The 72,089-nt window shown below is 40.5% G+C and overlaps 1 protein-coding gene across 1 annotated transcript; it reads right to left on the bottom strand.

Moving 5' to 3' along the window:
• Positions 1 to 39,658: 39,658 nt before the first annotated feature.
• LOC149302253 (activated CDC42 kinase 1-like) lies at positions 39,659 to 68,708 on the bottom strand. Its single transcript, XM_089482382.1, has 16 exons — positions 68,646 to 68,708; positions 63,673 to 63,850; positions 62,375 to 62,445; positions 60,110 to 60,316; positions 59,430 to 59,582; positions 58,795 to 59,072; positions 58,280 to 58,406; positions 55,712 to 55,858; positions 55,258 to 55,352; positions 50,844 to 51,038; positions 50,248 to 50,339; positions 47,956 to 48,000; positions 44,453 to 45,891; positions 43,309 to 43,404; positions 41,317 to 41,444; positions 39,659 to 39,665 (listed from the first exon to the last, which is right to left on the bottom strand). The coding sequence occupies exons 1-16, from the start codon at positions 68,706 to 68,708 to the stop codon at positions 39,659 to 39,661; spliced, it is 3,321 nt and encodes a 1,106-aa protein (XP_089338508.1).
• Positions 68,709 to 72,089: the final 3,381 nt, after the last annotated feature.

The following is a 72,089-nucleotide window of genomic DNA, read 5'->3' as shown; positions in this document are numbered from 1 at the left end:
ACAGTTACAGGGGCAACCATATCTAGGGCTGAGGCTAGTGTATGGTTATACTGAGCTGTAGCTGTGTCAGGACAGGAGGAGGAGGATATACTTGAGAGGAGTGGCCGTAGTGTATCTGAAAGTTGTGGAGTGTTGAGGTTGCTGATGTTACGGTAGGTTTGTGGCGGTTTCTTGGGTAGGGAGGGTGTGTGTGGTATGTTGAAATTAAATGTAAGCAGGCTGTGATCAGACAGAAAGATGGGAGAGTTGGAGAACTGAGATGTGGAACAGAGGTGGGAGAACACTAGATCGATTTGAAGACCGCCACGGTGCGTTGGGGAGTTCGTCCATTGTGAGAGTCCGTGGGAGGAGGAGAGTGAAAGTAGTTTGGAAGCAGCAGGTGAGGATGGGTCATCAATAGGTATATTGAAGTCCCCTAGGATTAGTGTAGGGATGGTGGAGGAAAGAAAGTGGGAAAGCCAAGCAGCAAAGTGATCAAAGAAATGTGAGATAGGGCCAGGAGGCCGCTAGATCACTGCAACGTGAAGAGCAATCGGGGAGAAAAGGCGGACAGAGTACTTCGAAAGATAAGAAAGACAGAGAGGGAATTGGTGGTAGACATTGAAAGGTGCAGGGAGAAGAGAGGAGAATACCAACACCACCTCCCTGTTTGTCTCCAGGTCTGGGAGTGTGGCTGAAGTGAAGGCCATCGTAAGTGAGAGCAGCAGGAGAGGTAGTGTCCGAGGGTGTCAACCACGTTTCAGTGAGTGCAAGAAGGCTAAGGTGGTTAGAGATGAAAAGATCATGGACAGCAGTTAGTTTATTGCAAACAGAGCGTGCATTCCAGGGAGCACAGGAGAAAGGGGTGCCAGGGTTGCAGTGGACTGGTTTAAGATTGGAGGGATTGCGATAGTTTGTGCTATTTTGGCAGGTGCGGGACGGAAGAATGTGGGGATGGTGGGGCCATGGTTACGTTCAATGTCACCTGAGCACAGAAGGAGTAGGATACAGACAGAAAACAAATAGGAATGTGATTTGTGGGCATTGGATGCCTTTACTTGTGAGTGCTTAGTGGTGTTGGGGTGTGAAGAAAACAGAAAGGCATATGAGCTAGGGTGGGGTGATAGATGGGATGGAGTTATGTGGACTGTAGAGGGTTTGTCAAGGGGTGTAGAGGCTGCAGCGATTGTGTGATTTATGGGTAGAGGACATAGAACCATGTATGGGTTTATAGTAGGGAAGGAGTGCAGCAAGCAAGGGCCTATGTGGGTTACCTGCTTTTTGCAATGTGCTTGGTATGTCGTTTGTCGTTTCCCTCCAGTTTAACTCCAGTGTAACTCTTATCTGTCCACTTATGAAGAGTCCAGTTGGGGAGAGGCCACAGCAGCTATATTTCCAAGTGGGGTCTAGAGATATATAGGGCTGCCTCACAAGTGGTCAGATAAGGTGATTGCATACAGGAGGCAGATGTTTCACACCTTGGCTAACAATTGCAATTAGGCTAGACTAGAGGGCACCAAATTTAACCCTTTGTTAGCAGCAGGGTATGGAGACAGGCAGGATAAAGACATACCAGGTGAAAAACAGGGGTGTTACAGCAGAAGATGAGGGGGTTCAGGGGTAGTTCAGAAGTTATGAAATTACCATACCAGGTGAAAAACAGGGGTGTTACAGCAGAAGATGAGGGGGTTCAGGGGTAGATTTGAAGTTATGAAATTACCATACCAGTTGAAAAACAGGGGTGTTACAGCAGAAGATGAGGGGGTTCAGGGGTAGATCAGAAGTTATGAAATTATCATACCAGGTGAAAAACAGGGGTGTTACAGCAGAAGATGAGGGGGTTCAGGGGTGGATCAGAAGTTATGAAATTACAATACCAGGTGAAAAACAGGGGTGTTACAGCAGAAGATGAGGGGGTTCAGGGGTAGATTTGAAGTTATGAAATTACCATACCAGGTGAAAACAGGGGTGTTACAGCAGAAGATGAGGGGGTTCAGGGTAGATCAGAGGTTATGAAATTACCATACCAGGTGAAAAACAGGGGTGTTACAGCAGAAGATGAGGGGGTCTACAGCCCTAAAAGTCACAACCCTAAAATATAATGCAGAGTAAATGTTATATAAATAATATATAATATTTAAAATGCCCATTATATAAAGAGCTATCTACCCAAAACAAAACTGTCCCTCCCATGGTTATTTTAAATGTTAGCAGGTATTATATTGGTCAAGAAACAAGAGAAAGTGGTTCACACGCTAAAGGTGAAAAAAGTGACACAAAGTATCTTATAGACACAAAAAAAAATATATATATATATATGTGTGGATTGACCTGTCACTTCACACTGTGGGACAAGTCCTCCGAATAATTAAAATAGAAAAAAGAGAAAAAACAAACAAAAAAAATATAATGTGTAGTCATTTTTGTAACCTTTTTCTGATAAGTAAGCATCAGTTGCACTCACATGTAATTAAAAAGATTAGCAGGCATTTCAAACGACGCTTTGTAGAGACCTCCAATGAAAGCTCATAGTTATTTTGTCCAGAGACAACTATTAAAAAAAAGCATTTTAGACAAGTAAATATCAAACTGGATAAAGACCGTACTCCTATGCTGAAAGGTCTTCTTTCAGTTTTTTTAGAGGAAGGATTGAAGAATAACTTGTTAACAAAAAATGAGTAAACCCCCAACATCCCCCTCCTCTTCCTCTTTCTTTGCTGCTCACCGACAGGTCAGTTGGTTCATTATTTTTTACCTAGGCTTGCATGCCTTGATTTCCCTTGTTGTTATTATTAACTGACTTGTGGCCTCCGTGCCCCCCCCCTCCTTATATGCGGTTTTCCTTCATTGTGTTTTTTTCCCTATCCTGCCATTTTTCGTTTATTTCAATCTCCCACCCTTTACCTTTATCTTACCTAATGGCGTCTTCTTTCTCCCTTTCGTTCTTGTCTCGCAAGATCTCTCCATCATCTTTGTAATGACGCTTCTGCATACAGGTATTTGCTCCCCAATTTATTCGCGGGTGAGCCCTACTGTTTTTCCTTTCAGTTGTTACCTGTTTGGCCTACAGACTTAAGCTGAGCCCTATCTGGCCTCCAGACCCTCTAATCTCCCACTCTGCCTCCAGAGGGTGAGCCCCATTTTGGCACTTTAGAATACTTGTGGCAAGTTTGCCTCCACTGTGATAGGTTATTCTCGGAGATCTGTTTTGCTCAGGGTGACCCCCTGATACATTTACAATAAAACCTTGCATTCTGTTACAGGGTGAGCTCCTTTTTTACACAGTATGCCACAATCGAGTGAGAACCCCCAGGATGCTTTTCTGGCCTGGCTGAAAACCAAGTTCTCCAGCTCCTTGGAGTCTTTTCAGTGGGTATTCCTTCAGCCCCTGCCCCCACAGAGCACACAAAGTATCCGTCAGACTTTGACTCTGACCACTCTGAGGGTGAGCCCCAGAGGCAAGGCTCCTGCCAAACGCCCCAAACCAACCGCAGCCTTTGCGACTCCTAGGGACTCCACCCTCACTTCAGTGGAAGAAGGGTTATCAGAAGCGACGTTGACACTTTTGGATGAATGGCCCGCAGGAGGCTCGGGCAGATCTGACCTCTCTGATACACCAGGTTCATCCGGTGGCCGCATGTCATGCTTGCATTAGTACATGGTGGGTTAGCCCCATCACTCAATGTCTTCTATGGCCCCCCACTACCTCAGCCCAACCAGACCCTCTGGTCTTGGACCCCTCAGTGGCAGTATCAAACAAAATGCGGGCCGAGTGTCCCAGACCCACCCTCCCAGATAAGATTGCGGTCACCCCAGAGTTTGACCCAAACGTCCTCCAGCTGCTGTCTCCAGCTGATGTCATGGAGCAAGGCCAGGTCCTCTATGATACGTGTATTCCAAGAGGCCCCATGTTTTTCCACCAGGGCAGGGCGACTGCGGGGCCTGGTCTCCAGCCGCTACCAACCACCAGGCTCCAGGAACTTCGGGCAACAGGCACTCGCCTTTAGAGCTTCCTTTGGTCAACACACGTCTTTCTCACGTGGCAGAGGAGCTGCACCATTTCGGAGGGGTCGATCCCACAATGTTGAGGAGTCGCGCAGACCAGGATCTGGTAGACACGGCGCTTCGTAGCCCTCTCGAGAAAGGTGCGATTCAGAGGGCCACCGGCCCTCAGGGGTTTATCAGTTCCATATTTCTGGTAAGGAAGTAGTCAGGAGAGTTCCGCCCGGTTATCAACCTCAGGGCGTTTAACGCATTTGTGGCGTACCGCCATTTCAAGATGGAGGGCATCAATCTGTTAGACCTGCTGATGGCCAGAGATTGGTTTATCAGATTGGACCTGAAAGACGCCTACCTAGCAGTCCCCATCCACCGGGATCATCGGAGATTACTCCAGTTCCTCTGACAAGGTCACGTTTGGCAGTTCAAGGCTCTTCCCTTCGGTCTCAGTTCCGCCCCTTGGCGCTTTACCAAGCTCCTCAAGCTGGTCATGGCCTTTTTCAGGGCGCGAGGCATTTGGTCTATCGTCTACCTCCACGACTTCCTCCTGTTCACTCAAGAGAGGGCCACGCTTCTGGAACAGACGGACTTTGACGTCCGTTCACTTCATAAACTGAGGTTCGTGGTCAACTCCGCCAAATCAGAATTCATTCCATGTCAGAAGATCCAATTTCTGTTTCTTGATTCCCTGCTGTTTTTCCCGGCATCCAAGATCTCCGCTATCAAGAAAGAGATCCGGTCTTTACTCTGCAAGGAAGTTTGTTCTCTCTGAAGTCTTGCTCGAATGGTGGGCCTCCTCTCGTTGTCTATTCAGGCACCTCAGGAGGGCTCTATCGTACGATTATCCAGTACGTCTGATGGAGGAAGCGCGTCAGGAGCTTCGATGGTGGCCTTGCCATGTGGAGGCGTGGAACGATCAGGCTATCTTTGGATCTCAGCCAGACTTCGTTCTAGAGTCCCATGGCGGACTCAATTTCTTTTTCGCTGGTGGACGTTACTTTTGCAGTGCATAAACACACAAAATCTATGTCGACAGCTGTCTCTCTAAACTGTGTGTGGCCAGGTGCATTCGTTCTTACCTGGCACGCACGTCCTCTGTACGCTTGTCCCTTTTGTGACAGGGCCAGGTTAACTGGAGTTGCCCACGGACCTCCTGTCCCCGGGCAGAGACAGACATTCTGGTGGAACTCTGGATCGGCTTGTCTGGGGGTTTTGTTGTGTAAGGGTATTTTGGAGGTCTTTGATGGGGATTCGTGTGCGGTTTAGCCGGGTCATGGAGTGCGTCTGTGTCCTGTTTCTGATCCCATGACCCAATAATATTTTATAATGTGTTTTATTTTATAACCGGCCCCAGAGACTGAATGTGGATGCAGCTCCAGCCCTTCAAAGGGACAATCTTATAAACTGGCTGGAGCTCTTAATAAATATGTGTAACTAAATTGTGTGAAAGAGTGAGAGAATTAATGATTGTGTGAATTAGTGAGTGACTGTAAAAGTGTCTGTGTGTATTATAGATGTAATAATAATTGATTTTTGGAAAGGCAAAGATGGGATGGGCAGGGTGTTTATGGGATAAAAGGTGGCACAGGTAGCGTGTTTATGGGACAAAGATGGCACAGGGTGGGCTGTTTGGAGACAAAGATTGCAAATCCTATGTGTGTCATCTGCGTGCTGGTCAGGTTCTATGTGGGCAGTGTGGACGCCAGGGCTGGCTTTGGGATGTGCAACCTGTGATCTATGCCTGAAATTTAGGGAGTTTTATCTATAACTTTAATGCAGAGATTTTGTGTGAATTCCAATTGATCTATACCTGCAAAGCTGTTTTTTTTGTTATTCTGTTGATCTATATCTGCTATGCTATGTTTCCATTCATTATTTATGTATACCTGAAAATACGGGGCTTGTTTGTCTTATTCAGTTGATGGATATCTGCAAAGCTGTTTTCATGTTGTATTGTTTATTTGATCAATACCCTCAGTGCTAAGTTTACATGTGATTTCCAGTTGATCTACAACTGCAATGCTGGGTTTGTGTGTTCTGTTGATCTATACCTGCTATGCTATGTTTCCATACATTATTTGTGTATACCTGCAAATACAGAGTTTTTATGTCTTATTCAGTTGATCTATACGTGCTGTTGACATGTGTTTATTTGATCTATACCTGAACTGCAGGGATTAAGTAAAGGAGAGGTATTGCTTAGTGAATGAAGGACAAAGGGACTCTGGAGATGAGTACAGGGGAGAGGACATTGGATGATACTAGTAAATGATGATACTCTAAAATCCATTTTACCTGAAAACCCTATGGTCGTGTTTAGAGGGGAACCAAATATAAAATGGAAATTGACTAAAAGTTACACTAAAACAATAAATAGCAATAAACATAAAAGTCCCTTCCTTACATCCTTATGGATGTAAAGTGTGTTCCGCATGCAAGTTAGTAAAAAATAGAAAATATCCAATTACAGAAATTGTTTCACACACCAATGGCAAATATTTTGAAATACAACACTTTCTAACATGTAACACTACAAATGTGATTAACATGTTAGACTGTCCTTGTGGCTACCAACATATAGGATGCACTTCAAGAACACTGAAACAAACATTTTATGAACATTTCAGAAACATTAAGAAGGGTTTCATAGAGCACTCATTATTAAAAAACTAGATTGTCACAATCCAAATAATATTATTTTTGTGCTTTTGAAAAAAAGGAAAAGAAAACATTGGCAAGGAGGTAATGAAAAAGAAAAAGAGAAATGAAATGGGTTTTTGATCTTGAGACCTTACAACCTAAGGGGTTAAATGCTGATTTATTTATGTATAGATATACTAAGATTTCATTATTGTGTACAGATGTATGCATTCTGAACTTTATATATAGATTTTGTAACACAGATTCTTTGTGTTTTTATTGGTGACTGTTTTTAATGTATGTGCACATTGTTATATTTAATATCTATTTAATATATTTTTTTAATATTTATTGATTCATCATCTACATATGTTCTTAATTATTACACCTTTTTTTGAGAAAGATACTTAGAAACATCAAATTGGAGGACTTCATATCACAGATGGTAACATGATCACATCAAAGCATTCCGTTATTAAGAACTCGGAAGTACCTTAATTAGGATGGTGACTATAAAGAAGATCATGGAGGAGCCTACACAGAGCAAAACGCGTTGCGACGGTATACTGAACTTTCTAGGAGACCGAAGGTTTTTATTTAATGAATGTTTTTTTGTAACTTTATTTTATTTATTTATGTTATTTTATTTTGTCTTGTGGATGCCTAAAATAAACTTTAATCGTTTTTTGGCACGATATTGAGAGAAAAGTCCTCTCATCCTTTTGGAACTACATGTAAATTGATGCTTATTTATCAGAAAAAAGGATACCAAAATTATTACACTATATATTTTTCTTTTTTCTCTTTTTTCTATTTTAATTATTCAGAGGACTTGTCCCGGAGTGTGAAGTTTGATACAGTGACAGGTCAATCCTCACATTTAGATATATATTTATTATTTTTGTTACATTTTGTGCCTATAAGATACTTTGTGTCACTTTTTTTTCAGGGAAAAGAAAAAATGTCGGTGCGCTAAACTAGTCTCAGGCTCAAATAATACAAATGTATAATATGAGGCCTACCAAACAGTGTGAGCATGCTGCAAATACAGTGTGTTGGCTGTACAATGTATACAAAAAACAAAATACTGTCTGCGCTTCTCACCCTAATAAAGTTGGCAACAAATATATAAACATAATATAAATGAGAGCTTCTGGTTATATGAATTGGCCAAAGCATAATTAAGCTCACCCGCACGTCAAGGCACACTCTCAATAGGGTGAGAACCTACTCTCACCTCCTACATAGTGGGCACACAAAGCAGTTTATACTGCTACCAAAACCAGATTAATGTGTTGGGGGAGGTGCAATTAAACCTCCTCCCATTTTTTTTCACCATCAGCACATGAACCACTTTCTTTTGTTTCTTGGCTATTCATGTATTAGTGACATTAGGGCTACACCGGTTCACATGACAGCTGGCGAGTGGGTAGAGCGCTGTGTATATATACCCTTTCTTTCAGGTATTCTATTGGCACAATACCTGTCCACACAAAAGCATGCTCACCTTGCATGCAGTTTCACAGTTAGTGTAAGTAATCAATCATAATGTTACCAATAAGGAAGCAATAAGGAAGCAGACGGGAAATTATTTTAGAATAATACACTTATAACAAAAATAGAAATGATGACGTTTGTGCAAAATCTATTTACCCCTCTGCTCTTGTGTCTGACTCCTGGACAACAGAAATATTTCAATTATTTTGTTTCCGGGTGATTAATCATTAAAATGACATTGCCTGTCAATAATATTTTAACCTGGACAGACTAAATGGGCTAAACATTCAGCTCTGGTTTCAATGTTATTTCAAAACCAACCATTCTAGCATGTTCAGCAAACAACCCATAGAGGATCTGTTATTTCATTATTTTCTCTGAAGAACAAAAAAACATTTTTAATAACAACAAATATTTTTAAGTAGCTTTTTCAATTCCTATAGCAACAGCCTATTGGTGCCTCCTTTTTGCGTCATGTGACAATTAAGCGATCCCAGCAAAAATCTAAAGAAAGCTATACATGCATGATATTCATATTTAGGGGAATATGAATATTCATTAGTACTAGGAATGATGTTTATAATGCTCCATTTAGTTATAAAAGTGTTGATCTAATCATCATAGGTAGGGCAGCACATTTACCCCCTATTTAACTCCACATTAAACAATGGAAGACTTAATATTATCTTGTATCATTACGTGGAAGCACTGGAAGGTTATGTCACGCCGGTGCTCCACCAAAGAAGCCCCAGCGGAAGTGCCGGCAGCAGCGGGGGTTGTCTCCATTGCGCAGACGTCTACCCGCTGCAAAAGAGGAGGATTCCCTGCAACCCTGCAGGGGACCTTGGATCCTCCTCTTTGGCACAGACAACCTCCACTGCTGCTGGCACTTCCGCCGGGGCTTCTATGAAGGAGCGCCTGCATAGAAGCCCTGGCGGAAGTGCCGAACAGCGGCAGAGGTTGTCCACGCACATTGCGCATACGTCCACCGGCTGCCCCCGCTAGACACCAGGGAGTCTGGGGGTGCATTGGTAAGTCTGAGGGGGGGCATAGTGGCATATCTAGGGGGCATAAATCATATCAGGGGTAGAGTGGCATATCAGAGGGCAGAGTGGTATATCAAGGGGGCATAAAGCATTTCTAGGGGAGCAGAGTGGCATATCTATAAGTAAGGTGCATTATGAATTAAGAGAGGGGACCTTAAAATGGCTATTGGTTTTCCAAGTTTCTGTTTGTACATAAAATGTTAAAATACATGTATTCCTGTTCATTAGATAAAATACTGTTTTACTATTCCACTAATGGTTCTGTCTGGTGTTTGAAGTACTATGCTATAATCGCTGTTATTCCATTAGTGCTGTATTTCAACTCTGTGTATCCTGGGTCCTAGGTTCCTGTTCTGGGCTCAAGGAGCGGCTTCTGATGGTGTACCTGTCACAGACCCGTTAAGAACTAAGGCTCAGGGCCAGACTGGTCTACCAAGATACCAAGATCTTTATGCCTGCTGTATAATTATATATGCACCTATAGCTGCCGATAAAGGCGCAGGAGCATTTATAATTACTCGTATGTCATATCCCGAGTAGCAATGACTCGCAGACGCGCAGAGCAAGAACAGATTGACAGACTGCTGCATTCCTGCTTCTATGGGGCCCGGTCCACAGTTGTCCTGAAAGGGCTGATCCGGCCAAGACCAGTCTGGTCCACGTCGGGCTGGCACTTTGTGAATAATTTTGGACTGACATAGTATGCAAGCACTAGAGATTTAAGCTGTGGGCCAATGGCGTGCAGGGAGAGCAGCTTTAAAGGGGCAGATAGAAAGAAAGCTGCGGGTGAGGTAATGGGGTGCGAGAGAAAGTATGAATGTATGCATGCATGTTAGAATGAGAATTTATTCATAAGTGTGTTGACGTGAATGTTTAAGTGTATGTAAGCATGAATGTATACTTGTATAGGTGTCTATGTATGTAAGAATGGATGTGTAAGTGTATGAGGAGCACATGGCACAGGCAAGCTGATTGGGGGCTAAGATGGAACAGACAAGCTGTTTTAGGGGCTAAGATGGTACTGATCTCACAACTGTTTGCGGACAAAGGTGACATGTTGCTTGTGAAGTTGGGGGTCCACGGGGCAATTTTTGTGCTGGGGCCCTGTAGTTTCTAGTTATGCCCCTGTGTTAAATTGTATGAATTAATTAAATTTATTGTTGCATACATACATACATATACATTTTAACGTCATGCACTTTTATGCACCCTTAATGTTTGGTGCTATTTTAAAGAAAAGTGTATTTTTAAAGAAAAAATACACAATATTGAGATAAAACAGGAACTCAGTTTAATAGGAAACACACCAGTATTTAAACAGTATTTAACCCCTTTGTGACAATGGCTGTTATAACATTTCTGCGGGGCTCAAGTTTAGCTATAATTATCTTCTTTCCCGTTTACCAAACCCACAAAAGTTATATATTGGGTTTTTTTCAGCACAAGAAGGGCTTTCTTTATATGTCATTATTTTGATTGTATCACATCATTTACTATAAATAAAAGTATAAAATATGGTGAAAATAAGAGAAAAGGCCTTTTTTTTTTGCTTTTTTTCTGCACATAATGGGGCAATAAGTACAAGTAGCGTTTTGCTATTTCAAAACCATTTTTTCCAAATCTTATAATTCTGCCCCTATGTGCTATTTCGGGTATCTTTGAAGCCAGCCAATGCAATTCACCCCATCAAACCATATATTTTTGAAAACTAGACATCCCAGTGCATTTCAAATGGTAACATTTTAACTCTTTCCATTCTTTCTTTGTCAAACTTTGTGGCAGTCATTTTTCTTTTTTTTTTACACACAATTTACTTCAGGTATGGATTTACAGATCCTGGTATATGTCACTGTCACACAACACCCCAATATGTGTTCAGTAACATTTCCTGAGTACAGTGATACCACCCATGCATGGGTTTGCCTGGCTGTTTGGGGGCAAAAGGGCCACATTTGGGGCATGCACATTTTTAAATGTTGAACTTTGACATTTGGTGATCCTGTGCCCATGCCCTATTTGGTACATTTTTGAGCCTGGCCAATTCAATGTGCCCAATAAACCATATATTTTTGAAAACTAGACACCCCAGGGTATTTCCACCAGCCTGTGTTAACTGGGACGTTGTTGAACCCGGCCAATTCAACTTACACCATCAAATCATAAATTTTTTAAAAGCAGACACCCCATGGGCATTTAACATGCCAGTATTTTAACTCTTTCCATGCGAGAATTGTTTGAAGATAAAGCGCTGTTAGGACTTGCTCATGAAAATATTTATATATATATATATATATATATATATATATTTACTCACAGAGTCCATTGTACACCATTCCAAATATTCCAAGCCCGGTTCTAGTAACCAGCAGTTTCCATACAAAACACTTTCAAAAAGATGGTCAGCACTCCAGGTCTTTAAATTGACAATTTCATTTTATTCAAAGTCAAGTCGACGTTTCATGTCCTGATGAAAGTCAGTAATGACTGAAACGTCGACTTGACTTTGAATAAAATGAAATTGTCAATTTAAAGACCTGGAGTGCTGACCATCTTTTTGAAAGTGTTTTATATATATATATATATATATATATATATATATATATATATAGTTTTTTTATTATTCTTTATTATTTTTTTATTTATTAATTTATTTAAAAAATTTTGGAACTGGAAGGTTTCACTGATTCAGTGGAAAATTATTTTTACATGTTACCATTTTTTTATCAATTTTTTTTATTATTATTATTTTTTATTTTTGTGATTAGAAAGTTGGGTTCTATTGACTTGCATGGTTGAATGGAGTACCTGTATTCAACCTGCAAGAGGAGCCAGAGTTCTCAGGAAACTTTGCAAAGTTTTTTTTTTTTAAAGGACACGCTGCCATCTTGCAGAGCAATCACAGCGACACCATTGAAGTTGATCGCCTCCTAAACTCTTTTAAAACGGGCGTCCACCACCATACAGTGTATGGCGGACATTGATGCCCTGGGGAGGGGCCAGACATGGCCCCTGATGCCAATCTCGGTGTTGCTGAATGTCTCGACATTGAGGCATTACAGCAACACCATCTGGGTGCAGAAAGTGAACGTAGATCGCTTTTTACACCCGTTTAAAGCCATGACGGTCCTGGCACATCAATTGTCGCTAACTGGATGTTTGTGCATGACGTGCACGGACCGTCAATTGTCATCAAGGGGTTAAACAGCACAAAAGTTACAACAAGAAACACATATTTCTCAACCAGGCCCTCTTTTGCACACTGCTCAGCATTTCCACTCTGCCCACCTCAGCCCAGTAGGTGATTACTATTGTAGTCTGTGGGGAAGATGGCAAACACAAGGGGGTTCCTGCCTTCTGTCCAAAACCTGCTGATATCAGATCTTGGTGCAAATACTGGCCATAGAGGTCTCTGTCCTGACCCGAGGGAGAGAAAAACACTACACATAAAATTGCAGGTACCCCAAATCTATGTCCGAGCGCCACAGTCATTAGTGTCTCTGGTAATTGGGGAAATGTGCCACACTTTACCAGGGGGAAGAAGTTTATTTCCTGCTTTTGAGCTATTGTAGTATGATGTGACATCTTGTTAGCAACAAACTATTTATCAAAAACAGGATCACAACCTAAACCATAAATAGTGCGCTGAAATATATGTCTGTTTTACTTCCTTATAGGTTATTTTATATATGTCACAATATAAGTTACTGATCCGTACCTACAAATTCTTCATGTAAATTAGATTTACCCGAGAATGCAGTCTAAGGAACATTGCATTAGAACTGAAGAGAAATAAAGATGTGAAAACCATTCGTGCATAACCATTAGTAATTCTGTATGTTTTGTTTTCCTAAGCACAATAGAATTAGAAGGAAGGGCATTGTTGTGTGGGTGTAATATTTACTTTTCTAACAGTTGTAGGAATCTTTGTTAAAATAACAGTTTTGGAATTTTACTAAAGGGAGAAAATGCTATACAGAGCAAATGTGCTGTAAACCAAAAAATATGCATTTTTTTAAATGTATTTATTTCAGTTATTTCACATATGGCTTTGTATGATAGTCCCTGAAACAGTTTACAATACTATGTTGCAGCAGCTTTAGATAGTTATAATAACATTGTGGTCTCTAATACTTAATTGGCTACTGTCTACTCTTCCGATTTTCACATCTGACCCCTGTTTTAACAATATAATGCTTCTTCCCCTAAAGTTCATTAGTGACTTATTTGCCACTGCATCAAAGGGTTTTGCATGGGCTGAAAAGGGGACAATGAATCTAGGTTATTTTTATTTGAGGGTTTATGGCCACTTTCTATACTTTATTTTTGCTTTATAGCTGCCCTAGTGTTTAGCATAACAAGGATGTTAAACCCTGACTGGTTCTTTTCTTCAAATATTTAAAAGAGCATTAGGCAATGTTCTATAAATAGCACACTTGCAGAATGTGATTTATGAGATTTTGTGGGCTAGCTGCCATAACTAAGATTGACAGATTGACAGCTATGTGACCAGTTATTTTAGAACAAGTGAACAGTGTTAATTATATCTAGTAGGGGGGTGGTCAACAAATTGAACACATCGTTTTATCAAAATGGATTAGAAAAATTTAAACTTGTGAGTGTTAGACACATATACTGTATGATCTATCAATACTGATCTTTGACACTAAATAATCCCTTGAGTTTTAGCATTTGCTTTTGATATTTTGGCTAACTTTCCTTCCACCACACTAAGCTCATTTTTTAAAACAAAGGTAATAAGGTCCTGCTTGAACAATGGAATAATTTCCTATGTAGACAGTGTGATTCATTCAGGGTGTTTGTGTAGTAGAGTGGGCAAAAATAACTGTTTAACTGTTTAAAAAATTAGGACAATACCCTTGAAAGTGTATTATTATCTGATAATAATTTTTAGTGGGAGATTCCCCTTAAAGGTAAGTTCTAACCTCCTTTATTAAGTAAAAAGTGTTGTTATTTGGCAAAAGGTGCCATAGTGACCAACCTTTAATTTATTTTAGTATAAAATATTCAAGTATTCTTGTTTACCTTTTGATGTATTGTTCATGATCAATGCCGTCTCCAGTTGGTTGCAGGGCCCAGGGCAACTTGACTTTTGTGGGCCCCCCATGGGTGAAGGCATAACGACACCACCAGGAGAGAAACACTAAGAATGTAGGGCTCGGTGGTTTCTCACTGTGACTTCCCAGTAACTGCACAGCAAGTGAATTTACAGCAACATGTTGGGTATGTATGAAGCCCGTTTATGATTGAAAACACCAGCTGGTTTCACCAAAATATATATATATATTGTATAGATAGAGTATTATAGATTAAGTGGCTCTAGCACTTTAAGGTCAGTGGCTGTCAAATGTCCCAAGTGACGTTTTTATGCCCATGCAGGTTTGGCACTGTGCCGGGTAATGTCACACTATCCATTGTAGTTTACCTGTAATGTTTGGCTGGGTATGGTTTCCTTCATTTGTTAGAGCTTTATGATAAATAACACAAACAAAATGGGAAAAATATCTGTATATAACATGAAACATGCAAAAAAATTGAAACATATAGACGGTACATCTGGCAACCTAATATACCCCTTATGTTTCAGCAGATATACTTTTATGATCCATTTACATACTAAGGAAAAAAAACACAAAAGGCTGCTTTTAAAATTTAGGCATAGCTGCCGCCCCTCCTTTTGTTTGTTAACATGGGTCAGGGACTGTTATGCACTATAGCAAGATATATAGGATTTGGATACAAGATAAATTAATAAGCATATAGTTGTGTTGGGGTGAAGATGTCTCTTATGTTGTACTTCTGGAACTGATTTTCATACTATGAAACCACTGTACCCATTGTCCACTATAAGGACTCTACTTTTCTTGTTCCCTTTTAATCATTTAATTATTAGTAAAGACATTTTATTTTGCAATATATTGTGCCCACGACACAAAAGAGCAATACTTCCATGAATGGCAACAATTACAGTATAACAGAAAAAAACAAAGAATTGTGTTTGCTCAAACTACATTTAGTTCTTACACCATATTAGTTTCAATTTCCCATTGTAGGCGACGTGCCTTTCAAAATGTATTCAGCTCATTGTGCCATTTGTAAAATGTTTTTTTTTTACAAGAATTTCCGTGTTCCTCTGTGCCTGAGTGGCATTGAATGTATATGTGTCTGTTTCTGACAAAAGGGACATAAAGTTTTGTGACATTTTTTTACACATATAAAATATATAAAAATTTGAAATATATTCATTTTATTCTAAATCTGCTACTATACATTAAGCGTTAAAGGGCCATGTTAAGTAGGTCCTTAGGGGTTTGACCATTGACCTAATGTTTTAATTCTGATGAATAATGTACTACATATATGAGAACAAACAGGAAGAAAGGTAATTAAAGAAGATATTAGGAGTTTCTATGGGTGGCTGTCAAACAGATGTAACAGTATGCCAGCCCACAAATTCCCTACCGGACTATTTTAATTAAATAACTCAGTTTACAGAAGCTACAACTTAGGTTTCTATAATTACATGGTATTTATTCATTCAATGGATGAATAAACAGACCAGCAAATAATGTTGGGTTGGGTAACTTGTTTAAAAATTACTGTTCTCAAAGAGGATTTAAAAAGCCGAAAAACAATAATAAACAAGCTTATATGGTAAGATTGCAGATGCTGGCAAAGTGAAAAAAAAACAACGTTTTCACATTCCCTTCCCATCAGTTCTATAGTGTGAAAGAGAGGGAGTAGGGAGTGGTGGGTCAGTATTGAAAAGGGCATTTAAAATAAATGATGTAGTGATAATTAGCCAAATGTCAATCAAGAGACTTATTGTTCGCTAATCCTTTTAAGAAAGTTTTGTGGTGGGTAATTTTTCCTCATGTTACACCCATGTGACATCAGTCTAATAGATGTACTTGACACTTTAAGTTGTGTAGCTGGTCATTGCAGGAAGACAACATACACTATATGGACAAAAGTATTTTGCAGCTATCCCACTCTTTTGGGAAGGCTTTCCACAAGATTTTGGAGTGTTTCTGTGGGAAGGTTTGACCAAACTGTTTCCACAAAGTTGAAAACATAGCATTGCCCAAAATGTTTTAGAATGCTCAAGGGGTCATACCAAGACAGTTTGGACAATGCAATGCCCACTGCACAAAGCAAGGCCCATAAACACATGGTGGGATAAGTTTGGTGTGGAAGAACTTGACTGGCTTGCCCACAGCCCTGACCTCAACTGCGAGCCAGTCCTTCGCGTCCAACATCAGTGCCTGATCACACAAATGCTCTACTGGACATTTGGGCAAAATTCCCACAGAAACACAGCAAAATCTTGTGGAAAGCCATTGAAGCCTTTGCAGAAGAGTGGTCATCCCCAAAAGTCTTTAAGGAGTTTTAGTTTTTACATAATATAATGTTTTCAGACAATTGTATATTGTGCATGTTCTGTGTTATTTTACTGGACACATACAGTGCCTTGATTCTTTATCCCATTACATTGTTGTAAAGAAGCCTCGGCTGGCCATCTGGCACACAGCAAACTGCTGGCCAACTGTACCCTATACTTTCTTGATCTGCTGCTTCAGTGACACATTGGGATATGCCCAGCTGCATGCTACATGAACATAGAAATTCACGGATACACATATCCAGGGCCAGCTTGTCCTCCACAGTCTGGCCCTAGTGGTGAAAAAATTTATTTCATTGGATAAGCAGGACTTTTTTAGCAGTACCACAAAGAATCCACACAATGCAGTGTTTGAAAATAGTGACAACTTTTTTCTAACCACATATATTATTATTAAAAAGACTTATAGTTCTAGTGTTTGGGCACTTTAGGTGCAATGCATATTATTATTGTCACTCAGACACCAAGTCAGTCAGTTGGTGAAGTGTTTATGCTCATTATAAAGATTTGGTTACAATTTGTGTCACCCCCCCTTAAAAAAAAGCCATTGTGTGAAACTGCCGTAGAAACTTTTAAGTTAACAGCCGATAAGTACTATTCAGCCTGTCTAGTCCCCTCTTTCACTATGCCAAACCTCTTTTTTCCTCCCTCATATAGTTCATGTGTTGATCAAATAAACAAGACATGGAAACCCAGCATTGTAGGTCTAAATTGCAGACATAGATCATAGTTCATGCCCCCACAGGCCAGTATTGGACCCCAAATTACACACATAGGACTTGCCCCAGCACCCAGGTGGTATCCACAGCACCTGCCCAACACTCAGTATCCAGGTTGGAAGCATAGGAATTGTTTTCCTCAAACAGCATGCCTCTGCCATCTTTGTAGCCAAACAGTATTTCTGTTTCATCTGTACCCCAAACAGCCTGCATGTGCCATCTTTACCCTCAGTCAACCTATCTGTGCCATATTTGCATATCTACATCAATGCTATCAACACAGAGGTAACTTGCTGATAATTTTTAAGGAAAATAGAAGATACTATAAATACAGATAAGCATATTTTATACTATTATATTACATATTACATAATTTTATAAATATAACATAATTATACAGTAAGGGAGTGTGATACAGAACCAGCATTGGAAAAAACACACATACCATTGACTGCATGGCCCTTTTTGAATTCACAGACAAATATCCATCAGATATAATGTACCAATACATAAAAAATACATGTTTAATCAATTTGTTTACTTGGGTTTATGGTGCAGTAAAATGTTTCAAAATAGTTTCATTATCATCTTAAAAAACACAATGCATGTAAACAGAAACTGTAAATGTATCTGCCAGTGCAGAAGTTAGAAAGATATAATTGCATCTCTGTTTTGGCTGACATATGTGCCAGATACATATGTATTCTGGATACTTCCGTGTACCCATTTTCTTTTTTGTATTAACATTTCTGCTTTTGTATGTCTCTTATTTTTGTTTGCCTCATGCTGGTTTGCTATGACCATGTAATAATTGCCAAATCTATCTATGAATTGTGATTTGGCCCTGCAAAATATAATATATTTATTTAATAACAGTGACATTTTATTGTTTTCATTTTATGGAGATGATTAATAATATAGAACAGCACTTGTGTTATTTTTATATACTTATTATAGTCTTATATTATTAACCTTAATTTATACTAAAATTATACTACCTTAGTACATGTGGTGCTTATATTAATCAGAGCCCAAAGTTTTTTTAATAGTACTTCATGGAGAAAACTACAACAAACTGTTTGTATAACCTGCCCAGCCAAAAGCTCAGAACAGGAAAAGAAAAAGTTAAAACAGCAGGCAAGTATAGATATAAAATTCATGTAATGGTGTTGAAGTACCTAAAACATAAGGTTGAGCTGGCTGATAGAGACCTTGATGAAATAGGCGACTTCATTAAACCTACTTTAAATATAACCATGGTTATTCTAAGATATTTTCATTTCTGTTTTTTGCTGATGCATTACATTCTTGAGGACATTGTCATTTGTTTCTGCTTGACATCCGGTCCCCTGTACCGTGTCCCCACCCCCAGAAAAGATAAAGATCATTTTGTTAATAAGTCAACAGGCTTTTACGTAAGATTGGCCAACTTTCCACACTATGCACTGTACAAGGTTGGGCATTTTCATTTTTTTATGAAATGTTTCTACTGTCTACAACCTGTTTGATCAGTTGTACCATTATTCATCAGCCTTTGTTGTGATTTTGTTCCCTTTCATTTTGATGCAGCCAAGATAAGTAGATAGGAACAAAATACTTCTGAAAGAGCAATAGAACTGGTCTGTCAAGTACAGTAGGGGAACTCCACATGCCTAAGGGTTACATAGCAGAACAATGGATGCTTAGCAACTTTTGATTTGGATGAATCCAAGAAAGTTTTTAATAAACTTGACACTGTTTGTAGATACCATTGGTAACTCACAATTTCAGCTCAACTGAAATATTTAACCTTGTCGGCATTCTTGGACCATCCCGACCCTAACTGAATACAGCGCAGGTCAATAGGACCTCATGGCCCATGAAGCATTATCTCCTTCAAAAATAGAGTATTTATGTGGCCTACAAATTTGCAGCTAACTTGGTGTCAGTTGAAGCACATCCTCTTTTGGGCCCCACAACAGCTGCTCCATTTAAGGAAGAAATTGATTATTTCCCAGTGTTCAGCATCCCCAGAATGATAATTGCGCAAGGGAGTATTGGTGAGAACACCTGTGCCAACACATTCGATCACTTTTTATTCTTTAAATGCTGTTGGGCTAGTCTTGGGGCCAATTACGGGGGGCTGTGGAGGTTCCCAGGGCCCCATTATCATTACATTTCTGGCCTGTAGGTGATTTTGAATTCAGTTAAAAGGCAGGAGCACTAGAAAGATAATTCTTGTTACAGAAATTGTGCAGTGATAGCCAGTTTGACTGCCCAACAAGGCACAAATGCCTCTCTCTCTTCTAGTTCTATATCCTAGGAAAATCTGGAAGCTTCTGGAACTCTTTCTATTTAGGAATAACAGTGAGTAAGAAGGCTTTCTAATAGCTTCCCGTTAAAGCTATTGGTGCATTGGGAACCTTATGTAATTAATTTAGGTTTGGGTTACTTTTAGTGAATATCCAAGGCAATAATTTGCCTGTTGACTCAGGTCAACCTGTCCATTGAACATCCCTTATACAATCCAGCGAATCACACACCTCACACTTGTCCAACGTCCCAAACAGAGTTATTTATCAAACAGCTTTCATTAAATAACAACTCTCAAGAACCATAGCCAAAGTGTTTACATTTTCTATTTGTCTGTTCAGTTTTCTTTTCAAAAGTGATTTTCTTATTGGTTTCTGACAGATTATGACAGATCTGCAGAATACATTATATTAGAACCTGAATAATATTGGCTGCATTCTATAGGTTTCCATTCCATTAGGCTCATCAGATAGAATCCATGAACAAACACATGTAATAGAAAGGTCAGAGTCAAATTGTATTTTATACAATATCTTGGACAATCATATAGACTTAACACTGGCCTTGCATACATTTGGATGCTTCTTTTTGGATACTTTTTTGTTTGCTTTTAGAAGCTTCAACTTCTCTTTATCAAGTCAACATCAACACTAACCACAAAATATCTGCAGTATGTAAGACATGGGCAGAAGTACATGGGTCTAAGGTATTACTTAATGTATTACGTCATGTATACCACATGGTGTTATAATCTTTATTCGGGTTTTTACTAGACTTGCGCATTCGTCTTCGGGCGAACATGAAAACGAGCACGAAGAGGCCGTTTTTTTGTTCGTTCCGAAGACACGCCGAAGAGAATACAGTGCCGGCAAAACGTAGGAGAAGACGAAGACTCCCAACCACGAAGAATCTTCGATTCTTCGTGATCGTCTTCGTTTTTGCCGCGCAGCCGCCAAAATTTCAAACAGGAGTGAGCTGATCTCGTCTGTCCAATCAGCTCACTCTTGTGACGTCACGCTAAGGGTCTCGTCCAATGCCTGTGCTGCTGTTTTTTGAATTCTGAAGGCGCCTTTATAAGACCAGAGCTTGCCTGAGAGATCCATTCATTTTTCGCAGTAATATTAATTAATATAATTAATAATTGAATTCATTATAAAATTATATATATATTTGTCAGTTATAGTTAGTAATAGTATACTAGTGTAGAGTGTACTGTAGACATTCAAGACATCTACTAGTGTCTAATCTAAAATCAGTAATATCAATAATTCTATAATTCTTTCTTATCTTAATAGTTAATTAAATTAGCTATAAATAAAAGTAATAATATTAATTAATTACTACTAGTGTATAGTTCAGCTAATCTTATTAGTACTGGTGCTGCAGCTCTATAGTTTGTGCTTTGTTTTAGCAACAGCAAGAGACCAAGTAAATTTTTCTTAATTAATAATCTTTCATTTTATTTCATTTGTTTTGCTCACCTCAGTCCATCAGTGAAGTGAACTTGTTGGGCTAGTGAGTGCAGCCGCATAAGTGCTGTGGTTTTTTTTGATCAGCAAGCAGTGACGTTAACTGTTTTGCAAAGATTTTCTCATTTATTTTACATTTTATTTCAATTTTATTAAAAGTACCCTTAGTGTTTTGCTCACCTCAGTCCATCAGTGAAGTGAACTTGTTGGGCTAGTGAGTGCAGCCGCATAAGTGCTGTGTGTTTTTGTTCAGCAAGCAGTGAAGCTAACTGTTTTGCTGTGACATTTTATTTTATTTCTAATTCTTTTCAAGAAAAATTGACTGTGACGAGCTGTACTAAGCAAAGCTTCAAGCTACTAGCTGTAGTACTAAAATAATTCTAATCTTCTTTAATCTTAATCTATAATATATTATAAATAATATATAACAATATAAATTCTAATTCATAATCTATAATATAAGTAATTCTAATTCTAAATTCTAATTCATAATCTATATTCTTCTATCTATAATACATAATATATAAGTAAATTATTTCTCATCTATTAATATTATATAACTTAATATTAATTAATAAATCATACCGAATCTGATTTAACTTCACTTTAGCTTAGTGGGTTTGAGAGCGTCTGCCTAGAGGTAGACTTATAGTAAGGAAATATAGCTTTAGGCTAGCATAGTAGTAGGCTAAGCTCTTAGGCCCGTGTAAATTCAAATTAAAAATAAAATACTGCTAGTTATTAAATAGTTAATAATTTAAATAACTTTAGCACTTTGCCAGATTGCACACAACAGCACAGTGCAGTAGTGCATAGTTTTACTTTTTAAGCAGTAGCACTGAAGAGAACTTCCTCTAATTTTTTTGTCTTTAATTCATTTTTCCTTTTTTTTTATTTTTTTTTATTTTGTATTTTTTTATAGTTTTTTAAACACTACACTACACTACACACACAACACAAAATTTGAAATGGATCCTCCTTTTGGGACTAAGGAGGGACAAGCTCCATCTACCACCACCACCACCACCACCACCACCAGCACCACCACCACCAGTTCTAAGATGCAGCCTTTGCGTCAGTCTAGTCGGCCAAGTAGGCCAAGCTCTCGCTTATCATTTGGGGAAGCATTGCTTGAAGGATCATCAAGTAAAGGAAAGGCACCAAAAGCAGGCAGTAGTAGTGCGGCTAGGCCCACAAGCTCTATGGTTTTTTACGGAAAGCCTAAAGCACCAGAAGCACGTTCAAAGTTAAAGGGTAGCACAAGTAGTACCAGCCCAGTGACTAAAAAGAAGTGCCTTTTGCCCCAAGCAGCATCTTCCCCATCCACAAGCAGCATGCAAGGTACCAAGCAGAGCCAAATTAGCAGCAAGACTCAGAGGGGACCCAAACAAAAGCGATCTCATTCCTTTGTAGGGAAAACCACCACCACCACCGCCTCTACCACCACTAGTGCTGCACCTACTGTTCCCACTGGTACCGCCACGCCATGTCCTCCTAGTACCTCTAGCAAGCCACCAAGTCCTTACAACATTTTTGTAAAGACAGTTAGAGAGAGGGCTACACATAGTGGGACTCCACCTAGCGAGGTAGCAGAGGAGCCTGAGACTGAGAGGCCAAGTGCAGAGTCTATTCTTCCTGCTCGCACTACTACTAGTCACGAGTCTCACGACGATATCAGTCTTAGCTCCAGCCTAGCAGGAATTCCATTCGATCTGGCTAATGAAGAGCTAGACTATGAGCCAGAGGAAGTAGAGGAGATGAGTGGTCAGGAATCAGATTCCTCAGGGAGCAGTGTCCAAATGACTAGTGCACAATTTTCCCCTGAGCCTCCACCTTCTCCGCTACGATCATCATCATCACCACCACCACCAGCAGCAGCAGCAGCAAAAGCTAGCAAATCTAAAGCATTTAGCAGTCCCACTATGGCCAGTACTGTTACCACCAGTCCCACCACCACTAGTTCTGCCTCTGTTCATCCACCCCGAGCAGTAGGAGCAGCACCCAAGGCACACTCCAAGGCTATGCGCGCCCCAATTTGGGAGCACTTTGAAAATGTTGAAGAAGGGCGCTATGGAAAGTGCAAACATTGTGGGAAGCTAATAAGCAGAGGGAAAGTGTCTGGCCATTTTACCAGTGCTAGCATGAAGCATCACCTCAGCACTCAACACAACGCTGTGCTATTGGGGAAAGATGCAGAAGTAAAACTTAGTGCAGGCAGCATAGCTGGTGGCCGTGGAAAAACCCCAACAGCTTCTTCTTCTGAGCCAATAGCAGCAGCAGCAGCAGCAGCAGCAGCTAGTGCTTGCAGCCAGAGACCAAGGCAGGTTGGAGCACTGCATGTCCAACCCACCCTGGAACAATTTGTGGCATTCCAATCCAAAAGGTCAATGCCCAAACAGCAGGCCAATAAAGTAACGCGACTGATTGGTCAGTTCATTGCTGTTGGAGGGGCATCCTTCTCTATGATCGAAGGGGAGCCTTTCAAACAATTGATGGCGGCTGTGGCTCCACAATATACAGTTCCGTCACGTTCCACTTTCAGCAGGAACATTGTCCCCTCGTTGTATCGGTCCTGTGTTGCAGCAGTGAAAGAGGAGCTTTCCAAGGCTGCTGGTCAGTGTGTTCATTTCACTACAGATTTGTGGAGTGCACCTAGCGGCCAGCATGCCTTTCTTTCTTTGACAGCACACTGGTGGCAGCCCGGTGTGTCTAAGGAATCTGCTGCAGCAGGCTACCGATCTTTCCTTCTCCATGCAGAAGTGATGGATGAAAAGCACACTTCCCAAAATATTCTGCATGCAATGAGGAAAATGTTTAGCCTTTGGGTGGGAGCAGAGGCGGGCACCAATGTTGAAGTTGGTTTTGTGGTAACTGACGGAGGTGCCAATATGGTGAAAGCGCTGCGAGATGGTCATATTGTTGGTGTGCGCTGTGCAGCCCACATCATCCATCTTGTAGTGAAGGCAGCAATGTCAGAAGGAACTAATGTGGCAGCAGTAGTTCTGTCCCGCTGCAGAAAGATCGCTGGGCACTTTCACCATAGTGTTAAGGCTAGCCAACTTTTGAGGGAAGAGCAAGAGAGGTCAGGTCTTCCCGTACACTGCCTACGCCAGGATGTCAGTACACGGTGGAACTCCACGTTAGACATGCTGGAGAGGATTTTGGAGCAGCAGAGGGCAATCCATAATCTTGCCTCAGAGCACAATATTGGGATTACCTCTCCATTGAATAGGGAGGATTGGACAGTGATCGCCCAGCTAGTGGCAGTCCTTAAACCATTCAGGGATGCCACAGAAAATGTAAGCTCAAACACTGCCAGTCTGGCCCAGGTAATCCCAGTGTTCTCCCATCTAGGCAGCAAGATGGATGTGTTCCTTGGAAACCGTGAGGCTGTTCAAGGTGGCACTCTACATCCTGACGTAGCAGCCATAGCCAGGAAGCTGAAGGATCTGCTAAAAGTACACCTTCGCAAACGAATGGAAGAGAGTCCCGAAATGATGCTAGCGTGCCTTTGCGATCCAAGAATTAAGGGAAAGCTAGCTTTGAAATTTTATGTTCTCAGTAGCTACCGGGAGCAATTGGTCAACAAGGTGCGTGACTGGCAGCGTAAAATGGGAATGCTGTCCGAGGAGGGAGAGGTGCAGGAGGAGGAAGAGATGATGTGGTCTGCTACTCCTAGCAGCAGCATCAGCAGCAGTGCCACAAGCAGCACAACACAGCTGAGTGGAGCAGCTGCGTTTTGGGAAGAGGCACTTGGGAGTATAGTTGGACCATCTGACAGAGCTAGCAGCAGAAAGGAGAGTAGTGCTGCTGAAATGGTCAAACTTTACCTCTGTGAAGTTCCTTCTGCGCCTAATGTTGATCCTCTTAGCTACTGGGATGAAAAGAAGAGTGTGTGGCCTGCACTCTCATGGGTTGCGCAGCAGCTACTATCATGTCCGCCAACCACTGTTCAAAGTGAGCGCGTGTTTTCTATGACTGGAAACATACTGAGTCCACAGCGCTCACGCATGGCACCTCATCTGATGGAGCAGATTGCCTTTCTTAAATTCAATCTGCCCAAGTTGGGTTACCCAGCTCTTAGCTTGGAAAGTTAATTTTTTTTCTCTGTAATGTTTAAGGTAGTTTCTCCCCCTGGTTGCACGTGTTTGTGGTGTGGCAACGTCTGCTACCTCCGCCGGTGTAGCCAATTTACGCTAGGGCCTAGTGTCTGAGTTCTGGAAGTCCGCTCCCAAACGCCAAGGACTGACAGTCTTCGGATGCTTTGCCCTGGGGTGAAACAGGTGAGCGGGTCGTCAATTGCCCACTCATTCACCTTTTTCCGTTTCCAACGCTGCTGCTGGTGGTGGTGCCAGTATCTTTTGCCAGTTCGCTTCCTGGCTGAAATCATGCCTCAAATGTCCCTAATGGAGAGGGTAGTTTCTCCCCCTGGTTGCACTTGCTGCGGTGTGGCAATGCCTGCTACCTCCGCCGGTGTAGCCAATTTACGCTAGGGCCTAGTGTCTGAGTTCTGGAAGTCCGCTCCCAAACGCCAAGGACTGACAGTCTTTGGATGCTTTGCCCTGGGGTGAAACAGGTGAGCGGGTCGTCAATTGCCCACTCATTCGCCTTTTCCAATGCTGCTGTTGCTGCTGGTGGTGGTGGTGCCAGCGTCTCTTCTCTGCCAGTTCGCTTCCTGGCTAGTGTCATGCCTTAAATGTCCCTAATGGAGAGGGTAGTTTCTCCCCCCTGGCTGCGTCTGTTTGCGGTGTGGCAACGCCTGCTACCTCCGCCGGTGTAGCCAGCTTACGCTAGGGCCTTGTGTCTGAGTTCTGGAAGTCCGCTCCCAAACGCCAAGGACTGACAGTGTTTGGATGCTTTGCCCTGGGGTTAAACAGGTGAGTGGGTCGCCAATTTCCCACTCATTCGCCTTTCCCAATTCTGCTGCTGCTGCTGGTGGTGCCAGCGTCTCTTCAATGCCAGTTCGCTTCCTGGCTAGTGTCATGCCTCAAATGTCCCTAATGGTAAGGGCAGTTTCTCCCCCCTGGTTACACTTGCTGCGGAGTGGCAACGCCTGCTACCTCCGCCAGTGTAGCCAGCTTACGCTAGGGCCTTGTGTCTGAGTTCTGGAAGTCCGCTCCCAAACGCCAAGGACTGACAGTGTTTGGATGCTTTGCCCTGGGGTGAAACAGGTGAGTGGGTTGCCAATTGCCCACTCATTCGCCTTTCCCAATTCTGCTGCTGCTGCTGGTGGTGCCAGCGTCTCTTCAATGCCAGTTCGCTTCCTGGCTGGTGTCATGCCCAAAATGTCCCTAATGGTGAGGGCAGTTTCTCCCCCCTGGCTGCGTCTGTTTGCGGTGTGGCAACGCCTGCTACCTCCGCCGGAGTGGCCAGCTTACGCTAGGGCCTTGTGTCTGAGCTCTGGAAGTCCGCTGCCAAACGTCTAAGACTGACAGTGTTTGGGTGCTTTGCCCTGGGGTGAAACAGGTGAGTGGGTCGCCAATTGCCCACTCATTCGCCTTTCCCATTTTTCAATGCTGCTGCTGGTGGTGGTGGTTGTGGTGGTGCCAGCATCTCTTCTGTGCCAGTTCGCTTCCTGGCTAGAGTCATGCCCAAAATGTCCCTAATGGTGAGGGCAGTTTCTCCCCCCTGGCTGCGTCTGTTTGCGGTGTGGCAACGCCTGCTACCTCCGCCGGAGTGGCCAGCTTACGCTAGGGCCTTGTGTCTGAGCTCTGGAAGTCCGCTGCCAAACGTCTAGGACTGACAGTGTTTGGATGCTTTGCTCTGGGGTGAAACAGGTGAGTGGGTCGCCAATTGCCCACTCATTCGCCTTTCCCATTTCCTTTTCCATTTCCATTTCATTATTTTCCTTCTGATACACAACCAACCAACCAAACATAACACACACAATAACACAAATAACACAGTGACATAATACATAACACATATAACACACAGTGACAACACACATAACACACATAACACATACACGTACAATGCACAAATCACAAGGACCTTTCCTCTTGTTATTTGTCCTGGCCTTCACTTCTACACTCACTAGCATTAACGCTATAACTCACACTTCATACTATAACATTTTTCCATCCACATACCTGCCAACAGACCCAACTTTTTCAGGGACAGTCCTGCTTTTTTCCAGTCCTGTCCCATCTAATTTAGCTATCTAGGTATGCAAATACACGTTGGTAGTTATAGCTCGGTAGGTAGCACTAGTATAAACATTAAATAAATATAATAAAGTACTAAATAATAAATCTAACTTTAAAATACATTTAAATAAACCCCTTAATTTTTTAAAACCCATTAAAATTAAAATTAAATTATTATTTAGACATAATACATCTTTAACCAAACCAGTGCACTGCTACTAATCTTAAACATAACCGTACATTAACCCTAAGCTATTTTTTAGTTCTTGTCCAACATTTTTCCATCCGCATACCTGCCAACACACCTAAGATTTTGGTGGACAGTCCTGCTTTTTTCCAGTCCTGTCCAGTAAAAGTTGGGTTGTTGCAAAGTATGCCATTGTGAATAGGTAGCAAATGTTAGGCATGTATTACAAGTGGTCCAAAATCAATTTAAAAATGTAAAATAATCCCTATTCTTTTATTAAACATCTATGGATGTGTGACTGTGTCTGATAAACGGAGGCCAAGTTCCTTGGAGCATTTGTCTCTAGGTCATTTTGTGTACAGTACACCTCAGTACGTGTGTGCAACTCTATTGGTCGTTTCGGCAGGGGGCTGGCCTGCCATCAACGAATGAAGTGCGTTCTGCAATTCACTTGTTGATGCCAGACCAGCCCCCTGCGAAACGACCAATAGAGTTGCACACACGTTCCTTCACGGCAGCTGCTGCTGCTCCGATGTGTTGTTAACCCCGTATTAACCCCTGCTAGGCAACCGGGAAGGAAAAGAAGATTAAACGAGCACGAAGAATGTCCGCGAATATTCGCCCGAAGAGAAGACAGGCACGGGCGAATATTCGCGGAATACGAAGGTTTTTTTCCCCCCGAAGACGAGCACGAAGACGAACACGAAGCGCCCCCTGGTGCCCAAGTCTAGTTTTTACTAAGACCTATTGGTTAGAATGCAGCAAAAAGCAATGCTATTCATGTGCATGACATGTAACCATTACCTGGGAACTCCTCAGGTAGACTATGTGGAACTTTCCCTGTTCTTGGGAAGAATTCTTGTGAAAGTCAGAGCTAGCCAGCAGTGTAAGTGAGGCTAGCAGCACATAAGGGCATGGCAAGCCCCAGATACCATTAGGTAGTAGGGCAAGTGGGCAGGGAATGTGTGTGACTAGAGACCCTGGGAAGCAGCACTTTATTCGTGGACTCTGGGTCAAACCTGGAAAGTTCCCCGGTATGTCTGTAACAAAAGATGGCCATGCCCATGCTTTGTACGAATGTTGTAAATGGGCATGACGAGTAATATAACATTCCTAAAATTTCGGGCAGCCGATGATCACATGAACCAAGAACTACACAGTGCTAGTCGGTCCTATTAGAATCTTTCCAGTCATGAACATGACTTCTCTCAGACGGTGAGCAAGATGAAGCCAGTCTGATTCAGCCTTTTCTCAGCTTTTAGATGTTTTGCGTATTTACATGCTCTCCCAATGTGCTTAACACCCCACATAATGCAGTAGAAGGGCATTTATAAAACAAATGCAGTCTCAGGTATGACTTCTGTTTTCAGTTCACACAGTGGGATTTGCTATGCTAGTGCATGCTTCCCATCTACAGTACCCTGTACAGTTTTGCTTTTGGTATACAACCGGAGTTCCTGCAGCAGCCAAATTATTATTGAGCAGCCCCCTGCAGGGATCGGAGGCCTCCAGGCACATGTCTATCTGAAACTGCAGCCCATAGGGTGGGAGAAGAAAGGAGCGATGGACTATTTCATTTTTGTTTTATTTGTAAACTGCCTACTTCTTTTGACTCGCATACACTCACACATCCTGAATGAAAGTTTTTAAACTCATATTTTAGTGAATACACCTAATTGCCATTCGCAGAAATGCAATGTCCATAATTATAAGATCATGTGTTGAAGTGCGATTCTATGTGAGCACGGACATTTAAATAAGGAAATAATTACAAGAAAAAATATTTAGCACGTGACTAGTATGGCACATTTAACTTTTTTGTTGGAACATATAAAATTTCCTATATAGTTTAAAGGCTCATAAAAATGTTTGTGTGCAAGAATTGTTTAGCTTATGCTGCCACCTCAAAATATCCTTTTAATGTATAACCTTTTAAAAAAAAAAATTATAGTGTTTTAAAATATAGGCTACATGCATAAAAAAACAACCTTCACTTTCCCATATTGTTTTGTGGGGAAAAAAACCATCATTGAGAAAAGCTAGTAGCCAAAACTAGTGAAAGGTGTAATTTTTATAACAGTAGGTTATGTACTATATATAGAGATTTTTATTTTCCAGCTTTTGCCTATTTTGTACATTCTCCTAGTCATGGAATGAAAGACTGAAAAATGAAAGATCGGTTTATTCACAAAAGGGAGAGTCAACAGGAGAGTTTGCAGGACTTTACTATATATATATATATATATATATATATATATATATATATATATATATATATATATATATATATAATGAAGATTCAGCCCCAGTGAGCTTCTGCTGCAGGAAGAGCTTGGCTGGCTTTGTATAATGTATATTTAATTTAATGAAATTTCTTTAAAGTCTCTTTACATATTGAATTATGCTTGATAGATGGTGTTGGGAGTCAAAGCCACCTAGTGGACAAAATATCCTTATTTAATAAAAATGTAAACCTTCAAGAACAATGGTCGTATATTACATGTAAATGGAAATATATAAACTATCCATACTCTGCATACAGTATTTTTCTGAAAATCATTTTCCAGGAACTTTAATACTTAAAGTTGTACAGGCAGTCGATATATTGGTAAAACTTCTTTTGAAATTATTTGGGTAGAAGATTCACTTGATAACCAATATATGCAAAAATGACCAGAGCACATATGATACGACTGTCACTGCTCACCAGGTATCTTTCATACTGGCTTCATGAGCTATACAAAGCCATCAACAAAGATGCCAGGTCCATTTACATCCATTTACAACTCAATGTCAGCTTACGTTTAACATGTCTGACTGCATTCCTCCTGGGAATCCACAACCAGGGTCATCTGATGCAGGATTAATACTCTTCTAACGTGAATACTAGCAGGGCAATGGAGATATGATCATTTGCAAACAATCTTCTGTTTGCATAATCTCCATAAAAAGGAGTGAGGACTATATTGTGGCAATAGTCCACACATTATCTGAACTGGCCTGACAGAGTGACGCACCATCCCCTGCCAAGAGGGTGATTATTCCCGGGAGACTGTTAAACTTTTTATTCCCTTAGGTACAGACGGGGCAAATTTTAATTTTGCCTCTTTATATCCAGTGAAATCAACTAAATGCAGCCGAGAATACAATCCACCCAAGTATTCGGGAATCATCTGGCTTTTGTATTTTTTTTTTCAAATTCTTGTAGTTTCCAACTAATTGGTTATTTTGTGCGACAATCCATGAGGGTGGGACAGTGTAATGTTCCCTGGCAACATTCCTGTCTAGCCCCAGTGCCTAGACAAAGGTGAGTCTTTGGGTGACAACAGGATATTTATTATACTGTAGGTAATTAGCCAAACACCTAATGTTTACCGGGCCTCAAGTGCTATGTTATGACTATTGTTTAAATTGCTGAAGGAAACAAAACTTGCGTGAGTTTGTTGTCACAGATCTGTATGTGGCAAGAAAGAGATTTATATATGTCAATGTAGGTATATTTTTGTATTTACCACTCCAGTAGACACACGCAACTCTTTTTAGCTTACAGTACAATAAAAGGGAGCTGCAAAAGTGCAGTACATTACGAAAGTAATAGCATGAAGTACGTGCACAATAAGTGGCTTCTGATCCTTAAAAAATAGCCAAATATTTTATCATTTCTTCACCATAGGGCTTACTTCCTTTTCAACAATTTATTCAAAGAGGATATTGCACATGTAAAGTACAGGACAGAAAAGGAAATAAGGGCAAACCAAAATACAGCATACAAGGACAATAAGTATGCATTAGTATCATAGGAGTCCTGAGAGGTACATATTGATAGTAAGGAAGACATATGTATACGCATGCATAAAAAAGACATACACGAGGAGCCAACATAGAAGGCACACAATACCGGCAGCCCCGATGGTAGTAGGGGAGCATAATATAGAAGTAGCGTCGGTACAGAAGGCGCGAAAAGTGGATAGGACATCTAAAAAAATATAAGCAACCATGTGAAAATCCAGTTACCCCTTTAGCGTTTGAAGGCAGAACCAACTAGTGGAGCTAAACGTATTGTGGAGGGACAGCTTAATGGATTCGTCCATAACCACAATAAAGGAAGACCGTTTTTGGAAGAAGGGTTTAGCCTTTACTTCTCAATGCATAGCAGCTTCCAGCCAGTCTAGTCGAAAAATGCAATGTAGCCGTCTTACAGCCATGAGGGCTTACTTGCTAAAGCAGCCCTTCACAAGGAATTTTAAGGAGAACTTAATTACTAAAAAAGGTCCATTCTACCAGGTTTCTCCTAGAGTAGGTCCTGCATAATGCAGCGTTCATTGAATGAAGTGGCTTTCAAAAATTCTCACTGTTTTACTATGTATTATGCATGCATACAAGGAAGTGCTCAGGGGTATAATGACGTAATTGAGTTGCCGATGCACCTATCCTGTAAACTTCCACTTACAGGGTATTAAATAGTATCCAATGCTATGGTTACATAGTTACAACGTAAGGTTTGGTAAAGGCACATCTATATCGATGTCAATGTTTGCAAGATATTCCTAATTAGATAAATTATGTTGAAAACCCTTATTGGCTTGGTTGAGTATTTTGTGCACATATTTTGTCCAAGGTTCAGCAACTATTCTGCTCTGCATTTAGATTTGCATAGCAAAATTGTACCTATGCTTTAATACGGACCTCTTTAAAGGTGCACACATAGGGATGTCCATGTCAGTCATTTCTTTTTTCGTGGACACATTATAGGATCATGTGAAATTCAGGACAACTCAAATGATAGTTTGGACAAAAAGTGAAAACTACTATGATATAGCACCATCTAGTGGGCAAATACACAGCAAATTTCAGGTACTAGATGGACTAAAATAAAAAGGAAAGCATAGAAATAGGTGACTATTAGCCCCACAATAAATTACATAAATCTAAGATGGGTTTTCAAACTCCATTTATTAAATTATGATTATTAGGAAAACCAGAAAAAAACAAATAAGTGGGCTGTGTCCTTAAAATTTGACCTGGTCCAACAGGGCCAGTGGATTAACGTCCTGGAGGAAGATCAAGCAAATCTCCACAAAGCATTGAAAAGCATGGAAGATAAGCTATATACCCAGCAACAGACACTAACAACTCTCATTATGCATCTTACAGTCCTAGATAATAGAGCGAGAAGGTATAACATCAGGATCAGAGGCCTACCAGAGGGAGACACACATGAAGATTGGAAATCTGTCGTGCCTATCATCTTTTACACACTGCTGCAGAGAAGTGTGAGCCAGAAGATTTGATAATGTCCGGGGTTCGTTCCCAGGTGAGAGGCCGGAGACAACATCATGATTATACTTAAAGTAATTCACTGGTCCAATTTATGGGACATTCTGATGGCACAAGGTCGGATGAACCTCATTGTGGCTTTGTATCATATCCCCTTGGCTCGTATTTGAGTTAATGGAGAGTTGTCGTGGGCTCTGACTCAATAGAGCAGAAATACCTTTCGGTCCCTATGCCTGTGGTGGCCTGGCTTCCGCGGTGACAAGGGTATTGCGGTGGACCACTCTACAATACCTCTGACCTTAAAGGTATGGACAGAATTTACCAATAAGACTGAGTTAATCCACTCTCCGTAAAACATGGCGTTTCCCCCAGGGCAGCAGCAGGGTTATTTTGGGGTCAGCTTTATGGGGCAGGAAAGGGTAGAAAATCTTAATAATTACACAGAAATGCTCCGTATCAGTGGCCATTCAAGAGATGACCCTAGACAATCAGATAGGTGCTGGAGGTTCCTTGAGGATCAGGGGTCATACTTACACATTTGGTGGGGTTGGCCAAAAATGTAACCCTACTGGGCAGTAGTAATTAATGCCCGGCCTCGGTCTTGTTACACCACACACCCAGATCCCTGGGAACTTATAAAAGATCACTGACAGTCTACCTGCTTAATGCAGCAAGTGCTGTTATACCTAGACATTGGAAACACACCTTAGCACCCACTGTAGAAAAATGGGTGGAAGAGGTGGATAGGAAAATGTAGTTCAAGCATCAATTGGCAAGGAAGCTGTGTGAGCTTCCTGAAATGGCTTGCCTGGGCTCAACTCCTTAGCTCTGGGCAATTACGGGTCAACCAAATATTTTAATGAACTGTGGGTCAATTAGGTCCCTGCGTGGATGATGGAGATTTCAGCTATGCTTCACAAGTCCCATCTATTCCCAGGAGGAGGTCATGTGGTTGTAAGGGACATATAAACCAGCACAAAATGACAAAAACACTTAAACACACATTATATATATCTATACCTATGAATAAAGATAAAATAAAGTAAAACTTTTGACCTAACCTGCTCTACCTGACTGACCTTTGCATGACCCCTTATCCCCACAACCACATGCCGCCCTTATTGCTCAATTGAGCCAGGGCTATCCATTATGGGTCTACTTAGTGTTACAAAGGTTATGCAGGTTTTCTTTATTTATTTATGTTTAGTTTTTAATTTGTATTATATAAGCTGTATGTTGGTCTTCGGTTCTGGGAAGACCTTAGCTATTTCTGTTTCTTTGAATCTCAGAGTATTGTGATCTGTTGTTCTTTATACACTGTGAACTAAATAAAAAGATATTATACATAAACAAATCTCATGCACTATAGAATGTGATATCACACGTGACAATCAACAAATAGAATAATTAATGATAATCCTTCATTCAGTTTCCTCAGGTGTAAATAAAAAGTCCTGTTGTATTTCCCGAGGTCGCAGGAACTTTTGATTAGTCCATAAGGCATCCTTTAGTACTCCCTAAGTTCACCTAGTACCTGACATGTGCTATGTATTTCCCCACTAGGTAATGCTATCTCATAGCAGTAATCACTTTTTGTATTTGTATGTTTTTGGAAGGTGTTGGGGAGTCTTCTATGTGCAGCTGTCTTTGGATTCACAATTTGTTTGCTCTAATAGGGCTCTTCATTATTTCATAGTTATGATTATTAGAATCTATTGTCCTCTGATGTGCAGAAATGGGTTGTAAAACCAAGGATTACAAAACATTGCATTTAGAATGTGGATACCTATGACCTACAAGCCAACAAGTATAGCCCAACAGTATATATATTTTGTATACTGGAATCATTAATTATAATTTGCTGCATGGATCCGACCCCAGTAATTGAATTACTAATGCAGATTCAGATTTGATTTTAAATATGTTTACAGATTCATACATTTTTCATCTTGTGGGCAGCTTCCTCTCTCCATTGATCAATCCCACGGCACACAATAAATCCTCAGGAGGGGGCCAGACCGACAATAATGATGCCTGCAAAGCTCTGAGTCTGAGAGCGAGGGTATGGTATTATTATGCGCCTGGTTAAAAGTATCACATAAAATTTGCCATAATACACATCTTGACAGCAGTTAGGCCCGTGTGACACAATGCCTACCCCATACATGCTGCTTAAGAAGAAGAGGAACGAGTTAGAGAGAGGAAAAAAAGATGGGGGAAGAAAAAGAAGGAAACATGAAGGAAACACAGGGAACATGTCTTAAGAGGCACCTGAAGCAAAGGGGACCTGAAGCTCTTGTAAGTTGTGAACTGTGTCTGGGCAAATCAAGTCAACATATTGGTCCACAACTTGTTTTATCAATTCCTCTATATAAGAGTGTGGGGGAGGAGATATAAATCTTAACCCCTTAAGGACCAGGCTGTGTTTTACCTTTTGTACCATTGGGACCGAGGCTGTTTTAACACTTTTGCGGTGTTTGTGTTTAGATGTCATTTTCTCCTCACTCATTTAGTGAACCCACACAAATTATATGTTGTTTTTTTTCAGGACAAGAAGGGCTTTCTTCAGATACCATTGTTTTGATCATATTATCTAATTTCCCATAAAAAAAATAATAAAATATGATGAAAAATGTAAAAAAAAACCCCACATTTTCTGACTTTTACCCCAAATATCTTTTACTCATCCAAAAAAGCTAATGAAAAAACCTACTAAATATATTCTACTATTTGTCCTGAGTTTAGAAATACCCAATATTTGTATGTTTTTTTGCTTTTTTCTGCACGTTATGGAGCATTAAGTACAAGTAGCGTTTTGCTATTTCAAAACCATTTTTTCCAAATCTGGTAATTCTTCCCCCCCATGTGCCATTTCGAGTATCTTTGAAGCCGGCAAACGCAATTTACCCCATCAAATCATATATTTTTGAAAACTAGACACCCCAAGGTATTTCAAATGCTAGAATTTTAACTCTTTCCATGCACTAGTTCTACCACCAGTCTTTGTCAAACTTTGTGGTAGTAATTCATTTTGTGTTTTTTATCCCTAAAATTGCTCTTCTGGTATGGATTTACTGCTACTGGTAAACAACACCCCAATATGTGCCCGAGTACAGTGATACCCCACATGCATGGGTTTTTCGGGTTGTTTGGGAGGTAAAACGCCACATTTAGGAAGTGCACATTTTTGCATGGGTTTGACTGCTGTTTGGGGTTAAAAGGCCACATTTGGGAAGTTCGCTTTTTTTGTTCCCTATTTTGGTCAGTCTGTGCCTATGCCCTATCTTTGAGCCCGGCCACTACAATTTACCCCTCATTTTTTTAAATTAGACACCCCTTGGGTATTTGAAATGCTTGTATTTAAATTTTTCCAAGGTTTTTAGGGAAGACACAGCGTTAATTTTAGCACTTGCTCATAATAATAAACTTTCTTTTTTTATTTTATTCTTTTTGGACTTTTTTTCTTACATTTTGCTGGAACTGGATAGTTCCTCTGATGCATAATAATTTAAATGTTACCATGTTTTTTTTATTTTTTTTTTAAATATTTTACTAATCACATAGTGATTAGAAAGCTGAGCTCCATTGACTTGCATGGTTGAATGCAGTACCTGTATTCAACCTGCAAGTGGAGCCAGAGTTCTCTAGAGGGTTTGGAGACCATCTAGCGAACTTTTTCAACTTTATTATTTTTTTACAGGGCGGCCGCCATCTTGCGGATGGTGAAGATCACCAGCAGTGGCGGCTGTGACCGCTCTCCTGAGCGGTAACAGCCCGTCCTGGGGTAAGTGTTTGGTGTCGCTGAATGCCTCCTGATCGAGGCATTCCAGCAACACCATTGAAGTTTAGGAGGTGATCGTTGATCGCCTCCTAAACGCTTTTAAAACGGGCATCCGCCGCCATACAATGTATGGCGGATGTTGACGCCCCGGGGAGGGGCCAGACATGGCCCATGATGCCGATCTCGGTGTTGCTGAATGCCTCGGCATCGAGGCATTACAGCAACACCGTTTAAGCTTAGAAAGTGATCGTTGATCACTTTCTAAGCTTGTTTAAGTCTCATGACGTGTCAGGCACGTCATAGGTCGTTAAGTGACCATTTTGCATGACGTGCCTGACACGGCAATGGACGTTAAGGGGTTAAGGTTATTAGCCTTAGTGCAAAGCTTTCCAAATGAAGATAACTCCCTAGCCATTCTATGTTTTCATGGGATAGAACTATCAAAATGTGGTATGTGAATCAAGCGAAACCTCTACAACTCTGTGAGGCATATACTAGAGACCAGTTGGCGCAGAAGGATAAGCCGTCACAAGTCATGAGTTGAGAATCCCTGACCAGGGAGGGCATTTTCAGGATGTCCAAAGACCACCTTTCCAAGCCGCCGGAAAATCTGGGTTAGAAGTTACAAGGACAACTCTGGAGAGGGGTACGATGAGATCTGCCCCCTAACCCTCCTGACTTGAAAACGCAGAGTGTGGGCCAGAGAAATGGATTCGGAGAAGGGGGGTGTCCCTCTTCTCCATGGTGGTTGTGGCTGAGGCAGACCTGGAGTGGAGGGGGGTCTCCCTCTTCTCCATGGAGGCTGTGGCTGAGGTGGTCCTGGAGTGGGTTCTCCCACTTCTCCGCATCAGCACTGCGGGAGCAGTTGAGCGGTGGAGGGGGATCTCCACCTTCTCCGCGTCGGTTGGAGGGGCAGTGAGGAGGATGGGGTCTCCCCCTTCCTTGAGAAGATGTCTAAGAGGAGTGCCCGGATTGTAGGTAAGTAACAATATGCTTGCAGAGAGTGTCCACCATCTCCCCAAGAAAGGACAAACCCTTGGTGTCTCTAGCAAAATATTTCAACTTCTCTTGACATTATCTAAATTAAAAGAAAGAGCTTAATGTGGCAACTAAGGCTTGAGAGCAGGAACCATTAAACACTTTTGATTTGTCCTGGTAATCTTGTTGGAAAGGCTCCCATACTGATCTAACTTGATACTTGTTATGAAAATGGGCAACAGGAAAACTGCAAAGAGCAGATCATCACAGTATGCTAATAATTTGTGATGTACACACAGGCATTGGATATCTGGGTTATTCCTAATTGCTTCCATAAGCAGCTCCAGAGTGACTATGAACAAGAGAGGAGAGATAGGGCAACCTTGCCTCGTACCATTTGAGATCTCAAAAGAGCGGAATAGTGCCCCATTAATTCTGCCATGAACTTCCAGTCCACTCTGTGGAAGGTCTTTTTGGCATCTGTGGGCAGCAACACAATCTCAATTTGTGGCTCTGGCCATATGAATGAGGTTCAAAACTCTTTAGAGTGTTATCCTTGGCCTTTCTACCAGGCACTGACCCAGTTTGTTCTGGGTGAGTTAGTTGGGGCAGTTCAAACCCAACAACCTAGTGTTTAATATGTTTATGGTGTGCTTCTCTGAGGAATGGCAGTGAAGTAAAAAATGTTAAAACAGTGCAAACTAGTCTAAAACATTAAAGCCATAATCCTGTATTCCACTATAGCAATAGTGAGTGGACATAAGGGCCTTCCTAGATCATAATGTCCAAGTAGGTCTTGGAATAAGACCACATCAATTGGAAGGGCTTTTAAGGCTAATCTGATGGCAAAAAGATTCACTTACCTTTAAAGTAAAATACACTGTTAAATATTTTTTATTGATTACCAGTGTCATGCAACCAATTTTTCTGCCATTATACTTCAATTAGCCTTTAGGCTTAAAATAATTAAATACCGTGCATCCAACAGAAGGCAATTTCCTGTCCGTTTTTTGGAATGAGCACAAAGATCAGGGTCAGACTTTAAGTAAGGTTGGAAAAGGAAGCCAAGGTGAAAATTCTTCATCTTCACTCAGGGTTACTTGGTACCCTCAAGTAAGACAGTTTATACTAGCTCTTTATATTGTTAACTCATGTAGTCCTCTGTTGGTGTGCACGTGCGTCCTAAAAGGCTTTGTTTAGAAGCCCTTTAGGACAGATACAAATGTCCTGACTCTGACAGCATTGCTGGCTTTCTGCTAACCAATCATTTGTAACGACAAATGAGCTGATGAAGTCAACCTTAAGGTTACAGGACGGTATATATCTCCTGCAGGGTCTGTCCCTACTGGCCGATCACACGCATTGCAATGTCAAATCTACTGGAGACTTGCTTAGTGATAGTAGTGTGATAAGTACAGGATGATCACGAGTGAGAAATAATGCTTCTCCCCCTTCCCAACAAGTGGAAAACGTTTTTTCATTTACTTAGGGAGAATAAAAAAACCACACAAAAATAATATAATAATAAAAAAAAACAACATGACATCACTGACATACATGACATGTTCCAGAGGTCCCTAAAGGGATCTCTATCCATGCTGTACCAGTGGAAAAAAAAACCTGTACATGTAGAGCTATGCCTTAACTGTACATGTAAAAAGTATAACTATTGAAAAGCCATAACTATTGAAAATAGTGTGAGGGAGAAAATAATTTGAGAGATGTGGATCTAGAACATGATAAAGCATATGTGTGGTGTATGTCTGTAATCAGGGGATGTTGCGGAATATACATTCAGTCAATGTTTAACAGGGGAACCTAAAGTGTAGAAGAAAATTGCAAAAACTTTTTTTTATATATATATATATATATATTTTTTTTTTTTACACATACTATCGCTCTATTTTTCACATGTCTCCAATTTCAAAGGAAAGCCCTGTTTGTTCTGGGGAATAATTTGTTTGGGCACATCAAACACAAAAAGAGTAATCTTAATTAAACCCACATATGGTAAAAAAGGCAAAATACCTACAGGACACAAGGTACAAAAACGTTTGGGACTGAAGGGATTAAACAATCATGTAAAGAATAGCATCTAATTTTTTGACACGTGTTAAAACATTTAACAATGCAACTTATTTTCTGCTTCAACACATTTGCTTTTGGGTGTCTTTATTCCCAACCCTGTAGACTTGTGCTTCTTGCTTACTTTAGGAATAGAGTGGCTAATTGCTGAAACAAAAAAAGAAAAGGGAAAAAGGTTTGTCCTGAGATACAAATACAAGACCACACCCCATACATTTTATATGGGTGTATATAGCACATGAGAGACTGGTGCTGGTGTTAATGGGGGAGAGTCCAATTTAAACATTGGGCAACTTGGTGAATATGTGTATATGGCTGCTTGGGATACATTTAAGTGTAGAGTAGCTATATTGTGCTTAACAATAGACATTCTATATGATTTACAGCTACATATATTTTTCTCTCTTTCAATTTCTGTATGTGCTTATGTTTAGTTTGTTATTTCCCATGTGAAGTAATTTTCCTTTCTTAACACAATAATTGCAGTTAAGAAATGTTTCCCTGAGAAATATGCTAGTAAGTTGTCAATAAAATACCATGTTACGCAACTAGATCAGAATGGAGCAGCTGCCTGTGAGAGATCTGCAGAATTATTTTCTTTTGGTATTCATGCTGGTCAGCAACAAAATTAACCCCCTCAATACCAATCCATGAAGCATTTTCACATTTAAGCTTTCAACAATCTGGTATTTGTTCAAATAAACTTTATATATCATATTTATATATTCATATATAGATATTTATATATATATATTAAAATTACACATCTTTTTTCTTTATAAAAACAATGAGTTATCCAAATGAACAACAGGGTGGGGAAAATAACACAACACATTAAAAGTGAGAATTCAACACCAACAAGTCCATGTAGCAGAACACTGGGTCGGTTTAGTTTTCCATTTTAGGGAAGGAAACCACTGTCCCGGCAGGTTCCAAGACAGCTTCACTTCTAGAATCGCCCTTTCTGTCAATGATATACTGAGCAGATGAGGAGGTGTAAGCTTGTGCAAGTAGGCCATGTATCTAAAGACTTGTCCAGAGGTGCTACCATCATCGTCTGAAAGAAAAAACAAGAGTGCATCCTATGAGACTTGGATTTGTTATTTCATAAACCCAGCTGCATATTTATCAGCGTAATTGCTCTCGAGTTGAAATGACTAGACCTGGAGTGAGCAACTATGGCTTGCTGTTCAGCTACTGTTTGCTACTGACTCGTGATGTTCAGCCAGAGGCAGGAAGGATGGGTTTGGTGGTCGTGGTGACCATGTTGTAGGAGCTGAAACATAGTCCATGGCTCAACAAGTATAATGTAGCGGATGTTGGCCTTGTAGAACAGCAGGCACTGTGTGTTATATAGCAAGACCTTTGTAAAACTTGCATCTTGAAGTATTTCACTATATGACGCAAAACTTTCAGCAGCAAAAATCTCGGACAATGTATCACCTGTTCAGGTACATATGGAGTATAAGATGTAGGCGTTTCTTTCTCCCCAAAACCCACATATTGCAGAAAAACAGCAACGTTAAGTTAAAAGTTAAATTCTCATATTTATTCCCGAACTGCACGTGAAATACTACATAAATTTAGTAAATGTATTTAAATCATAGTACTTTATTTTTAATTTCCAAAAAAGTTCTTAAAGGAAAAACTACTATATGAAAATATATATATATTGTATATTACTGTAGTCTATATTACTCTAGCTATGGCATTTTGCAGCATATGGTCTACTATGAATTACTTCTATACTAATAACTTTTTGCTGATAATATTAGTAAACAATCTAAAGTGAGCATACTTGTGCTGTCCACTGCTATAAGAATCTAGGAGATGGGAGCTGGCAGTCTCCAGATTCCAGTCAAACATTTCTAGAACTTTGTGGCACTCTACTCGGTTCTTCAGTCCAAGACAGAAGAGCTGCTCAACCTGCATCCAAAAGAAGAAACATAGAATGAATAATGTCCAGAGTAAGTCCGAAGACAATGAGTGGGAATTTAGTATAGCTTTCAGCACACAACGACTGCAGCTAGTGAAGATGGTAAGATGCTTCATAACATACCGTATTGGCTCGGATATAGGCCGCACCCTAAAAGTTAGGTGCTTTTCTAAGGAAACATTTTTCTTAGTTAAAAAAAAAACCGTAGAATAGATCTGCTGCCACTCTGCCCTCCACCCGATATATATACTGCCACTCTGCCCTCCACCCGATATATATACTGCCACTCTGCCCCAAGATGTGCCCCCACCCACGACTTACCAAAGAAGACTCCCGTGTGTCTTGCGGGGCCGGCTGGGGACACCTACGCAATACGCGTAGACAACTTCCAGTGCCGGCACTTCCGCCGGCACGGGAGATTGTCTAAGCGCATCGTGTAGACGTTCACCGGCTGCGGCGATGCGCGGTAAACGACTTCCGCTGCCGGCATGTCTGCACGATGTGCTTTAACAATCTCCCTTGCCGGGAATCCCCCCCCCCCCGTGGGAATTCCCGGCAAGGGAGATTGTTAAAGCACACCGAGCAGACGTGCCAGCAGCGGAGGTCGTTCATGCTCATCGTCGCAGCCGGTAAACGTCTGCACGATGCGCTTGGACAATCTCCCGTGCCGGTACTCCCCCCGTGGAAAGTGCCGACAGGGGAGGCTGTGAGAGCGTATCAGAGAGTAGGATGCAGATCCCCTGGACCGCTGCGGGGGATCTGTATCCTAACCCTGCTGCCTGCCCGGCGTCGGGCGCTAGACCCCTAATATAGGCCGCACCCCCACTTTAAAGATTTAAAGTGGGGGGAAAAAGTACGGCCTATATTGGGGCCAATACGGTAAATATACTGTGTAAATAGTAACATCCAGTATTCAGGTTGTATGAAATTCCACTACAATGTGTGTTAGAGTAGATGCCATCAAGTCGGTGATGATAAAATCTCTATATAACGGAAGGAGCAGTACCACTTCAGAGGTGCAATCTTTATATATAAAAGTAGAAATACATGGTCACACTGGGCAGGGCTTTAAGCCAAGTGCATTGTACATATATTTGAAACTCCACTGAATTCATGCTAAGATTTCATACCACGGCTCTAAAGGACAGTGTTGCATGAAGTGAGGATGGGCATGAGCGGGAAGAAGGAAGGAGAGAGAAAGTGGAAGGAGAAAAAGAAAATGAAAGGGTAGAAAAAAAGGAAGCAGAGACAAGAAAGACAGAGAAAGACAAAAAAGTGCACATCATTTTAACGACTGCCATATAAGCTAGTACTAAATAAAAATTAGATGTCATTTTCATACATAATGTACCCATCTTAAAATAGTGACTTTAAACAATAACTTCAATGTAGCTCCAGAGTGCTTTGGTAGAGTATTACCAGGAAGAGCATTTTAGGTAAAGGTACAAATGCACATCAGGAAACTTTCCAGGAGCTTTCCTCTGAACCAGCCACTCCTAATTTATTGACAATTTCCTGAAAAAATGCTAAGAAATGTGCTGAAGAAATTCCAGATCTTTACATGGGACACCACGTGTATTTCATTTCTAGTTAATATTTAACAGACTGGAACAGCTGTTGTATCACGGTGAGAAGGCAGCGCAAGGATGAAGATGAAAAAATTGCAGAAGAGGATACATTGAAAAAAATTAAGGAAGAAATCTCTCTCTGAAGCCTTTAGAAAGGCTGCAAAAACTGACACGATCCTTATATAAGCATACATACTGCAAGGTTTCATAGCTAGGGAACACAAATCAATTTCCCTTTAATCACAGCAAACCATTAATAAAGGAATTAGTCTCCCTGTGGACAAACCTTCAGATACTGGATTGCTTTCTGTACATTCCAGCCATGGTTCTGCAAAGCTGCTTGACATTCATCCGTGGTAACTCCATGGACCATGTCTTGAACCTGCACAAAAAAGAAACATAACCTCAAAATGTAACAGGCAGAAACATCAAGATTTGCTGATCACAAATATCCAAAGAATAGTAAAAATAATATCACAATAACAAAGAGCATGTCATTAAACACACATACAAATAGTTACTCAAAAACTCACTGTTACTGGTTAAACGCTGTTCGATTCTTAAAAGCAAATATGTAGAAAATTCCTATTTTAATGAACAATCATGCTTTGCTTACATGCTACTTGTTTGTGGTTCTTTCATTAATCCGACCAATACATCAGAAATAAAGTATGAGAATTTTAGGTATCAGAGCCTATGACCCCTGCCAGATTCTAGGAGGTGACTCAAGTTTTCTGTACAAGTAAATTACATTGAAGGGGGAGGTAAAGTTACTACCTATTGGGCTCTAAGTGCTTCCCCTCCCCACTGTATGCAGGAGAGTTTTTATTTTTAAGATTCATACCTTCCCCAACAATTGTTTGGGGCCTAAAACATCCCACTTCCAGCTGTGGGAAGTGGAGACAATGAAACATTCCCTAGCTCTCATCTAGTGGATACACCTGAGAGCCAACATACTTTTATTTCTTTTAATTTTCTTAAATATATCATTTATTTTTACATGTAGAGGAGAAAGTTGAATATATTCTTTAAATAAGTGAACTCTTCAAGTTGAAACTGTTTTAAAGGATTTTTTTTGCTTTTCAGTGAACAAAATTAACTTGGCAGATACTGTCATATAGCATGTACGCATTTTAGTAAAGCAACATTTTCCTCTATCCCTAGTACCTTTAAAACGTAAATAAAATCTGCAGACATTATCCTTCCAATGGAAAAAAAATCCTTTCAACTCTGTACCTATACAACATGACTTCAGGCTAGCGTTGATGAGAAGTGTATAAGGGGCAATTATTCTTCTGAGGGCAATCTTAATGCAAGGAACAAAGTTCTGTTCTCTCGTACAGCCTATTTTCAAGTAGCCATTTCTATCTATTCCCAAAGGTATTTAAAAACTAAAAAGACTATACTAGTGAGAGCAATGAAAAACTTACTAGTCTGATTTTTTCTGTAGGCCTAAAGCCACCAGGCCCATCGTAAACAATTTTTTGCAAGCTGCAAGAGGTTTTTACTCCAGCCTTGGCTGAATAGTTGCTGTTGTTGGATGAAAAGTTTGCTTTATAGTCTGTCTGCTGTACCATAGGTCTCACTGTTGCTGTGGTAATGTTCCTGCTGACAGGAGAATCTTCTGGGCTTTGAGCTTCTTTGAAAAACTTTTCATATTTGTCTAGGTAAGAAGGCCTCTCTGGGAGAAGGTAGTAATGTGTATTGCTAACCTTCTTACCGTCTTTGACAATAGGAAGGATACAAGGTCCTTTTGGAGCCTCTTTACCTTGGGCCTGTATAACTTTTGGGGTGGCATATTTAGGGTCAGATGCAAAGCTCTGGGTGGTTGGCATGGGCTTACATGGCGACGTAGAAAGGTAAGAACCTATGGACAATGGAGAGCAGAGGTTAGACCTCTGCTGTGGGGAGCCCACATGAAGCGACATAGGACTAGGTGTCCTAGAGGTGGGCTGAGACATTGGGTCACGTGGAGGTAGAAGTGGTGGCCTTCCCACTTCCTCTCCTCCAAAAGCTGGAGATAGATCTCCAGACCAGCGTTCATGTTCATTACGCCTAACAGGTCTTGGAGGTATGGGAATCCTGGGAGGAATTTGAGGTTTGTCCTCCGATACAGTCACACTGATGCTGGTAACAAACGAACTTGGGCTGGGTGAGGAAGCAAGGGAAGAAACTGGGACATTGAGTCTCTTCATGCATTCTTGCTGTAGTTCCTCAAAGATCTCAGATGTCTGAGAATGGTTGGGCTGCTTGCCATCCTTAGGAGGTAGAAAGAGGTTGTCCTCCACTTTAACTTTACCCTGGGGCTGCTCAGTCTGCTGCACACCATAGTAATTTTCTCCTTTTTCCCTGGCCTTCTGAAGCAGATTAAGAGCTACTTTCTCTCTCCGGGAAAGCGAATCAGTGCTATTGATTGTACACACTTCATAATCATCTTCATCTTGTGCCACCTCATCATATGCTGGAGGAGCTGGCAAAGGTTTAGAATCCCAATCCACCACTGGAGTTGGATGAAGAGGACGGGGCAGGGAGCGTGATGGGCTTTGAGGAGGTGTCTTGTCAAGCAATGAGAAAGCCTCCATGGCCAGTTTAGCTAAAGAGGGAGCAGTCTGTTCTATTACAGGAGAAATGAAACCTGGACTTAGAGGGCTGAGTGCTTCTCCAAAATCAATCAGAGCCACGTCTCCCGAAGAAAAACTACTGCTTTTAATGCCAAGGTGCTGACGATCAGTCACTTTAGTGCCAGCCACACGTGCTGAAGGTTTCACCAATTTGAGTCCTTTGGCTGGTGTTAGCTTCTTAAGCGAGAGCTTCTTGACGCCTGATGAAATGGAGTCGTCGTCCTCGTTGACAGGATTGTAGGAAGATTCTAAAATGCAGGAGTGAGGTTACACAATGAGACTGGTAGTAATTTCCTTTAAAAACATATATTCCCCAACAAACATATTAGTTCTTAGAATAATGATCTCAGAAACAGAAAAAAAGCAAACACAGATAAGGATACTGATTTAATATAGAACTACAAATGCTTACTCTGAGGTAGAGAAATAAAATATTTCCAAAGTAAATCATAGATAGATATCTACATGGAAAACTGATAAAGCCACATTAGAGGATAGAATCAGTTGAAAATCCCATCTGAGAAGCAGACTCCTTGGGTAGGAAAAGCTTATGTGAATTCACTTTTGAAAACTTGTTGTTTTCTATGTTGGCCCAAAATAATTGTGTACGCTTTGACAGCGAGACTTCTGTATTATGGACAGCCAAGTCAGCCATTTTTAAAAGAAGAAACTTGCAGAGGTTGGCACTTCAGAACGCATAGTGAAAACACACAGAAGAAATATTATATCTAACATCAACTCATTGTTTAGTTTATAGAACCTTCTATGGATTCTAATAAGAAAGTTTATATAGCAGTATTAATCTAAGAGAAGATTAACTCTAGTTTGACTTCATCCTATCATGGATTGGTAACACAGACACATTTACACTTACCACTATAAACAAAAATAAGTAAAATATAAATATAACTTAGTAGAATCCTACTAAATGTTTAATATTCACATTTAAAGTGACTGTGAAACATACAGTAATCGCTTCACTGATCTCAATGCTAAACATATAGTAGTTTCTGGCAGGCAGCAGTGCAGGGTCAAAAGCAAATGCGCATCCATGCACCTAAAATGCATTCATCCCTAGTAGAGCAGGAGGTTGGGAGAAATTATATATTTCTGGAAATTAAGCAGGTCAATTTAAAATGTATATTTCTGTTCCTTTAAATTATCAGCGGCAGGCAATACAGCTTGGTGTAAATATTCGAGGGTACAATCTAAAAAACAGTAAAACGTTTATTTCATGGCAGTGGAAACAGTGCCTTTTAATGGAAGTGGTTAACTAGTCTGCTAATGCTGCCTATTGACAGCTATAGTAGGTCACAACAGCAAACGGCACACCTAGAGGTACACAGTCGGTGGGAGATACTGCTCCCCCACAATGCTGAGCAGTAATAACTCTAGTAATGGCACATCCTACATCCAATGTAGTTAAGCGTGTTTTGATGTTTTACTCAAGGGGAACAGCCCTTCAAAATAAATGTAATATCCATAGTAAGTAATGAGATGTTACACCCTTGCACTCTACGCCTTATTAATAAACTGACATGACTTAAGACAGGTAACACAGCCTGTTCTCGGCATATTATGTGCTTCTGTCATGTCAGAGGTTCTGGGTGGAGCAATAAAAACAAGCTCTCGCTTCATTTCTGCCTGTTTTCACAGCTCTCTCTTGTACTAATTCTAATACCAAAAGCTTCTGCCAAGCAAAAAGGCGAGGTCAGAACTCAGAGACCATTCCCCAAACAGACTCACTCATAAGCATTTTGCAATAAAAAGCACCCTTCTCACCAGTTTTAAACACGTACCTGTTAGTCCAAACTACCACCACTGCAAACGCATTAGTGTAGAAAACACGGTGGTTCCAACAACTAGCAGGCACAACAAACAAGCACATGTCTTCTGGAAATTTTGACACAGAAAGGGTATTCTCTTTCCAGGACAGTAATGTGTTCAAGGGGTTTTTATTGATCTAGTAATCAAGATGTATTTGTTTAACACAACCCAATGCATTGGGTTCTTACAGATCAAGGGAATTTGAGGTGAAAGAGGCCTTGATGACAAGTGCACTCCATAAAAAATGATTTTGTCAAAGAACAAGAAACTGCGAGAAACAGTGGGCAATTATAATTAAGCTTAAGGTTTTGCTTTGTAAGACTTAGAAAGCAGTCAAGAACATCACTGCACACAGGTCATGCCAAAGGCCAAGCAGTGTGGAGTTGGTTTGCAAGCAAATAACTCTGTACCTTGAAAGAGAGGAACTACAAGAGCACAGAGTGGGCAGGAACATGGCGCGCGCAGAAGGGAGCCACGGAACTTACTCTTAAACGGGGCAGCCGGCTGAGGAGGGCGTGGCGGGGGCTCTCCTGAGAGAAGAAAGGCCACGAAGCATTTAGAGAGGGTGGCAAAGGACATGGGAAAGAGGGAGAGAGGGGCAGTGGATGAAAGAGGGTGACACAAAAGGTAAATAAATTAGTACAACTGGAGATGAAAAGGAGCAAGTTAAAAAGAAGAGACCAAAAAAAAAGATATATATATTGTTTGCCACAAAATATTAAGCTATAAGACAGCGCAGGGGAAATAACAAAAACAGCAAGTGAGAGTGGAAGGAAAATATGAGAGTTAATGAAAGAATTCATGAAAAAGAAAAAATTACGTAAACAAGGTAAACATGGAGCTCTGAGTAGTATAAATATGCTTACATGAGCTTAAAAGATGGGTGAGTCAGTTATAGCACTCATGCGTAATGATTGCTAAACTACCTAAGATCACCTCTTGTAGCTCTGCCATACCCTAGTAGTTCAGGGAGTGATGGGAAATAGATTTAATAGCTGGGGCAAAGTCACTGTGGAAGGGAGTTAAGTTCATTATGAAGTAATTGAATGTAGGGTCTAAAAAAGTAAATTTCAATTAGAGGAAAACAGCAATTTGTGTGTTAATTGTAATCTAACCTGGGTTTAGATTATGCATGTGCTTTTCGTAGGATGGCAAGCAATCTCTGTTGGCTTTGGGGGGGAGCGGGCTATGTGTATGATCTTTTTTTAAGTTTGTGCATAATTGCATGTAGCCATGGGGTCCTGAAGTACTTCCATTAAATGAGCTGCACACAAAACATGACGCCTCAAGGAAAATGCCCGAGAGAACAGTCACATTTCAGAAAGTAGTTGCTAATATACTCACAATACAAGAAATTGTCTCATAAATGCTTATCTTATTCTGTCCATTACAAAGGGTTTAAACTGATTAAGCTATATTAATTACGATTCTGTTTTTGTACAATCTGTCACTATACTGTAGCATATCGAATTCTGATTACCGTATTTGCTCGATTATAAGACGACCCCGATTATAAGACGACCCCTCAAATTTTGGATCTTATTGGGGAAAAAAAGAAAAGGCCTGAATATAAGACGACCCTAATGGGAAAAAAATCAAAACCACTGTTTTTGTGTTTTTTTTCTTTTTTCTTTCTCACCTGTCAGTGGGAATAGCAGATCTATATGTCCCATCAACATGTCCCATCAACTTGTCCCATCAACATGTCCCATCAACATGTCCCATCAACATGTCCCATGCTCCTCAGTCACGCTTAAAGGGGTCTGGGAATCATGGGAAATGTAGTTCACTAGGTTGTGCCCCTAATTGAACCAGCTATGCAAATCATTCCTACCTGACAGTCTATGCTCCTCTTCACAAATTGTGAACAGGAGCACAGACTGTCAGGTAGGACTGATTTGCATAGAATCATAGGCACAAAACGTAAAAAACGAAGCTGGGTCAGGTGAGAACAGCGCGACCCACGTGACCCGCGCATCTGTTATGGTCACAGCTTCCGATTCGGCCGCATCGGAGGATGCTGAAGCCGCGGATTACGGAGGCGGCGGCTGCTGCCGCGGATTACGGAGGCGGAGGCGGCGGCTGCCGCGGATACGGAGTCGGCGGCTCCCGCGAATACAGAAACGGCGACGGCTGCCGTGAATACAGAAGCGGCGGCGGCTGCCGTGAATACAGAAGCGGCGGCGGTGGCTGCAGCTGATACGGCGGCGGCGGCTGCCGATGGAATTGTGAGGTATCGTGGGGGATGATCTGAGGCCTGATTACAAGACGACCTCGATTATAAGACGAGGTCGGTTTTTCAGAAGTTTTTTTCTGGAAAAAACCTCGTCTTATAATCGAGCAAATACGGTACATATTTTTTGAACAAACAGAGAACAGGCTAAACTGCTTGTATAAACAGACTTTTCTACTCGTACAAGAAGAGTTTGCATGACTAATGTACATATTTCTTAACCTGTGCTGGCAACACAACATTTACTTACACTGCATGATTGTCGTAGCTGCAGTTCAGCTGTGGGCAAGCTTGTCATTTTATATGAATGACAAGTCTGTTGTCAGAATTACCACCCATTCAACATTATTAAAAAAGCTTAAACAGAAACCAGTTTATCTTCACTTGTATTGTCACTACTTACTCTTCATACGTGAATAATACTGCTACATATTTTGACGCCGTATGTAAATACTCATTTTAATTGCTAAAAACAAAAAGCATTTGCCTTTATGTGGAAAATGAGCTACAGAGCAATGTCACATTAAGAGGTTACTTCACTTACTTTTTGCCCTTCCAGGGAGCCGAGTTGGACGAGTAGTACCTTGATCCAATCCTAGTATATCAGGTGGGTCCATGGGATTTCCCAGGTACAGCCTGTAGGGGGAGGCAGAGAACACCTAATGATATACGAGTGTTAAACTTCTGTTTCAACTAAAGAAAATGCATGAGAGAATTGAGAAACAGATAAATTGACCACTAAGTAACTTAACTTACCTTTATAAAATATATTCAGTTTGGGTTTATTCATTTTTTAAAGTAGAATTTAACTCAATTGGTAACTTGTGATAATCAAGCCAACCAATACAATAATACTGAGGTGCATAAGTGTAGAGCATTATAAAAGGTATAAGCTGCCATAAAGGTAATAGCATTGTCTCACTTTCACTGAAGGCAGTCTTCATTCACCAACTAAGCATGATATCTCAATCTCACTTGATATGGAAAGGTGTTAATGTCAAAACCCAGTGGTCACATAACAGGAAACGTAGAGGAAGGAAAGACAGACAGGGGAAGCTGTGACATTCACAATCTCTGCTACAGTTCATCCAGTCGATCACATGCTCTGACAAATCACAGTAAGGTGATTGTTTTCCTTACTCATCAATCCGGTCCGGGTAGCCCCAGCAGTGGGCAGGTACAGTGTCTCCATGGCCTGTGTGGATGAAGCTATTTTTAAGTGGCCGGCTGATATCGTGAGCAGACAGTCCTGCCACCGATGTTACAGCGTTCCTTGGAAATTGCCCAACTTTCAACGTTCGCTTGTTTTGACCTCTCCACCAGTAATTCTCTGCCCTGTGGTTAAGACAAATTCTCGATTATAGAAGATGCAACATCAAGCAATGAAATGAACATAACACCCACCATTCTGTAGTAGTAATTTTCTTTCCCAAGTCAATGCAGGCTGTAGCCTCTAACAAGATTACAGTATGTGCTCCTTTTAACTTACCTTTTAAAACATGGTAAAGTCTGTGACTACTAGAAACAACTTGGGTACAACAGTGTTTTCTGCTGAAGTGCCTACGTGTTCAATGTGGCTGATTAACTCTCTGCCCAATTAACACGTGGGTGCTTGCATAGTAAGAGTGAGTCAGCCCTTCTTCCTGTCATCCCTGGAGAAACACGCTCAGACAAAGCACAGAATGCGAGACTTTAATCTGTCACAAGCACTCCTTCCTGCCTCCTCTGGAATTCCTTCCGCCTTTCACTAATTACCTTTCAGCGGACGTCAGTGGCCAGAGGACACCAGGCAAGATGTGGCAGGCCTCCTCCCACTACAACTAGGTATACCGGATTAATTAAACATGGAAATTAAATCTCTGTTTATACGAAAGATCTAACTGCTTCATTGCATTCCTAAATAGGCAAAAAAATCAGGTAGGTGTTTGGAGCCAGAGAAGAACAAAGTCTAGATCATGGTTATTTTAGGTTTCTGTCTGGAGAGAGAGCTCTTGATGTTTGAAGACGCTTTAATACAGTTTCAGCAAAGACCAGCAGGATTAAGTCTCAGAGATTGCTCAAAGGTTCTATGACCTTAAAAGATACAAATCTATCATCATAACATATGCTGAGTGCTACACGCAAATCTGGAAACCTTTCCTGAAAAGGTGAGTAAAGCATCCTGCTCTGGAGAACCTGCCTCTAGAACTGAATAATAAAAATGAGACAGGCGTTAACTATTCTAATTGACCAAGGGAAAAAAAAGGAAAGAATTATACTGAAGCACGATTACTGTCATATTATAAAGTGCTATTTATGAAGGTATAAAAAGCAATTAAGAGCATATAATTGTTTACACCTATATGCCCAACATCTTGTTCTCTGGTGTACGCTTAGATACTTGAAAAAAGTTTTATTAGATATTTACGGTTACATTTAAATCATGGTGGAGATAAAACTGACATATTAGTAAGAAACAGCAGAGAACGCAAGTACATGAATATGCAAAGAAAATTTAATAAGGGTGTTGCTGTCAATGGAAAACACTTTTGTAATTTATTGAGAAAAAAACTGGCCTAAAGAGAGTTAAGTGGAATCGGTTACTGGAGCGGAGAGATAGACAGGGAGCAGAGTTGCAAAAGAAACTCTGATTCTCAATATTTAGATTATTTCCTAAGCATGCAAGAGGTTAAGGACGCAGCCTTCGAAGGCTTTCCATTTGACACAATGCTTCATTCATTATGGTCAAAAGATCAGCGACAATGTTGCTGCAAAGCAGGGACTTCTCTGGCATCCTTGATATATCAGATCTGCAACTCCCATCACGCTGTGCAATTTGGCAGATTGTTTAGTCTAAGGAGGTAACAATGCCAGATAATACATGTCTCTGTCTTGAATAGAAAATAATCACACTTTTGAATGTAGTACTAACTAGTGAGCAACCAGGATAAAGGGATATGACCAATGTCAAAACGAACTGACAAGTGGGTTCTGGGTTACTGAAGCTTTCATCATCTAATACTACTAGAACTAGATCATTTATCCCCCCCAAAAATGTCCTTAGGTCTCTCCTAATTTCTAGATCCACATGAGCTTTAAAAGCCTATTACTGTGACACCTAGGTAAGTCACACATATAAAATAAATATATAGTACAGGGTATTAAGTCCTGCAGCACCTGGGCAGAAATCCCTTCGCATGATGCTCTGCCCCTCCTTATTTCCCTAATTTTAAAAGATTTTTGGTTTTCATTACTTACAGAACTTCCAGCAGCCCAGTGTCAATCCTTTGCTCATACAGGACTTCTGTCCTCTCTACTCCAGCACATCTCCTCCTCCCCCTGTACGATAACCCATCCCTTCTCTGAAGATCTGCTCACCTGCCCCCGCCGCACTGTTGCCAGCAGGAATGGGAGCAGTGTGTGGGTGTGTTACAGTGTAACTAAGCTGCAGCACGCCATTGGTACACATACTGGGTCAAAGGAAATGAGTGCATGTAAGTTCGCTATTCCTCATTTAACCCTTTCTATAGATTTCAGAAAAGCTAAGCTTAAAATAAACGCACATTTTTCTCGCGCTGATGTGCTCTGAAACAGAAGTGCTGTCCTCTCATACTACAGGTGCCAGTCACATGCATTTGTCCCACATTTTTTGTAACATAAAATGTTAAACATATTCCAACCGATGCTATATTACTTAAGACAGAGGTAGCTAGCAGAGAGTTCCCCATATGTTATGTAATTATATATATATAGTAGAGTAGAGGTTGTAGCCGTATTAGTCCAGTGGTGTCAATATCAAATAACAGATGGAATAAGTATCTTGTGATAATACCTTTTTTATTGGACTAACAGAATTTTGGAATGACAAGCTTTCGGGAGCTCTTCTCCCTTTCTCAAGTCAGAAATGTTTTAGACTTGAGAAAGGGAGAAGAGCTCCCGAAAGCTTGTCATTCCAAAATTCTGTTAGTCCAATAAAAAAGGTATTATCACAAGATACTTATTCCATCTGTTATTTGATATATATATATATATAGATATATATAGATATATATCAGTTTAGTCTGTTCCAGGAATAGCTATAAAACAAAAACTAGTATTCCCCTTTCAACTTTTATTATATGGGGTGGCTCTTCCAATATTTTAAGGGACACTTCACACATCATACTTTCATGCACTTAATAGCTGTGTGGTCCCTTTAAATGTTCATGTCAGTTTTGTGAACGCATGGGGGATTCTGCACAATCCCTTTCCCATCTTCATTTGTCCATTTTACGCCTCCCAGCGAAATGTTTTGAGGGATATCTGTGCAGTTGAACATACATCGATCAGCCATAACATTATGACCGCTGACAGGTAACAGCAATAACACTGATAATCTTGTTATCATGGCACCTGTCAGCGGGCGGGATATATTAGGCAGCAAGTGAACATTTCATCCTCAAAGTTGATGCGTTAGAAACAGGATAAATTGGCAAAGCTTTAGGATCTGAGTGACTTTGACAAGGGCCTAATTGCGATGGCCAGATGACTGGGTCAGAGCATCTGCAAAACTGCAGCTCTTGTGGGGTCTTCCGGGTCTGCAGAGGTCAGTACCTATCAAAAGTGGTCGAAGGAACAAAAAGTGGTGAACCAGCGACATGGTCATGGGCGTCCATGCAGGTGGGGAGAAGGCTGGCCCATGTGGCCAAATCAACAGACAAAATGCTGTAGCTCAAATTGCTGAAAAAGCTAATGCTAGTTCTGATAGAAGGGTTTCAGAGCATACAGTGCATCACAGTTTGTTGAGTAGCCACAGGTCAGTCAGGGTGACCATATCCTGTTGTAGTAGAGGCAAGAACATATTGTAAAGTACAAAACTATCAATGTAGGTTGGTTTCCATCAGGTCTGTGAGAATATTATTGTAGATCATAAACGTGGAACTTAGATGCACCACCCAGGGCACTTTGAACGGACAGTTTAATGTCCCCAATATGCCCATTAAAGGAGTACCCTGTACTGGTTCCCCATGGTCTGACATTTCCTGCCACGTGCCGGCAGATGTGTTGAGCTCCATGGATTTGCAAAAAGAACACCAGAAAAATGTAAAGGGACCACACAGCAGCAATCCTTTCCACAAAGGCTGAAAATATGAAAAGGGTCACTGGGTAAATTGCAAATTTTTATTGTTTTCACTCTGTTAATGTGACAGAAATAGACCCACATATACAGTGCTTGGGAATTGTGTCGGCACCATTATAATAATGCAGACACATTGAACAGCTCTTCTTCAGTAATGAAGAAGTTAATAATTACATAAATATATTCCAGTACAGCAGGGCAAGGGTTATGTACCTGTGCTGCCTGCCCTAAAGCCTGGGCATATGGGGTGTGGCTGAGATTGGTGCTCCTCTGTGATTCATTAGCAGCTTTCCACCCAGAACTGATAACCTAACCCACAAGGTAAGTCAGTAGCATAATCACAGCGTAACTCATATACTACCAGAGAAGCCTTGCACAACAATACAGGTGTTGCAAGTATACTATTTCCTCTGACAAACACAGGGTTAAAGTCACTTAAGAATATGGAAGGGGTACCTGCCCTCGATGACCGTTATGACATCGTTGATCTGGATGTTCAGTTTGTCTGGTTCCTGGAAGTCCTGCAATGCACGCATATCTGTTGGCTGAGCCTGGGGTACAAAGGATAATAAGAGTGTGACCAGCCTGTGTGTGTGACAGAAGCATAAGGTAGAACTACCGCTACTACAGAACAAGCAAGGCCAGCAGGGAAGCAAAACCTTTTTTTTTTATTCACTTATCATAACACCAGGTAATCAGATAATACCAACTGCTAGCACTATATGAGTACTTAACGACCTGGGTCCCAATGCCAATCACTAGCATTGCTTCTAGATTTCAGATTAGCCTAGTCTATATACAAGACACTGCCTGTCCCTAATATAGGTTACAAATTATGCAGAAAGCTGGGAGTTGGCTGAGACAGCTTGAGTGATAAAAAAAAAATCTTCTCTTTGGCCCCTGGTCTCACCTCCACCAGAAAGTCTCTGAGTGCTACAAAGGTTGGCCTGTCCTCAGGTTTGTGTGCCCAACACTGCAGCATGACATTGTAGATGTCCTGTGGGCTATCCTCGGGCCGACTCAATCGCTCTCCTTCCTTATCGATCTTATGAAGAATCTGTAAGGATTACAATACATTTATTTAGAAATGTAGTTCTCAACAATAGAGGCTTCTATAAATCCAAAGCCATTAATTAAGGCGCAAGACGAATATCATATTCCAGTTATATATAACATTTCCGGAAATCTTGAAGCCATGGAAAAGTTTTTTTCCTGACAAAACGCAGGCTGGAGTAGTTTTACAAATTAAAAATAATTTTCTTGCTATGCTATCGCCCAAAGACCACAATAATCCTCTTGATAATGTGACCCTACGTACTCCTACCAGTTCTCTCACCATGTCCTTTCTCTATGGGCAAATTCGCCCTATTATTACATGGGGGTCCCTTAGACAGGGCCTGCCTGCTTGGAAGAAGGACCTCCCGGAGATAGACCTGGATACCTTGGTTGACGCCACGGTGTTCAACTCTAAGCTCTTGGTGTCCCGCTCATATAGTGAAATGTTTTTGAAAATTCTCCACAGAGCCTATATGACTCCGAAACTTTATGTTGCGGCCCGGTTGGGTGATAGCTCTAATTGTTTTAAGTGTGCAGAGCCTGATGCCGATCTTTATCATAACCTCTGGGCTTGTTCCTCTATTACTACCTTTTGGAAAGCCGTTCACCAATATGTTACTACTGTTTTGGGTTTACCCCTTCCCCTGACAGTGGAGTGGGCTCTTTTTGGTATCTTGCCGCCTTCCAATACTCGTCCCTTTTCTGCTGCAGAAAAAGCTATTCTGCTTATTGTATCAGCGGTTGGTAAAAAGGTCATACTGACCCAATGGATACAGTCCTCCCCGCCTCTTCTTGACATGGTTCTTTCCCGACTGAATAGTATTTTTCGACTAGACTGGTTAGAGGCCGCTATGCATAGGGAAGTTAAAGCTAAATTCTTCTTCCGAAAATGGTCTTCCTTTATTGCGGTCCTAGATGACTCTGTAAAATTGTCCCTTTATAATTCCTTTCATTCCACTGGTTGGTTCTGTCTTCAGGCGCTGAGGGGGATCTACCCCATTCCAGGGTTTCGTCCTTCTCAGGCTATGGTTGGGGGAGTGCTTCAGGAGTTGTGATGGGGCTAGGTTAATACATGTTCGCTACATTTTTGATTGTCTTGTTTAACAACCACGCCTTCTCTACGGACGTCGTTCATAAACCGCTACTGTCAGACCTGCCTGTATTATGTATCCTTCCTGTTGGTTCATTCTTTATATGTATTTTCTTACACATGGGTCTGCCGAGCATTCCGTCCTGCTGTTTTGACCCCTTTTGGGCCTTTTGTGATGCTGATACATTCTTATTGTATTTGTACACTGTATTTCAGTTTGCCCTTTATTTCTTTTATGTACTTCATCTGTGCATTATCCTCTTTGAATAAATTGTTTTAAAAAAATAAAAATAATTTTCTTATGCTGGCAATATGAAATGCAGTGTATATAAAAGTAAGTACCGCATTTGCTCGATTATAAGACGACCCCCCAAATCTGAATATTAATTTAGGAAAAAAAGAAAAAGCCTGAATATAAAAGACGACCCTATAGGAAAAAAGTTTTACAAGTAAATGTTAATTCATCTAAACAATTTTTTTTTTAATAAAAGCTATGATTGAGAAAAATATTTTGGTTTTATTTCCTTCTATTTTCCAACCTGCCCCCCAGTTATGCACATCTGCCCCAGAAATGCCTTATACCCCCTATATGCCACTGTGCCCCATGATATGCCTTTTAACCCTCTAAATGCCACTGTGCCCCATGATATGCCTTTTAACCCTATATGCCAATGTGCCCCACGATATGCCTTTTGACCCCCTATGTGCCACTCTGCCTCCAGAAATGCCTTATACCCCTATATGCCACTCTGGCATTTAGAGGGTTAAAAGGCATATTATGGGGAAGAGTGGCATATAGGGAGGTTTAAGGCATTCAGGAGGCAGAGTGGCGTATAGAGGGTTAAAAGGCATTTCACAGAGCACTCTGCCTCCAGAAATGCCTTATGCCCCCCATTTAACACTCCCCCGCCCTCCCCCCCAAACTTACCGGTGCTTCTGACTTCCCTGTCATGTAGCCGGGGCAGCGTGTAGATCCCCGGTGTGTAGCTGGGGCAGCGTGTAGATGTCTACGCGATTCGCGTAGACAACTTCTGCTGCAGCAGGAAGGAGGCGTGGCTAGCAGCGGGGGTTGCCTGCGTCCATCGCGCAGACCTTCCCCGACTGTCAGAGATCAGAGTTCCCCGCACCGGGAGAGTTCCCCGCACGCGATTCGCGCAGACAACCCCCGCTGCTAGCCACGCCTCCTTCCTGCTGCAGCAGAAGTTGTCTACGCGAATCGCGTAGACATCTACACGCTGCCCCAGCTACACACCGGGGACTCAGAAGTACCGGTAAGTGGGGCCTGGCATGGCAATTGTCATCAAGTGGTTCATGTAGATTATATTTCCTTACCTGGCTACCATTGAGTCCAATCCAAGGCTCTTGCCCATAGGTGAACATCTCCCACAATGTTACTCCAAACATCCATGTGTCACTTGCATGTGAGAAGGTGCGAGTCTTTAGGCTCTCTGGTGCACACCTGATAAATATTAGCACATGGACAGAGAAGTATATAAGACAATTATCAAAAGGAAATAATAGTGACATTCAAAGGCAGTGTGAAAAGGAACAACAAATGGAGGAGAAACCTGGGCCAATGTCTAAATGTTTACTGAGAGAGTGGTTCATAAATGTCTCCCTGTGGGAGTGGTACAGGCTAATAAAATGAGGGAATTTAAACATACACGGGGTAGGCATAAAGCTATCCTGAATGCATGGCAAGACCAACGACTGATAAATGCCTTTACTTCAGAAAAAAATGGTAGACTACATAGGTTGAATGGTTCTTTTCTACTGTTAAATTTTATGTTTCTATGAATGAGCATTTTTATGCACTTAATAGGAGAACAATCTAAAATCAAACTAACCAGGCAAAGGGCACTTTGCGATGCTCTTGCATGACATAATGATCATCATTCTTAGGTAGTGCCCTCATAAGGCCAAAGTCTCCAATCTTAACCAAATCATTGGAGGAGAGAAGAATGTTCCTGGCGGCAAGATCCCTGTGGATGAACCTTTTGGATTCCAAATAAGCCATGCCATTGGCAATCTGAATAGCGTAGTGACAGAGTGTGGAGATCAAGAAATAGCCTAGATTCTTTCGCAGTCGGTCTAGGAGAGAGCCCAAAGGAGCAAGCTCTGTTACCTGGAAAAGAGAGACTTTAAAACTTTAAAAATATACTTTAGGACACAAACTCCAACCAAATTAGATAAGTGGTTTTATAGTATCGTGTTTTAGAGTATCGAGTTCTAAAACAAAATATTGGATAGACATGAAGGGGATAGGGAGATGAATTGAAATTTAATACAACAATAATACCTTGCATTATACTCTTGTTACTGGATGTCACAGATCTTGGACTTATGTGGCAATGTTATTTAATATAAAAGACACTATGCCACAGCACTAGATTGCACTGTATTTTATTTATTATTTAAAGGAGATGAAACAGTCAATAAGTACAAAACTCCTTCATGCAAACACCATTCTCCCTTCTCTTACCATCTTCATGGGGTGTGTGAGGACTACTCCATATAATCGTATGAGATTTACATGGTCAAGGGAATGCATGGCATTCACTTCTCGGATGAAATCGTCCAGGGCGTCTGGCTGCGTTAGGACATCGGTCTTCAAACACTTTACAGCAACATTCAACTTAGAATGAGAAGAATAAAATTGAATCATCAAGAGGATGTGATTAATTACAACTTGTTGATCCAGTTAGAAATGATTTTGTAGTCAATACAAAATAAGTATTTCCTCTTTTTTAAGCAGAATTGGGAATTTTTTTTGGGGGGGGGGTTTGAGGGTTTTGCCTTCTTCTGGGTTAACTGTAGGTTTGAACTTGATGGGCTTGTGTCTTTTTTTTTTTAAACCTAAATTACTACCCAACTGTGTTTTAAAGATATGCTTAAAAATTAAACTCAAAACATCGGCAACGTATGCAACTATTTGACTCCTTGAAGATGTAGTTTTACTATATATGTAAAAAGCTGAACGGTATCTGTACCTTAAAAAAAGGAAGGATTGAAAACTATCAATGGTACCTACCAAACTGCTCAATGCTAGGGTAGCTAACAATATATTATAATGAAAGCTACATTAAACACAATATACCTAACAATGTGCCTATGATGCGGCCTTCATCAAAGTATGGGGGTAAAATCTAATTTGTAACCTACCAAATTGCCATTAGGAGTGCTCCATTCTCCTCTCTTGACTACGCCAAAAGAGCCATCTCCTAGCTTCTCGAAGAGGGAGATGTCCTTCTCTGTGATGAGGCATGTCAAGGCTTGCTGACCTTCAGGTGGTGGTGGGCTTGGAGGTTTGCGGAAAGTAGTCTGGGGCTGTGGTGGAAATTCTGAATCTAGACGCTTGCCACTAAACACCTGGGGACAAATTGGCAGGATGTTTTTTTAATGGAAAGGACAAGAAAAACATCACATATCTGGGAAACGTGGATGCATATATTTCCACATATAAAATTGCAGTAATAAATACAAATAACAAGATTATATTCATACTGTAAAGATAACACCAAAAGTCAGAAGTCAGAGAGATGTAGGCTACATAGCTATGGTGTAATGTGGGGGTACCCATGGGAGCTATGAATTTCAGCCTCTAACAAACTTAATACTTATAGTGTGCTGAGTTTCCTGAAAAAGTGCAACAAATCTCTCAACTAGGATTATCAGTTTCCGCTGCCAGAGTCCTGCAGCTGAATCAATCTCTCCTTCTCCTGCTAACTGTCCCTAGAAAGGAAATCCTGGGACAACTGCTGACACTTGTACAGTATGTGTGTCAACAGTCCCCAGCCCAGCTCTGAGACTAGAAGGTAATCCGATACCTTGAGTGGGTGGGTTCTATTTTCAGAGTAACCCCAGACCCAAATATTCCAACACTGCAGACAAAGGATTCATGGTGGCAAGATTAACATCTTCAGTGCTATATTATTTTTGTAAAGTGCTAATTCTTATATATATATATATATATATACATATATATATATATATATATATATATATATATATATATTTCTATTTTAGTTTGTGTCTGGGGTGAGCAGTATGAGAACCATTCTGGGTGTTATGATATATAAAATGTGAAACCAAACATCTTAAAGACAGAGAACACAATTTGCCTTTAATAAACTATATATGTATGTATATGTATATAAATATATGGCCCCCCTGCAAACCACATAATAGTATCTTTTCTTGGACCAATACAGCAATATCCATGTTAAATTACAGACCTGGAAAATGCGTGCCAGCCTCATATGTAATGCCAGGCTAGGCTTACTGCTTGTCACTAAATATATAATTTCTATTCACCAAAGATTCAAATATTATTATTGCCCAGCAGTCAGCACTGTATGTTACACAGCGCCTGCCTGTGAGAGCTTAGATATCAGAGAGTGGTGGCTGTACTAAACCTTAAGTTGAAACATTGTGAATAATACCCTCAGGGACAGGAATGGTCACAGCCATGTATTAAAATACAGCTGTGATGCCTTTCCCCCCTCAAATATATATTTCCTGTTTTGGAACAGTGCCCAACCTCTGTTAGATTGTACAATAATCACTGAAGAATGTGGATTATCAACCAGATTCAGGTCTGGGCTTTGACTGACCACTGCACAACACTAAGGTTCTTGCTTTTAATCACTGGTAATTTAGTAGCATGTTTAGTGTCACTATCCTATGAAAAGAACCGCTTTTATCCCCGGGCCAGGACCCTTGTAGATTAAAAATGGTTTTGATCTGAAAATGGTCAGTAATTTTCTCTGTTGATCCTCCCCTTTGTCATGGCCGTTATCTCATTTGGTGCCAATAAAATAAGCACCCCTATAGTATGATGATAACACAACCATAGTTCAATTGGGAGTGGGTCTACTCTGGTCGATGGCCAGTCTCCACACATAGAATTATGTGCAAAAGCCATAAACATTTTGGCCACATCAACCTGTAGTCATGGATCTTTACAAAAATGTATGCCTTGGTTTTCTTTTCTGCTTTACACCCTCCTTGAATTTTATTCCGGAAATGTTTCGATAACCTGTAGGTCTTCATGATGCTATTTTTATTGATACTTTTTACAAAGCCTGCCGGAAACGAAAGGACGTGTAATTAATTATGTGACTTCTCCGTTATTGGAGACTTTATTTAGAGGTAAAGTGAGTGAACTTTAGGCTGAAATTTAGGCTTCACAGTTCGCAACATGTACACACACTCTCAACGGGATCATTTAATTTGTGTGGATCATTGACAAAACAATCTATTTTATATCTTGGATGAAAATATGCAAAAAAAACTAAATTGTAAATTTAAGTACTGTACATTTCTTGTAGATTTATGCCAGCAACTGTAGACAATGTAACCCGGCAGTGCAAACATTTGTAAAACAGAATAAGAAATTAACTAAACCAGACAATGAAGGCTTGTTACCTTGCTCATCCAAGATTTCCGTTTACACATAGCTTTTCTCCTCTTTACTGCTTCCCATAGCCGCCTCTGGCCTAAGTAAACAGAAAAAAAAGAAAAATAATATGAAAAAATAAAAAACACAACAAATCCCCAATTCAACGAAGAAAAAACCAATGAATGTGGACCACAGACTTTTGTTTCACACTGGTAATTTTCTATTAAATAAAAAAAAGGCACAAGGTAACGTTAAACTGGGCTGTCATTTGGATTGTAATTACCTTTATTCTTGCTAAACTGTAAAACCATGTATGTCTACTGTCACTGACTTCCCCAATGCTCGGTAGGCATAGTGCTCACGGTTAGCTAGTACGCCTTCCATTACCAATGTTCTGCTGCAAACCTATCCCTGAAAGGTAGTGGATCATCAACCTGGCATAACCATGTGTAAAATCGCTGGTTTCTTGCACAAATATCATAGCTGACGCCAGGCACCTGTGTTAATACTGGATATGTCACTTTTTTGAATATTTTAGGCTCTGCAATCTTATTATGAAAAGTAAGTCAACAAAATTTAGACAGCAGCAAGTTAAAACTCAGTATAGCTCTGTGTTTTCACTATGTTGCATATCAAAATTATTTAATATTTTTTTTTAGTCTTAAACAGTATGTTTTTTATTCCAGAAATGATTGTGTTGGCCACTCCACTGCAGTATTTTTTTTTGTCCGATCACAATTTATTAGGATATAAATCAATATCAGGTACTTGTCTAGCAGACAAGCATAACATACATTTTGACCTACGGAAAGCTACCATACAACTTTACAAATTTTGTGAAAAGAGAAAATTGCACTACATTTTTAAATTAGTCCCACTCAAAAATGTGTTTTTTTTAATCATCTCATTATTAAGGCAGTAAAATATACCATGTACTGTGATGAGCTCAGGTACTAAGGTACAGAAAATATACCTAGCACATATTTAAGGACAGATATGCACAGGATGGCATTACCTTTTGTGTACAGTAGTACTGACATGCCAACACTTCAGATTTACTAATAACTGAATTGACAGACAAAATCCATGACACTATCTATTCTGATACACAGCAAAAGTCACTACTGCTCTGAAAACAATATGGTAAGAAAATATGATCAACTTCTTTGCACATCAATTCCACACTGCACATTTTCATATGAGGGAAAACAAAATGATTAAAAAGGAGCACCTCTCAATGAAATACCTAAGAGGATTTATGGCTCACGAGAGGTAACAGACTAGATGAGCTAGGAGTACTTTTTAAAGTCTTTGTTCTGCTCACCAGGCCGGCCCATGCCAATCTTCTCCAGGTCTTCATTCTTGACATAATCAAAATGGGAAAGCCGCGTGATGTTGAGGTCATCGCGTATGCGCAGGAAGTACTGCTGTAACTGCACTTCGCTCAGGAGTTCCAGAAGCCATTCTGAGCCCTCGTCTGAATGCATGTTACTCCCCAGCCTCTGTATACAGGACAAAAGAACGTGTTTAAAGGAGAGACTGGCGAACTGTGAAAACAGGAGCAACCAAATGTGTACTGCACAGTTAATCCCAGAAGACCCAAAAGAATAAGTATTCTCTCACTCTAGGATGCTTTTCAATTTGCCTAAAACACGCAGGAGGATATGACAGAATGAAAGTAGGAGAGTAAAAGTTCAACACAAAGACAAAAACATTGGCAGGCATGAGGTTTGATAAATAACTTTCTTTCTCCTCCGGACTCCATGTGTCACATCCAGGCAAATCCGACCTCCTGTGTGAATTTTCACACTATTGTGAAACATACTGGGGGGGGGGAGAGGTTACCTAACGTTATTAAGAAATCAAAACCCAAGAAACAACTTATTTGATTAAACAGAAGAAAAAAATGACAAGTAACTGAGCACTTAACCCGATACCACACAAATAAAAGGAAACTTAGAAGATGAATTCACATTCCCTTGACTCCAGGCAAGTCAGATTACCATGACTGTTTGTCAAGGCATAGGATATATTTGACCTAAGAAGGACTGGTTTTGGGCTGGTTTCTTGCTTAACCCATTAGAATAAATACTTACTGGAAATGTCAGTGCTCCATTAATATACTTCTCCATAACCTCACTAAATTCACTAACTAAATTATGAAGGACAGGTCTAATCTGCAAAAAGAGCCAAGCTGGCCCTGTAACATGTATAGTGAAATCCACAAAAGCTCTTGAAATTTACCAACTGAATTATTATATGGAGTACCTACTGTCTTTTTGCTGGGGAATGTCCCCAGGAGTTGCATACTGCATACTAAAGTCTTGGAGCTGAAATCAAAAGGTCCTAATTAGTCCAATTAGTTAAATATTGATGCCTGTTTGCTCCTATTTGTATTTTTCTGATATAACCTGACTTCATTTAACACATGAAGTTGCTGACAGTTTCTTAGAAACTAGCCAATTTCCTGCATGTGGGCTCACATGTCACGTGTTAACAGCCACGGCTACTTACTAAAAGTTTACATTAATGCTCTATGTGCATGAAGAGGAAACAAAGCCTAGTTAGTGATTGCGGCTCTATGACAAAAAAGGTCCTGTGCCTGTCAGGTTTTCATGTTCAGGTCCCATAACCTCCTGGAGCTACTCCCTCCGATAACGGGAACCACTGTAGATAATCCACCATAAAGGTAAAACTGCAGAAGGCTGAGCAGACTTTTATTCCATACGCATTCTCCTGTATGCATTCTTCATAATGCCATTATTCACTACCATTATATATCATGTTTAACTAGATGTAGGACAACAGTGGGTGAAAAGAGGAAAAAATGCTTTTGTAAGAGATACCCAAAAAGGCAGCATTTGCTCCCTGCTTTTGAAGTAATGCCACTGGAATCACAGATTAGTACAAGAGTGAGCAGAAGCAGGCAATTTCTACCCACTAACATTGCGGTTCATGTGATGTTTCAGTTGAGATGTCATGAGCGGTCAACCTGTTGTGATCTATCCTTACAGCGAAAGTAAAAAATTATGGAAAAATATGAGCGGTCAAGTATGGTTTGTATCACTGATGAACATCCACAATGTTTATTAACATATGTAGTGTTCATGAAAAAAAAAAAGAAAAAAACACATGCATATTCACCAATGCTGGTTTGTTATTCAAGTCTACTCTGTCCACACTAGGTTCCCATCTTCTCCCCCATTCTTTGAGCAGCACGCACAAGATTGTATGCTTGCTTTTAGATACAAAACAAGGGACGACTGCTGTCATTGAGAGGAATTCTGCCTTTTTTGTACAAGTTGTATGATTGGGGACACAATCAATTATCGCTACCAATAGTGCTACACTACAGCAGGCAAATATAACAACTTACAACAGGAAATCAATGAATTAAGTTTATGCATCCTGCATAATCCAGTGGAAAACTTTATAGGTGGTCTTTTGCAACATGCAAAAACAATGGCTGACATGTAAGCCCTTCTCCCAGTAGGCTCAGTACCGGCTGCTCATCCTTCCTAAGTTCCCTCGTTACGAATACATCAAGTGTAATGGGAGAATGACAAAAGTGTAATATAGTAATACACTGTGAGATACAAAGTACTTTTGTTTTATTCAGTGTTCGCATGCTTGCGGTGTAAAAGCTCTGGTGTGGAGCATACCAAACACTCCACATAGCGCTACTTTGCAGCTCCGCTATGGATAGCAAAATTGCTGGTTGAGGCTTATGTATTTCATCCTGCAATTGACTTTACAAAAGGCACTAGACCGGTAATTTACCGTGATCACCATTGAACAACTGAGAATTAGTGCCGTGTGAAGTTTTATGCTAATAGCAAAGTTTTTCACTGTAATCACTCTAAAACACATCAAAGAAACAAAAAACTCTCCCATCACATTTGTTGCGTCTGGAACACAGGAGTCGTTCATTGGAAGAATTTACCCGCTATACATGCCACCATTTGGGAAATGTCAGCAGCCGGTAAGCAAAGCTGCGGCAGTTATGAACACACAAATAGAGTTGCAGACAGGAGGATTGATAGATATATTGGTTAGATGGTGCCCTCACTCATCTAGAATCTACAAGAAAGAGAGAATCCCAATTACTGATTGAAGTTGAACCATGTATTGTACCAGTGTGGCTTTCTCTGAGGTTTTGCACTTTGAAGGAACAGAGGACGAGGTTATAACCTAAAGGGCACAATGGACCCAAAAACCATAATAGTGCATCATGAGCACTGCACCATTATTACTGATTTGATGCCATGTTATTGACGATCATTGGCAATGTAAATAATATTTCCTTACCAAAATCACTGCTTAGTCAGTGACAGGGGAGAGGACTGGCTATAAAGCCAGGGGATGGGTAAAAATGCAGAGATTTTATGTGGTTTGTGTTTTTTTATTCTGGCCCCAATTGTCTCTTGAGAACATCCTCTGAGAGATATCCAACTATTTTCTACATATTTCATGGCTGAGACGTTTTTTTTTTATTAATGAAGAAATTAATTCCATTTAAGGCTCAGTGAAAAACAGGACGATCCGGCCACAATTAGTCTCCAGCGATAGTATTTGGAGAGTAAAAGAAAATCAAAACACAAAATTGGAAGTGTGATCAGCTTTCTGGTACACGAAAGCAGGCCAAGGCCCAGTAAGGACGGGGGTCCTCTGTGATATATCAATGGAGGGTTCAACACAATACAGGCTATATCTAACGCCCTCTAGATTGTAAGCACGTTTGAGCATTGTTATGGTATATACTACTTGTTATGTTATGTCTACCCATTGTATACTGCTACAGAATATGATGGCGCTATATAAAACAGTAACTAATAATCAACCTTTGCATCCTCATCAAGATTAAAAAAAAAGTGTACAAAGCCTGACATATGTATATGAATATGTTTAATGTGCATAGTCCTCTTTACGACCAAGCACAGTAAATCCATGAGATTTCATCATATATTTATCTATGAATGATTCTGCTGTTTGACTCTGTCTCCACCTTCATAATCCATAGTGATACATCTCACGATGGCCCAACCTGACTAAATTCACGGTTTGCCAAAAAAGCACTAAAAGAGGGGCACAATTAACATAAATGTAAAAAAGACCCTCATGTGAGAAAGAGTAACGCATAATATGTTATTCTTCCTAGGCGCCCAAAAGGCCGCTAAGCTTTCCCAGACACCAGAAAAGTTACTGCTCCATCCAATGCTAAATACAGAGAATAAAATCTGATTTGTTTTCCTCTATCTGGCAGAGATATTCAGCTCGCATTACATTCATTTTGTTTAACAGTCCAGTGATCACACAACATGATGGACAAATTCAGTGCATTTCCTGTAATGTAATAATTCACCACTTCTTTAATAGTCCGAAGCAATTTAGTGCAATCTAATTTTATCCACAATTTGTTTATCAATTCCAATGCGGACAGAGCTTCCCAGAGTTGGGAAACCAATTGATTAACCGGCATGCCAGCCACTGTGGGATCTTTGGTAGCATCACCGCCAATCCAAGGACTGAGGAGTCTTGCTTCAGAGGATTTCATACATTTAACTTGCATTAACACGGCATTAAACAATGCTTTGAACGATTATAAGAAAGGGGACAGGACAGGATCTTTCAGTACTGCATTCTGTTTTGTTACGAACCATAATGAGAATTTCTGGCACTATCCACTGGGCACAAAGGGAGCATGAAAAAGTCAAGCCTGCAGGAAATTAGGATGGTAACCGCACAATGCCCTGCGACACACATGCCCCCGAATATCATTAACCATCTATACATCTTATATCGCATGGCAGCAAAAACATGCTTTATTTGACTTAAAACAAGGAATCCGGGATGAGGAACATGTACTGATATAAGATCAATTTCTGCCCAAGAACAGTAATGGTTTTGCAGAGATTATTAAACTGTCAAAATCGTAGGGTTGACTTTGGAAATTCAATCCCATTATGCTCAGCCAGCTATAACACTCTCGCTTTAAAAGGTCATTTTTATTTCAACATGTCAATTGCAAGTATTTTAATGTTCCATTAAGAAAACACATGCATTTCACATGCCTAGTTATAATATTTATAAATATTTACTTCTATGTAAATATTTCGAAAACTAAGCTCGCCACATACATGAAAGTAAAAGTATCCATTTTTGTGCTTGCACTGTATTACTGCGGGAACCTTCCTTACCAATAGTAGTCTGCCGGTACTAAACAAGCTCGGTGGCCTTCCTGCATTCAAAAGATTTGTTCACACTTTCAATTGCATAACAGAATGTTTTTGTACTTACTTTATAAATCTTAAAATGGGATAAAAAGGGAAGAGAATTCCTCCAGGCTTGGAATCGCTTCATGTCTGTATAACAGGTTATTCCATCCCCCCCCAAAAAATCACGTGAAGAACAAATTTAACAATGCAACTTTTTCTTCTCCAACTCATGGAAGTTGTCAGCGTTTTCCCCGTGGCATGGAGAGGTGACGAGGTGACTGCAGGCCAGTAACTTACACATTCAAATCTCTTCTTCTGCTTCTTCTTCCCTTTATGGGATCAAATACAAGAGGACCAGAGGAAGGCAATCCCTGTGTCCCTTGATTGAGTTTAAATCTTTACTGGTCGGCTCGCACACTGGCTTCAGCATAATGTTTAATCCCAAAAAAGATATGTAAAAATGCTGACCGAACAAAAAGATCTCAAAACCTCTTCGCCTGATTTTTGGAACAAAATCATTTTAATTTATCAGAATTTCAAACTGTACGAAATTATGTTTTTAAGATGTCATTTCAGGGGTTTGGGTCAGTAAAAAATGCCTTTGCTAAAGCATATGCGGAAAATTATAGCAGTCAGATTTCATACAAAAATAACCACCGTAAAATATGTGCAGTTTACAGCAATTAAACAGGGAATCTAAAGTAAAGCTGCTTGCGAGCAAATCGCTTAGTCTTGGATAATAAAACCCATAATGCCAGAAGAATTACGTAAATGAATGTGCTACATCCAGGTTCCAGAATTGCTATGTGCTATAATTGAAATGTTGTTTCCATTTTTCCATGTTATATCTGTAGAAAAGCATTCGGGGGATCAGTAACAGTCTCACAGTATCATTATCTGGATGGCTAGTTTCTAGAACTCCATACACCCAAAACTTCTTCCTGTCGTGTTATGACATCCAGAGGGAGGAGGACTATGACAGCAAAGCTAGACATGGAAAAGAGTGAACTAGTCCAGCAGAAAGCAGACTTCCACTTGTATACCTCTGTAACTACGAGGCATGCTCTCTCCAGGGTTGTGGCTTCATGAGTACAGATCCTGCGGGATGAGGTGTTTCCAGATATCATAATCCATTCTTAAAGCAAGCAAATTGCAGCAGGGATCAGAGCTGAATGAAAACTCCTGTGCCTCCCGTTCTCACTGGAATCCCTGCATCCCAGCCGTCTCTGTGTGTCGGACAACACACTCGGAAATAAGTTGTTCAGGGGGTGTAGCCTCTGGTCCCAGCTCTTTCCTAGAAGCACAGTCCTCTTGGATTGTACGTCTGCCCAGCTAAAAACAGATACTCTATGGTGTTCACATGGCTAACTGTTTGAACCAGAGCCAAGGGGTCAGATTTAACTGCAGGATGGAGAGTTAATTTCCTGTGGAAGCCTCCACTGGGATTTAAACAAGTCCCATTCTCTCGTCTGTCAACATCGTTTTAACCCCCACTCTGCTAGAGGAAGAACTGTCCTGTTTGACTAAAGTGAACTATGTGACAACCAAATGAATGCAAAAATACATCTTTTCTTTTTGGTATTTAATTATTTTGATGGCATCAGGATTACTGTTAGGTTGTGGAAGCACACACCTAGAACATAAACTAAATAAGGGATCGACATTAGGACCAGAACAAGGTTAATAGTTACAAGAATATGGTAAAGTGTGTCTTAATTTTTTTGGCAGTAAAGTCTTTGTCTTGGGCTATTACGAGGGCGTAATTAATTCACATCCTAATGTATAGTCAGCTGTGTCCATTGCACGATTACCTGATTTATTTTAATACATATCGCCTCTCTACAAAAGTCACCACCACAGTAACTCAAAGGATCATTCAATCAGGAGGCACATTCTACTGGTTGCTATGGTAACAATACCACTTTACAAATGTAACTGTCTCATCAGTACACTCAGTGTGATGCGTGAAATCACACTGGCATTCTAAATAACTATAGCTATAGCTTTTTCACAAAAAACCCCTTTTTTGTATTAATCAGCTTGTTATCAGGTGTTGCCGTTCTTTTTTGTTTTTTTATCAACATTTTCTTGCCCTATGTATATCAGCGTCACTGACTCCAACGTGCATTTTCCCAGGGTCAAGGGTTAGAGGACTTTGTTAATCATCTGGACCCATTGGACTGCTTGATTTAATAAATAAAAGAAAGAAAAAAAAAAAAAAAGAAAAAAAAGCTGTACACTTTAGAATGAGAACAGAAGGTTAGTGCTATAGTGGGAAATGTCTATACAGATCTGCTACCTTGCCCAAATTTAAGGTACTACTAATTTGAGGATACTCTGTCCCATTCTCTAATAACATTTTGGACTTCTTTAGTGGATATACCTATGCCATCAAGGCACTGGCTGAAAACACCACGTTTCTTCTAGTTTGTAAGCTCATTAGTGAAGGATCCCTCTAGCGTTTTGTTTCTGGATGTCCAAATTGTTATGCGATGCACTACCTGTTGTGTCCTGTTCAGCCATAGTACAGCGCTGTGGAATATAATGCACAACATAAATGAATACGTTACAGCATTAATCTGGGGGATTCCGTCACCCTATATATGTTGCTTAGCCCGTGAGTCCTTATTGATTTTTTATGGCTATATTGCTTACCAAGGACTTCACTGCATTTTTACCCAAATGAGACTCTCAAGCAACTTAAAGCCTTCTCTGATTCAACTCCTGGTACAGGCATGTAAAAGTAGATGGGATTTGCTAAACGTGGGATACATTGATGGTGGGCCAAACAATATATGGCCATTTTATTTTTTTTTTTAATAGTATTCGCTGGGTATGTGCTGAATTCTTGCTTTGTTTCGTGTATCTTTTGGTCATTGTTATTGTAGCAGCAACCTGGGAATCTGAATGTTTATGCCTTTTTATGATTTTTTGGTTGTGTGCTCATGTATATGTATATTTTTTAGGTGTGAAAACATGCTGTAAAGTAAGAATCCTTACAAAAACAGACATCTTCATTTATTTTTATCACTTACCAAAATGCAAAGTTAGTGAACAAGAAAAATCTAAATCAAATCAATACTTGGTGTGATCACCCTTTGCCTTCAAAACAGCATCAATTCTTATATCTACACTTGCACAGGGATTTTGACGGCATATAGTTATGTGTATAATTCAACAACTATACTAAACAGTCCCTAATGATCATTAATTTAATATATATAGTAGGTTGACAAAAATCATTAACTGAAACAGCTTTGTAGGAGCAATACAACTGGGTGAGGAACAGCCAAAGTCACTTACAAAGTGAAGTTGCTAAAAGGCAGTTTAATGTCAAAAGCCATACACCATAGCAAGACTGAACACCGCAACAAAGCACATAGTAGTTATACTGCATCAGGAAGGACATTCTCATGTAGACATTTCAAGGCTGTGCAAGCTCTTTTAAAGAAACAGGGATGGTTGAGGACTGCAGACGCAGTCTTTGGTCAAGGTAACTTAGTAAAGCAGATAAAAGTCACATCAA

Source organism: Sceloporus occidentalis, unplaced genomic scaffold (genome assembly GCF_023333645.1).
Source record: "Sceloporus occidentalis isolate IW3139 unplaced genomic scaffold, rSceOcc1.0.p SCAF_19, whole genome shotgun sequence".
Classification (NCBI taxonomy): domain Eukaryota; kingdom Metazoa; phylum Chordata; class Lepidosauria; order Squamata; family Phrynosomatidae; genus Sceloporus; species Sceloporus occidentalis.
Note: the sequence above shows the minus strand (reverse complement) of the source record. Positions and strands in the feature narration are given on the sequence as shown.

Bases quoted from the DNA above. Each gene is read 5' to 3' on its own strand.
- LOC149302253 (XM_089482382.1), bottom strand. From the start codon at position 68,708: ATGAAGCGATTCCAAGCCTGGAGGAATTCTCTTCCCTTTTTATCCCAT. The intron at 51,039-55,257 runs GTACCCCTTCCA...TCTTAACCACAG, and splicing joins ATAACGGTCATCGAGGGCAG to GGCAGAGAATTACTGGTGGA. The intron at 41,445-43,308 runs GTTTGTCCACAG...TTTTGGATGCAG, and splicing joins AAGCAATCCAGTATCTGAAG to GTTGAGCAGCTCTTCTGTCT.